At 39.1% G+C, this 71417-nt stretch overlaps 6 protein-coding genes across 7 annotated transcripts in view; 2 read left to right on the forward strand and 4 right to left on the reverse strand.

The window, feature by feature from the left end:
• Nucleotides 1-18266: 18266 nt before the first annotated feature.
• Nucleotides 18267-20662, reverse strand: LOC103330196 (short-chain dehydrogenase/reductase 1-like). Of its 2 annotated transcripts, XM_008232747.2 has the most exons (4): nucleotides 20273-20657; nucleotides 19430-19507; nucleotides 19154-19339; nucleotides 18267-18750 (listed from the first exon to the last, which is right to left on the reverse strand). In XM_008232747.2, the coding sequence occupies exons 1-4, from the start codon at nucleotides 20549-20551 to the stop codon at nucleotides 18373-18375; spliced, it is 921 nt and encodes a 306-aa protein (XP_008230969.2). In that variant the 5' UTR covers nucleotides 20552-20657; the 3' UTR covers nucleotides 18267-18372. The 2 variants fall into 2 exon arrangements, with proteins under 2 accessions (XP_008230969.2, XP_016649382.2); XM_016793896.2 differs by having other exon boundaries at nucleotides 19154-19507; nucleotides 20273-20662.
• A 5575-nt stretch (nucleotides 20663-26237) lies between these two features.
• On the forward strand, nucleotides 26238-28764 carry LTPG2 (Bifunctional inhibitor/lipid-transfer protein/seed storage 2S albumin superfamily protein). Its single transcript, XM_008232755.2, has 3 exons — nucleotides 26238-26689; nucleotides 28383-28439; nucleotides 28543-28764. Exons 1-3 carry the CDS (start codon nucleotides 26332-26334, stop codon nucleotides 28647-28649), a joined length of 522 nt encoding a protein of 173 aa, XP_008230977.2. The 5' UTR covers nucleotides 26238-26331; the 3' UTR covers nucleotides 28650-28764.
• Nucleotides 28765-31613: 2849 nt separating this feature from the next.
• On the forward strand, nucleotides 31614-36504 carry LOC148914362 (TMV resistance protein N-like). The gene is given in 5 exon segments (XM_089043713.1): nucleotides 31614-33211; nucleotides 33330-34431; nucleotides 34589-34873; nucleotides 34975-35875; nucleotides 35878-36504. Coding segments are annotated over 5 exon segments (3147 nt in total). The 5' UTR covers nucleotides 31614-32705; the 3' UTR covers nucleotides 36231-36504.
• A 5254-nt stretch (nucleotides 36505-41758) lies between these two features.
• On the reverse strand, nucleotides 41759-43038 carry LOC103320927 (uncharacterized). Its single transcript, XM_008222665.2, has 2 exons — nucleotides 42565-43038; nucleotides 41759-42450 (listed from the first exon to the last, which is right to left on the reverse strand). The coding sequence occupies exons 1-2, from the start codon at nucleotides 42955-42957 to the stop codon at nucleotides 41929-41931; spliced, it is 915 nt and encodes a 304-aa protein (XP_008220887.2). The 5' UTR covers nucleotides 42958-43038; the 3' UTR covers nucleotides 41759-41928.
• Nucleotides 43039-68315: 25277 nt separating this feature from the next.
• Nucleotides 68316-69686, reverse strand: LOC148914363 (uncharacterized). Its single transcript, XM_089043714.1, has one exon. It carries the CDS (start codon nucleotides 69643-69645, stop codon nucleotides 68545-68547), a length of 1101 nt encoding a protein of 366 aa, XP_088899840.1. The 5' UTR covers nucleotides 69646-69686; the 3' UTR covers nucleotides 68316-68544.
• A 524-nt stretch (nucleotides 69687-70210) lies between these two features.
• The window catches only part of LOC103330218 (4-hydroxy-tetrahydrodipicolinate reductase 2, chloroplastic-like), a 3384-nt gene continuing 2177 nt past the window's right edge, over nucleotides 70211-71417 (reverse strand). Inside the window, exons 6-8 of the mRNA XM_008232764.2 lie at nucleotides 70862-70971; nucleotides 70691-70778; nucleotides 70211-70495 (exon numbers count right to left, since the gene is read on the reverse strand). Coding sequence (XP_008230986.2) covers nucleotides 70427-70495; nucleotides 70691-70778; nucleotides 70862-70971 — 267 coding nt within the window. The 3' untranslated portion in view covers nucleotides 70211-70426. The remainder of the gene's footprint in view (nucleotides 70496-70690; nucleotides 70779-70861; nucleotides 70972-71417) is intronic.

The raw sequence follows: 71417 nt of genomic DNA on the forward strand, positions 1-71417 counted from the left end.
CATTCGGGCCACGTCCTTCTCGTGAACCACGACGGCTCTGATTTTCTTCATCAAGCAAAGCCACTGCTATGACAATTTGTTAATCTAGTTCTCTCTGCACCCTTTTGCCTTCAGCTCGTCTCCGCCTTCTTTCTCTAGTTTCTTGCTCTTGCCTCTCTAAGATCTTACTCATGTCATCCATTGAGAATGACATATGAATTCTAAACTCTGAAAAATGAAAATATAGAGAAGATGTGGTGTGAGAGGTATGAGCTGAGCCTCTGGTTTTCATAGAAAACTTTGGTGCAGATAAATCTTATCTGAAATTTGAAATTCATCTAAAATTTGAAATTTGAAATTTATCTGAAATTTGAAATTTGAAATTTATCTGAAATTTGAATGTTGAAATTCATCTAAATTTTGAATTTTGAAATGCATCTTAAATTTGAAATTTGAAATTTATCTGAAATTTGAAACTAAAAATCTTATCTGAAAATTTTATCTGATTATGAGATATGAATAGTATTGACACGTAGGAACCCGAAAATCTTATCCGAAAATATTATCCAAATTAATTATTGAGGTTAAAAAAATTTGTGAAAAAAACAAAAAATGAATAGTAATTGCCCTTTGCCATGACAACGGGTGGAAACACACATTGTTTTTTGCAAGGGCAGCCACTATTCACATAAATAGTGATTGCCCTATAACTTTTTTTTTAGAACATTTTTTTATTGAGAATGGTTCTCACCCCAAATCAGCAGTGGAACTGTTGAGACCCAAAAATACATGGTTGGGCGAATAAATTATCGAAACGACGATCCATTAGGAAAAGCGTAAGCGAGTGCACCAAACCCACCACATGCAAATTACAGTTCGTGCCACGCTGAATAAATAAAATCGCTCGGGGTTGAGATAAAATATACCGGGTTTACAGGCCCATGCAAAAAATAAGCATCGCAGGACGATAAATTAAAACATGCCAAGCACGAAATCATTATCGCACACCCAACCACTCTACAAGCCTAAGAGGGCCCAAGCCACACAAAAAACCAGGGCTTGCTTGAGTGGGTTGTGGCATGGATGGCAATAAATCAACATGAGACCCATTGATGGGCCGAGAAATGGAAAGTCTCGGGTTGCTTGGGAGTCTCGAGACTCAAGCCCATTTCTTAGGTCCAAACATGTGGGTAAGCACAAAAGAGAAAAGTAGCCCAATAGCCCAAGCAAAATAACTCAACCAAAAACAAAAAAAGCCCAATCAAGAGGCCCAATGTTTAACAAAAAAACCCATTTGCTTAGGAAACCACCTTGGCCCATACAAAAAATCCCAAAATAATCCACAAAAGCCTAAGCTCTTTTGAAAAAAATAGAAGACACGTGAAGGAGGTTAGCAGACTCACTAAGCAAAGCTGCTTGGAACAAGTTCCAAGCCAGAGACGCTCAAAGAACCAAGGAATACTAGCCTCGCATGCTGTCAGAACACCCTTGGACCAACACATACCTTCACTTCCTTTCCTTCATCAGATTTAGCCAAAGCAGGGAAGGAAAGAAGAAAAAAGAGCTAAGAATGGAAGTGCCCACCGTATAGTGGGAAATGGGGGACGTTGAGGTCTCAAATCTCCTGAATTCGTGCAAATAGACAGAGGCAATTTTTGCCAAGATAGGGAAGTCAGAGAAGAGGAGGAGAAAGGAGGAAAAAGCTTAGCCAAAATGGGAAGAAGCCATTAGGGTTTCTTGAAAAATGGTGATTTCCAGCAGCTATAAATTGAGGCTTCCCCTACCCAACAGAGGCAACTCAAATTCAAAGAGCAAGCTTTCTCTCTAACTTGCAAAAACCTAACAACCTCGTGCACTGTTAGCCTTCTTCTCCAATTTGTTTTTCGGCACGCTGCCAGAAGAACTCGCCTTTCTTTTTCCTCTTTCCCCAGTCAAATTCCTCACAAAACATCTCATTCCTTACCTTAACACTTTCTTTTCTCATAAACCAAGCCTAATCTCTCTTTTAGTGCTAAACTTCTGTTGGTTTTGCTCCCATGCCACATGCAACTCATGCTGAGCTAAAAAGACTATCTGTAAGCATGCCAAAGCCATCTGTAAGTTACCATTATTATGGTTGGTGAAGATAGCCAAAATATTTCCTAAGGTTTTGCTGCCCTTTTGAGGTATTTTTGGGGCTTAATTTTCGAACCTAAACAAAGGGGACAGTCTCCTCAGTCTACCCTTTTACAAAGCAATCCAAACCCATTAGCTGCAGGAAGAAAAAGTCCCCTACATAAATTGGCGACTTTGCTGGGGATTAAGCCATTATCTTCATCAATGCCTCCAAGAAAGAAGACCAGAAGCAACAACATGACTTCCCAGGATGGGCCAAGCCATGCTGACTCAGAATCAAGGCAACATGCCTATTCTAGAGAAGAAGAACGTGCAAGTGAGGGAACTTTACCCTCACAGACCTTGTTGCAAATGCCATTCATGCTATGGGTGAGACCCAGAGGGAGATGGGAGAGATGATAAAAGAACTCAAAAATTCGGTTCCAAAGCCAAATGAAGAGAATGAGAAACACCCACAAGAGGAATCTGCTGCTGCCGGAAAGGAGTCTGAGCAAAAAGGACCATCTTTTGTCACTCAATAGGATGTTGTTGCCATGCTGGAAAAGGAGCTGAGTCGAAGTCAGGAAGATTGGAAATATCTTCCTCAGCCGCCGTACCCATCAAGCTTGCTCCAGCAACCATATCCTAAAGGCTATGAAGCACCAACCTTTGTCCTCTTTGACGGAAGGAAGGGGAGCCCGAAGGAGCATGTCAATCGCTTCATTGATGCCTTGGGACCATATGCTGGTGATCATAATCTCCGACTTAGAGAATTTTCAAAGAGTCTCACCGATCGTGCTTACACATGGTATACGACATTGGCACCAAGCTTTATACACTCTTGGGAAAGCTTGGCAAGCAGGTTTTGTAAGAAGTATTTCCAGCATGAAGAGCGAGTCACCATCACTCAACTCAACAACACCCGTCAAAAGCATGGTGAGGATCCCGTGGACTTTGTGCGTAGGTTCCGGGACCTGGCATTGGATTGCTACGATGAAAAAGATGAGGAGGCGCTTGTTGAAATCTGCATCAGCAATATTGTGGCAGATTATAGAGTGTATTTGGAGAATATTACCATTAGTCAATTTTCTCATGGAAGTCTGTAAGGAAGACAAGCATGTCCGTCAAGCCAACAGGACAAAGGACTTGGAGGAATGAGAAGAAGGAAGTGCATCAGACATTAGCAATAGATGACAAGCCATCCAACGACTACAATTCACGCAAACGGAAGGATAAGGAGACGTATCCACCACTACCATGCAAAGATGAAGAATTTCATGCTATCCTTGACACAATGATTGCTGATGGCGTAATCAAGCCTGTCAGACCCTACAAAATTCCTACCCGAGAGGAAAAGAATGATCCTAGGTATTGCCGTTATCATCAATTTGTGGGGCATCCAACTACTGCTTGTCAGAGTCTGAGGAGGATTTTACATACCAAGATACATGATGGAGTCCTTGAACTTCCCTTTAAGAAGCAAACAATTGATGAAGACCCCTTGCCAAAACGAAGGGGAAAGGAGGTAGCTGTTGTCATTACATGTTCCAATGATTTGCTCGATGATGATGAATTGTGCCACCCTTGGAGGAATGACCCAAAGCCGTCGAAAGCTATATGGGAACCTTGCGGAAACATGGAGAAGGCATATTGGTGTAAATATTTGAGGCCTTCAAGTTACAACACACCATGGCCGCTCGCTGATGGATAGGGTAACAACTCGTGCAACGAAGTTTTGTTTTAGACATGCCGGAAGAATGCTACTGGGGCTTTATTGGGGTAGCGGCACTGTGACATTTCATAATCTCACAAGGCTGAAACAAGCGTGATGGAACGTTATTTAAGTTTGAAACAGGGCCCACAGCTTCACAGGTCCTTCAAAGAAACCCGAAGTTCAAATCACTCTTTGACCAACTTGGCTTCGAGCCTCAAGCAAGAGAAGCAGCTGCTGTAGCTCAGATGAATATCTCTGCGGAGTCTAACTCTCATTGCTTTACCGCTCAACCACAAAGGTCATTTTTGGAAAATGATAATGCTATTGTTTTTACGGACGAAGACATGGAAGTTCCATACCCGGACCATAGGAGGCCGCTTTATTTAGAGGGACAAATCAATGATGTGTTCATAATGAGAGCTTTGGTAGACACGAGTTCCTCTGTCAACATATTACCTTTGTCTGTGCTTACGGCAGCTGGTATCCTATTATCCAAAATTGTCCAATCACAAACGAACATTAGCGATTTCGGGAATAAGAGTAAGGTCACAGTCGGGCATGTGCAAGTAAATTTGAAGGTTGGGCCAATTCGGTCACTTGCTAAGTTCTATGTCGTAGATGTGGATGTGGCTTACCATGCTTTGCTCAGAAGGTCATGGCTCAACAAGCATAAACTTGTGGTCTCTACCTATCATCAATGCGTAAAAGAAAGGATTGGGCTGAGGCCACTACGCATACCTGGGAATCAAGCACCGTTCAACAAGGATGAAGTTCACTATTCCGAGGCAGAATTCTACACTGAATGCACAGGTGCTGGAAGCAACCCATCTAAGGATTTCGGGACCTACCTTCCTTCATGGACTAAAATTCGTGATTTAAACAATGAGGAGCTCATCACCATTGTCGATCAAGAGAGAAAGAGGCACTCCAAAATCAACAACCATACCTATGATCATTCCTAATGCTCAAAGGTGACGCTGCCCGATGGACGTACCGTGTACCGCTTATGACGGGGTTGGGGGCTTGACCGTGTCTTACAGGAAAGCCCCGAGTATGGAGGGGAAGTAATGCAAACAAATAGCTGTGGAAATTCCAATGACAAGGCACCCACGCCTTGTGTTTTCCAAGAACCAGTGTGACAGACACATGCAAGATGGATTAGCAGCGGTAGTTGAGCAGCTGGAAATAATTGATTTGAGTGAGGATCCCTCTGCCCCAAGGCCCATCTCCATCAGCGTTCATTTAACAAAAAAAGAGAAGGAGGCCATGGTATCTTTGTTGAAGGAATTCCGAGATGTGTTCGCTTGGAGCTACGAGGAAATGCCTGGCTTGAACCCAAGCTTAGTAAGTCATACTTTGAATATTGAGCTTGGCACGAAACCTATCGTGCAGCCAAGAAGGAATTTTCATCTTGAAATTGAGAAGCAAATCAAGGTGGAAATTGAAAAGTTGTTAGCTACCGGATTCATTAAGCCAATCAAGCACCCTACGTGGCCAGCAAATATTGTCCCTGTGAAAAAGAAAACTGGTGTGATCAGAATATGCACGGATTACCGAGACCTCAACCGAGCTTGCCCAAAGGACGAATTCCCACTGCCCAACATGGATATCTTAATTGATTCGACCTCAGGTCAAGGCTTGTTGTCATTCATGGATGGGTTTAGTGGCTACAATCAGATCAAAATGTCACCTAAGGATGCTGAGAAGATAGCTTTCCGGACACCTTATGGTAATTTTTATTACACAGTCATGCCGTTTGGTCTCAAGAATGCTAGCGCCACTTACCAACGGGCTATGACAGCAGTGTTTCATGACATGATGGGAAAAGAAGTGGAAGACTATGTGGATGATCTTTCAAGAAGTTTTGAGGAGGGTGCTGGAAAGGTGCCCGTTGTGCAGTGAAGATAAATCCAAAGAAGTGCGCGTTTGGAGTTTCATCTGGCAAATTCTTGGGGTTTCAAGTACACCAGCGTGGCATAGATGTGGATCCTGAAAAAACTAGAGCCATCAACTCCCTGGCACCCCTTAGAAACCCAAAAGAATTGAAAAGCTTTATGGGAAGACTATCGTATATTCGACGCTTCATCCCAGGTCTTGCTGCCACCATGAGTGCTTTTACTCCATTGCTCAAGAAAGGCAAGCCGTACGAATGAAGTGAGAAGTGCCAAGAGGCTTACAAGAAAGTGCAACAAATAATCACCAAGCTGCCCACCATGAGAGCACCCATTCCAGGACTTCCACTCAAGCTTTATTTGGCTGCAACAAACACAGCGGTGGGAGCTTTGCTTGCTCAAGATGATCACAGCGGGGAAGAAAGTCCTATTTATTACGTAAGTAGGCAACTAAGGGGAGCTGAAATGAGATATCCGAAGACCGAACTCTTGTGTCTTGCTCTTGTCTATGCTGCACAGCGCTTGCGGCATTACTTCCTTGCTCACAAGCTACATCTCATAGTAAAGTTTGATCCCATAAGATATTTGCTCACAAGATCGGTGTTATCTGGACGTCTTACATGTTGGTTGCTACAACTGTCCGAGTTTGATATCACCTGCACCACCCCAAAAGCCATCAAAGGACAGGCCGTGATTGACATGCTGGCTCTATTTCCCGAAGTTGAAGAATCAACAATCTCTAAGGAAGTTCTGGGGGAGCTGCTAGAAATAGTTGTTGTAGTCACAGAGGCGGAACCATGGACCCTCTACTTCGATGGGTCTTCTACATCGAAGGGTGGAGGAGCAGGTGTAGTGCTTGTCAATTCGGAGGGGCAAGCCACGAATAATACGGCGGAGTACGAAACTTTTATTGCGAGGATATCTACGGCAAGGGAAATGGGTGTCGAAAGAATTAAAATTATTGGGGACTCAAACCTGGTGCTGAGTCAATTACAAGGAAATTTTGTGAAGGAGCCAGCATTGGCGCCAGTATCGTCACACTGCTGAAAGGCTTGTTTGTTCTTTCAAACAAGTTGTGTTAGAACATATCCCGGGGGTTACGAATAGAGATGCTGATGCATTGACCACTTTGGGATCGAGACTCTCATTTGTTGAAGAACAGCCCAATATTGCAGTAATCAAGAAAGACACGCCGGTTATTGAAGCAATGGCTCAAGAGGAGCAGCTGGAAGAGGATGACTGGAGGAAGCCTATGAAAGAAAAAAATAGGCAAATGAAGTGACATCAAAGAATTGAAGGATTATGCGATCATCTTTGGGGAACTGTACAGATGCCTTCCAGGAGTATTTTGACCTGCTGCATAGGGACAATAGAAGTTCAGGAGAAGCTTCAAGAGGTACATGAGGTTACTTGCAATTTGAAGCCAATAATCAGCTTGTATCGGCGCCTGCAACGCAAGGGTTATTACTAGCCAGAAATGAGGAAACAAGCAGCTGAAATGCAAGCCAATTGTCCCAAGTGTGCAAAGATACCCTCCACCGAGGAATCATTCACCATCTTGTTTGCAGAGGATTGGAGGGCTCCATACTTGGCATCCTTCATCAATGGAGTCTTGCCAACCAATCCCAAGCATGCACGCAAGCTCAAAAGGACAATGAAAAGATACTTCATAGATGGGTCGACTCTCTACCGCAAGGGGTTTAATGGTGAGCCATTAAAATGCTTGGGAAAGTCAGAAGCACAGCAAGTCATGCAAGAGATTCATGCTGGAGAATGTGGTGAGCATCAAAGAATGAAGAGGCTTTACCGGCAACTGCTGAGTGTTGGGTATTATTGGCATACAATGAAGAATGATTCATACAACTTTGTGAAGAGGTGCCACACATGCCAAGTTCATGCCAACTTAAGTCACAAGCCTCCCACGCTGCTGCAAGACATGCGCACTCCTTGGCCTTTTCATACTTGGAAGCTTGAGTTGATTGGGACTATCCATCCACCATCCGACGGCTACATATGGATCCTCACAGCCACCGAATATTTCACAAAGTGGGTTGAGGCGGTTCCTCTGCGAAAAGCCACGGGGGCTGCCATCTCCAATTTCATCCGTGAATATATCATATGTAGATTTGGGATCCCATATAAGACTGTCACCGACAATGGCACCCCGTTTGTCAATAATCAAGTAAGCTCGACGCTTAGTGGTTATGGCATCAAGCATCGTCGCTCCACGCCCTATTACCCACAAGGAAATGGTCAAGCGGAAGCCACGAACAAAACTTTATTAAGGATCCTAAGCAAAATGGTCTATGAGTATGAAGGAGATTGGAGTGTTCACCTGCCAGATGCTTTATGGGCTTACCGCACCTCTCCAAGAAGTGCCACAGGTTTCTCGCCTTATTCACTTGTGTACGGATCCGATGCCATTTCACGTAGAGATTACCATTCTTATTGCCAGAGTATCAGCTGTTAACGATCTCGAGTGGGATACAAAGTCATGCTCAGATTAGGCGCCTGCTGGACCTTGAAGCTTTGGATGAAAAAAGAGCGGATGCCGAAAGAAGGATAGCATTGTACCACAAAACTTTAACCCAAGCTTACAACAGGACAATTAAACCTCGATCTTTCAAGCAAGGAGACCTCGTGCTAAAAGTCGTGGAGCATGTAAGGAGACAAGTGTCGGGACTTTCCAAGTTTGCCCCGAATGGGAGGGCCCATTCGCATCAAGGAAGTTTACAGAGCGGCTATTATCGCTTGGTCTCTATCAAAGAAGGCACTGACAGACCCCGTCAATGGGAAGTGGCTCAAGCTCTACTACTGCTAAGTTAACTTTATGCCTAGTACTTTTATATTTTCCCTCTGTCAAAGAAAAATAATAAATTCCTTCTGTCTTATTTTCATGTTTTGAAAATAAAAAAGACACTTTTGTATGATGCACCATTATGGTAGCAAGGGCTTTGCAATGAGAATAAAGGAAGATTTTGAAAAAAAAAAATATTGTGTCTCCAAAAGTTTTACTGTTATTTACACTTTCTCAAATTTTCTTTATATAAAAAAAAAAAAACATGCCACTTAGTAGTGAGACATGCTGGGCAAAGTCACTTAGATGGGGTCCCCAAGCATCACGCTTAAGCACAAAAATAATAATAGTAGCGTAAGGCATATTACGAAAGGACATGCAATTTTGAGGTGCTAGAACAACACGATACAACATCTGGAAGCTTTACAAAGCCTGAGTAGAAAATCATGCACATATTAGCTTGGGCAAGGTGCTAAGCTATTTTGTCAAAATTAGAATTTAGATAAACCATGCGAAAGAAACTTCAAATTCTGCTCCTGTCAAAATTTCGCAGCATGTACCGCTTTCAATGATGTCCAACCTGTCAGAAAATTTCAAGCAGTCCACAAAGACAAATCTTGCCAACAAAGCATAACATATATATATATATATATGGGACATGCAACATGTCTCAAGCATTTGAAAATTCATACAAGCTTCAGTAGTTTAATATCAAATTACAAAGGCATAACGACGTTGTCGTTAGAGTCTCAAAAGAAAGAAAAAAAAACACTACAAACAAAGCAAAATAAAACTACACATGTTGAAGGTTCATGCGTCCTTAAGTCATGAAGAAAGTAGAGTCATGTGCCAAGTCAACTGGTTACCAAGCCAAGGATGGACAATCTGCAAAAAAGAAAAAGAAAAAAAGGATGTGTGTCAAAAATAGCTGAAGATGTAACGTGATAAAAAAAAAATGATGAATGAGCTGAGTACCTTGAAGCTATGGGGAATGTCCGAAAAGAACAAAGGAAGCCCCAGGAGATAATCGCCACGCCAGGCTTCACGCACTCAAAGATCAGCAATGTAAATACCTTAGCAAGAAGGAGGGCATGCATCTCCTGCCGGTTCTCCACCTCCTGCTTAATATTCAAGGCATCTGCAGCAGCTTTTACTTCATCGAATCATGCGATAATTGCATACTATGAATGGCCCGTGCTCCAAAGACGGCACGTGCTAGGTTCTTCACTAGTTTGAGCAGAAATTCCACGCGAAAGCCCAGAATCATGGCCTCACATATTGCATCTCACCAACAGAGTAGTTTGTGGTCCGTAATATCAAGGAGTTGCACGGTGTCCATCCCATGAAGTACTAAGCCAATGGCTCGGAGGGCAGTGCACCTTGAGAAGGAGGAAGTGACATCTGTAGCTTCCATCAAACCTCTGTATTTGTCCATGAACCTTTTCAAGGCCTTAACCGTCTTTGGATACACGAGTGCACCTTGGAATGTCACATAACCATCGAATCTATGGCAAAGCGGAAGAAGCTTATCAATGGATCTAAGAATGGTGACATCGCCATCAAAAAAGGCTTTGAATGCCATGTAGGAATTTTCCCAATCTTGCCAAAACATGCCTTTCTCGATGAATGCCCTTTGGAGGAACCTGTGATAAAAGTATCACCATTCTTATGATTATTGTCAATAATCTCAAGAAAGGGTCACTGTCTTCTGAAGTGGCGTAAAGCGCTCGGCCATGTCGTGTACCCTGATAGGAGGAGTAGAAGGTAGTACGCTGGAAGAAGTGGAACGATGCCGGCAGCTATCTCTGTGTGCTCTGGATTGAGAAGCAGGGAGGAGAATTGCTGGAAGTGGCGAGAGGTGCCGCGCTATGTCGTGTGCTCGGATTGAGAAGTAGGGGAAGAAACATCGAAGTGCCGGAGAGGTCTGGCAGCTATGTCGTGTGCTCTGGATTGAGAAATAGAAGGAGGAACTGCTGAAGTGGCGAGAGGAGTCGGCAGCCATGTCGAGTGCCTGTGTTAAGAAAAGAAGGAGGTGACCGCCGGAAGGCTTAGGACAACATCAAAGAATAATAGCGGGGAAGGCAAAACCAGCCTTGATGAGGCACCCCGCGTGGTCTTCAATGGTGGGCACGACCTGCAGGAGAAAAACAAAGTATGAACTATGGGACACAATGGGCAGTATGCAATGTCAATATGCTAGGTAGAACAAGCAGGAAGGTCATTTGATACCAATTCAATGTCAACGCGCTGCCCATGGTCACTAGCCAAAGCAGGAGGTGTATCTAAGGCGTCGGGCTCCTCCAAGTTAGTGCCGAAGTCCGGATATGTGTCTTCATCATGACTATAGTATTGGTCTTCATCAAGATCCTCGTCCATGCCACTTGTATTGTGAGTGCTCTCTTGCTCATGGATGCTAATCTCAGTCTCCGTGATCACCACCGCATCGCTACCATCATCACTATAATCATCAACTGTTACTACTACCTTGGGTCCCAAGTCTCGCTTTGTTCTTATGCGGGTATTGGCAAACCGTGCCGAGAATGCGCATGCTTCGATGCTTCAGCCTGATCACGGAACTTCCTTACCCTTGCCTTTATTTTGGGAAGTACTGAGAATAAAATAAAAGGTATATTATATATATATATATATATATATATATATATAAAGGGGAAACAAAAGGGAGCAAACAAATGACAAGACTCATCATGAGGAGACGGCCCTTCTCAGGTCGCTTGCTGTCTTTGCCGAAGCTACAGTCACAAGCGACTTTTCTTGAGCTAGAGGACCACTTGTCGCTACCTTGGGATGAACCTTTTTGGTCCTTTTACAGCCTTGCCTTTCCTTCGACGGCAGCTTTCTCTCGCCTGCTTCCCATGTGCGCACTTTTTCCAGCTATGAGAACCCGATTTAACTTCCGCTTTAACTTCAAAATCACCAACAATCTCTCCACTTTTGGAAGTAAAAGGCAGATTCCGCTTTCTCACCTCAAGGAAATTGCTTTCTCTTCCGACACTAAGCGGGCATGATGAATGATGGTAGGAATCAATCTATCACAATGGGCAGCATGGAATCGGCTAAATAAGGCAAAGCAATGCGGTTCCAATAATTTTGGTAGGCCTTTGAGAGACTACCAACGCGCTGCCGGCTAGCCAGAGCAAGGGCAAGAGTTCTCGCTGCCTCTGCACATTGTCTCCAGTCCAAAAACCTCGTGCAAGGTCAAGGAATCTCCATGGTTGGGACGGAAGGCACGCTTGGTCGACAAGTCATTGTCTCCCCTGAAGGGGAATAATGTAAACCTCCGAGTGATCATCACCAAATGTGGGCAAAGGAAGGAATGCAGACTTAACAATGCCTCTCTACGTAACCGACAACCTTGTGTTGGCATGGCCAAGGCCTCGATTAAAACATCGAATCAGCATAGAGGGGTATACTTCTAAATCCCTATGATAAAGCATGATAGGGACGGAAGATAAATTGCTCAACATCATCCAGTAACTCTAAAAATTTTTGGCCCTTTCTTTGCATCCTACGAGACCATCTACATATCAAGGGGAGATTATCCGGCACATAAGAACCCGCGTCGGAATCAACAAGTGATTTAGCCTTTGGATAGGGAAGTGGAGACACCTCTATACCTTTGAAGCGCTCCCATAAGAAGGTTTGCAGGAAGCTGGAATTCACAAAAGTCTCCACACCATAGTTCCTACTGTCCCTTTCTCAAGAAACTGAATTTGATCGAGCAATCGGTATAAATGCCCCAAGAACATGGGGGCTAGAGGAATCATGCTACCTTGTGCTATTGCCAAGGCCAACGGAAATATCCTTTTGTGCAAGCAGTCTTGGGAAAAATCACAAAAGAGGAATCTCCCAAGCCATAATGATACAAATGAAGCAAGATGACACGGTTCATCTCGGGTACCATCCCCAAAAAACTGAATCCAATTGCTGAACCTCAGAGAAGTACTAGGAGAAGTCGGGGCACCCTTCCGTAAGGCCTCAAGCTTTAGTTTATCCTCCGGCGTCAGTGCAATGTGGAAGGGATCTTGGCGGCCGCAGAGTGGAAGGTGGGAAATGGTGGCTACATCCTCAAGCGTGGGGGTAAACTCTCCCCATGAACAATTAAAGGTATGTGTCTCAGTACTCCATCGCCTAACTATGTGTCGAAGCATCCGGGCTTCAATATGGATGTCGCAAGCCTTAGAAATAAAGACGGCATCCAGCACCCCTGTCCGGCTTAGGATGTCATAGGTAGACGGATTCTTCAACTGCCGATCAACCCACTTTGACCAACCTTTGCTGGTGCCGCATGGATATTGAAAGAACAAGGAGACTACTGGAAATAGGCCTCTCTCTATACAACACCTTGATACGGATGCAGGATCAATTATTGGAGTCATCTTGGGCACTGGCTCTCCATCAATAATTATGTCCTCATCGGTGCCTTTAAGCAAAGAAGAGGGCTTCCCTCTCTATAACCTGTCATCCGTGGAGTAAAGATGATCCCTGATGACAGATGATGGATTAATAGACGTCATGGCAACTCTTGGCAAAACAATGAACACCTGCACACGAAAGAGTGGGAAGAAGTGAAATAAAATCAGCACGTGCAAGATACATATCAAACGTGGCTAGTCGAGTTCACCCAAGCAAACATGCAATTTAAAACCCAAGCTCATGACAAGTAAAAGTCTCACTCCGTGATCAACAAGCAGGATAAGCGAGTCCCTTCTCAAAATGAAAAAAATAAATATTCAACCAGCAAGACTAAACATGCACTCACCATCGTTCTCCACAAGCAACACACGCAAAAATCCACAATTGATCAGGCATGCGTTCTCAAGGAAAGAAAGCCTAGGCCAAGCACCAGTCTACACCTATTCTAAAAAATACCCAAAGTTGGTAGAGTTATTTACCAAAAGGTTAAGACAAAGTACCAAAAATCCAAATTAGAAGATTAAGAAATTCGAAGGTTCCAGCAGCAGAAACGTCAGGAGCTTCCAGCGCCTACTTACCCCACCTATGCCTGAAACATATGTACCTGCACGAAATAGATAAAAGAAAAAGCACATCATGCCAAAATTATCCTTTTACATACAAAAGAGGAAGCCCGTGCAAAATAAAAGTGAAGAAAAAGGGAAAAAGGAGAAAACCGAGCCAACAAAAAGGTGTACCTTTCCAGTAGCTTGAGTGAAACTAATGAAAGAAGAAACTCAGACAATAGCACGGGCCCTTCCTTGCTAGTACTCAGTCCGTGAGCACTCTTGTTGCAGCAGAATAAGGTAGGTAAAAAGGGGATTTGGTATTTGGCTGCCAAAACGAAAAACAACATCCATGGGTATGACGAACCCATCGAATTCTCCAATGCATCCATGGGAAAACTGAGAAAAAGGCATACCTTGTTAAATCTTCCAAGGGATGACCTTAAATGCACCAAAAAGATGAGAAAATCGGGGATTTGAAGGCAAAATTTGCGCAAAAGAAGACCCTTCCAAAGAACGACGAACGGCTCTCTTGGGACGAAACGGGACGATGGGGTTAAGTCCGACTTGGGTTTTCTCTCACGGAGAAGGATGATTTCGGCCTGATTTTGCCCTCTCACTTGGTCTGAGTTTGTGGAGAAGCAAGGAAGAACAAAGGGAGGAAGACTGAAAAGATTTTGGTCTGGTGCGTGAAAAAGAGAAGAAAATTCTAGGAGGTTTATGTCTAGAAAAGAGAAACAAAGGAAGAAAAAATAATAATAAAAAGAAGAGGAAGATAGTTGGCGTTGGGAAACTACAAATAACCGCTGGGACCAATCATGACACACCGTCATTTTGCACGCGGGAAGAGGAAGAGTTCTCCACAAATACAAATTTGATTTTTTGGGTTGGGTTTAATTATTTGGCCCATTCCAAAGACTGCTCATGGCCCTTATAATTAAGGGGGCTAATGTTGAGACCCAAAAAATACATGGTTGGGCCCGAATAAATTATCAGCCCAAAACCACGATCCATTAGGAAAAAGAGTAAAGCAAAGTGCACCAAACCCACCACATGCGAATTACAGTTCACTTGCCACGCTAATAAATAAATTCGCTCAGTGGTTGAGATAAAATATATGGGGTTTACAGGCCCATGCAAAAAATAAGCATCACATGACGATAAATTAAAACATGCCAAGCACGAAATCATTATCGCACACTCAACCACGCTACAAGCCTAAGAGGGCCCAAGCCACTCAAAAAACCAGGGCTTGCTTGAGTGGGTTGTGGCATGGATGGTAATAAATCAACATGAGGCCCATTGATGGGCCGAGAAATGAAAAGTCTCGGGTTGCTTAGGAGCCTCAAGACTCAAGCCCATTTCTTAGGCCCAAACATGTGGATAAGCACAAGAGAGAAAAGTAGCCTAATAGCCCAAGCAAAATAACCCAACCAAAAAAAAAATAAGCCCAATCAAGAGGCCCAATGTTTAACAAAAAAACCCATTTGCTTAGGAAACCACCTTGGCCCATACAAAAAATCCCAAAATAATCCACAAAAGCCTCAGCTCTTTTGAAAAAATAGAAGACATATGAAGGAGGTTAGCAGACTCACTAAGCAAAGCTGCTGGGAACAAATTCCAAGCCGTAGACGCCAAAGAACCAAGGAATATCGCTCATGCTGTCAGAACACCCCTTGGACTAGCATATACCTTCACTTCCTTTCCTTCATCGATTAGCCAAAGCAAGGGAAGGAAAGAAGAAAAAAGAGCTAATAATGGAAGTGCCCATCGCACAAATGTGGAAAGGGGGACGTTGAGCTCCCAAATCTCCTGAATTTGTGCAAATAGACAAAGACAATTTTTGCCAAGATAGGGAAGTCAGAGAAGAGGAGGAGAAAAGAGGAAAAAGCTTAGCCAAAATGGGAAGAAGCCATTAAGGTTTCTTGAAAAATGGTGATTTCTAGCAGCTATAAATTGAGACTTCCCCTACCCAACAGAGGCAACTGAGATTCAGAGAGCAAGCTTTCTCTAACTGCAAAACCTAACAACCTCGTAATGCTTCACCTTCTCCAATTTGTTTTTCTGCAATCGCCAAGAATCGCTTTCTTTTTCCTCTTTCCCCAGTCAAATTCCTCACAAAACATCTCATTCCTTACCTTAACATTTTCTTTTCTCATAAACCAAGCCTAATCTCTCTCTTAGTGCTAAACTTCTATTGGTTTTGCTCCCATGCCACATGCCACTCATGCTGAGCTAAAAAGACTATCTGTAAACATGCCAAAGCCATCTGTAAGTTACCATTATTCTGGTTGGTGAAGATAGCCAAAATATTTCCTAAGGTTTTGCTGCCATTTCGAGGTATTTTTGGGGCTTAATTTTCGAACATAAACAAAGGGGACAATCTCCTCCCTTTTACAAGCCATTATTAGTGCAGGAAAAAAGTCCTCTGAACCAATACTATTCATCTTGCTGGTTTGCTCAATTCGACCAAAAAAATTATAAAACTGGTTTGGTCAGTTTGTCCATAAGTCGGTTCGGTTTTTTTTGTTTTGGACCGGAATTTTTTTTATTTTAAATTTGAAGTTTTTTTTTGGTACAAAACACAACTAAAATGTTATTTTTGGGGCTTAAAAATTCACAAATAGCCCAATTTCATGCAAATAGTCTAGAAAAGATAGGTAATTTGGAGTTGGACTTGGGGAAAATTTAGTTATGGGCTTAGAAATTTAGTATTTAGCTTAAATATTTTATTAAAAAATTAAAAAATACACAACTAATCTGGTTCGTCCTGGTCCAATTTTTTCACTATAAGAACCGAATCAAATCGACCAAACAGATCTTGTTTGGTTTTTGGTCAACCTAGGTTTTTTTTTTTTAGGCCCAAATCGGCTCGGTTTTCCGGTTTGAATGCCCACCCCTAAAACTCACACACACTATACGGATACAAGAACTTAAACCCAGGACCTTGCCTGAATGAGCAATTTCTCCAGTGGGTCCTTTGCATTAATGACAATTTTTTTTAGGATCTTTTCTATTGAAAGGGTCAATAATATACTAAACTCACACATTACACAAATGCTAAGACTCGCATGACCTTTCTTGAGGGAGCAATCACTCCGAGCCACTACACTAGTGGGTCCTTTGCTTAATGACATTGTTTTAAGTGTAGAGAAAATGACACATGTCATGACAAGAAGGGAAAATGTTAAAGAGAAGGTTGCTAGCATTCCCCGATATAAGAAAGGGGAGACGAAGAAGGGCGGCCTGGATTGAAAAAGTTTAGGATTTGATGATTATTGGATACAAGAAGATTATTTCTTTGGTTTTTGTTAATCTTAAGTTTGATCTTATATGCTTCATAACTAGCTCAAGTTCCATATATCAATCTCTGATGTCAAAGAATCAAGCGGCACCGGCATGATTGCTATGAGAAGAAAGCAACAGTCATTGGGTTCTCATCATTTTTTCTCGTAGACATCCACAAAGGCATCAAGGTCCTTAAGAAAATTCAAAACCAGAAGCCCCAGTTTCTTGTGAAAAGTGTGGTTTTTACTATGGATAATTAGTAGGGTTAAAAACTTTTTTGGTCATTAGGTTTTTATGAAATTTCAATTTGGTCACTGAGAAAAGAATTTAGCCGATTTAGTCACTATGATTTACAAAGTTTACAATTTATAGAAATTCCATCAATTTGTTATTAACATATATTAAAATATTTTAAAACAATTAAAAATAATTTAAGAAATTTAAAAACTATTTGTTATTAACATTCCGCCTTCTACTTAATCAATCTAGCCTGTCGATATTGCTTACCAATCAAGCAATCAACGGTCGAGATACAACCACATGTCAAGCACATCTTCCTCCGCTCTTAGTGGAAGCCGTGTCAGTTTTGCGTTGCCCAATCAGACGCTACACGTGGTCCCTATCACCGTTAGTTAACGTTAGAGCCTCTCGTTTGTTAGATGTGCTCCGTCAACACCACGTGGATGGCCAAAATCTCACCACGTGTCACGCCTAATTAAAATTCAATTTCTAATTTCCGAAACTTCTAAAATTCACCAAACATACCTACGAGCTCCGAAAAATTCCCTGAAAATTCTTACGGACTCGTAAATGCCTCTACTATTTTTTGTAAACTCCACTTCTCTAAAATCCTTCAAAATATTTTTCCAATACTTTTCTAACACATCCAATAAATCCAAATAACCTCCAAAAATTCAATTTAATCTCTGGAAATTGACCAAAATTCCATATTTCACTACTTTGAGCTCCAAAAAATTTCTTTTTCTCATATTTCACTCCTAAAAATACAAAACTTTCCAGGGGCTCACACGTACTGTTTAAAGATTATTATGTAAGGTACGCGGTTTAACTTCATTGCTATAGTTCTAGCTAAAAGAAATGGTTGGACCGAAGCCATCCCTAGGAATAGGATCTTGTACTTGAGGTTAATAAACCCTACGAATGTAAAACAAATTTACTTCAAATTGCTTATTCATCTATAGTGATAGCTTAAATCCAATAGTTCATGCTCTTTCATCAAATCATATGTTCTATTCTCTCTCTCCCTTCTGGTTAAACCACAAAAGATAAGGTAGTATCGAAGAAAAAAGAAAATATAAAAGAAGGCTTTGCGTCTTCTGAAAACTCTTTAGGACTTCTTGATCCTTTTAAGTGGGTTTGCACTGTTGCACAAGCATATATATATATATATATATATATATATATATATATATATGCTTTGGTAGTATATAATCCAAGTCTAATGAGTCAGAATTCTCAACCTTGTTGCAAGTCTTGATGGCCACAAAAAGAAAATAGAACCATTCTAACTCCCACAAGCACTTTATATTTCAAATTTATCAAAATAACTTGATATAGTTATTACTTAACACCCAGGTGGAAATGCATAACTTATAACATATATATGAACTAAAAGTCTGCAACTTCAGTTTGATCAAAATAGCAGCCTGTAGGGCCTCCATTTGGTAGAAGAGCCAACTTGACTGGACCTGCAGCCCCTTCTTCCAGAGTCATTGTTCCTGTATGCCAATTGATATCTGTATTCACAAAGCCTGGATGCACACAGTTGATATACATCTTTGGATACTTTTTGGCAAGGATTCTTGTGTAGGCATTGAGGGTGGCCTTGGAAATGCTGTATGCAGGCAGCATCAGTGTCCATCCATTGGCTTCAAGTGCATTTTGTTTAAACTCAACCAGAAACTTTGTCAAAAGTGCATCTACTTTCTCCTCTGTCAAGGTTTCCACATCCCCAAGCTCATTTCTTATTTCCTCACTTGGTATCCTCTGCATGGAATATTGATAACTTTGGTTATGCAGTTTACAATTTTTTTCAGGAGCAGCTAGGACTTGGAAGGAGAGATCATATCGAGGGTTATTTTCTGAGTAGCAAGAAGTAGATGAGAGAAACGAATGACAACTTGTGATGGATGGAATATGAGGGAAGATTACCATCTCGATTTGTCATGTGTTTTGGGCAATGTTCTCTTGCTAGACTTATCTAGCAGAAGACATCACCTTTAAAAGTAAGGTTGATAGCACATCACGTAAGAAAATTGACAAAATAAAATACAACATATAATGGGTCATTCTACTACTAACAATAAGTGTTATATGTAATTAGTAATGACGATGTGATCATTAACGATGAATGGCATGCGATATATAGGTAGGCTAGGGTTTTTTATACCTTAAGTTCACTCCTTAGAGAGGAGACATTTACAATCCTTCCTCCCTGAGGGGACAGTTGCAAGAGTGGGAGAAGAGCCTCAGTTAGTCTTTTAGCACCATAGTAATTTGTGTTCAAGCATTCTTCAGCCTTCTCATAAGTGAATTTTATTGCACCTTGAATTTTGTTGACCGCTTTGCCTGAAAGCTGCGCAAACACAACTAGTCCATTACTTGGGTGCTGGGATTTTTGGTTGTGGCTACGTATAAGTGAGAGAAACAGCCTAAACCAACTTACCCAAGTTGTGGGATCAATGTTTAGGGATTTTAAAGCTTCCTCATCAACCACTGCTCCACTGGCTCCAGCATTATTAACCTGCAGGAATCAAACTGTCAGATCACTTCGTTTTTACCCACCAAAGGTGGAAACAGTTCCTACTAAATTTTACAGAACAATACAAACAAGTTATTTTTATCCTTTTTCTTTTTTGGCCAAAGTTAGGATGGGGAAGGGGGAAACTCACACACATGGATAGCACGGGGACTTAAACCTAGAACCACTTGAAAGCACGTCAAAGGCCTAGGCCAATCCAAATAACACCTCATTGGTTACAAAGTTCTTTGATACCTATGTTTTTCTATTGGTTTGCTCATGAACCTTCTCGGGTTTGATATATTATGCAAGTGTGTTAGAGCATCTACAATTATGCTCCCTATTTTTTAGTTAAAATTTAGATAAAAACACACAAAAGTTATTTTAGGAGCACTATATAAAATTCGAACTTCAATCATTCTCTCTAGCTTATGAGAAAACGCACATGGTTGCCAAGGTAAGCTTTCCACCTCAGTATCCCCAGGCAATTGCCTCTTGACAGCTGGACATAGCTCTCACAGCCAATTGCCTCCTAGCTCCCTGCCGGCTGCCCTTAGATCTGAGGGGTTGAGGGAGCCTTTGGGAAGGAGGGGTCGGTGGTGAAATTTTTGAATGATCAAATAAATAAATTTTCCACTATATATTAAAACAATTATGGATTAAAAAGGAAAAAAGAAAAGAAAATTACTAAGACCAAAGAATCACTCTTTTGGAAATATGAGAAATTAAACAGAAAAAATACCCAAAACAAATTTTACCCTCCCTTACCAGGATATCAAGCCTGCCAAATCTGTTGTCTATGAAGTTGGCCAAAGACTGGATGCTAAAAGGGTCCAAAACATCAAGCTGATGGAAGAGCACATTTGAGAAACCCAAGTGATGGAGCTGTGACGTGGCATCTCTTCCCCTTTTCTCATCCCTAGCCGTCAAAACCACCACCACCCCTTGACATGCAGCAAGTTGCCGCACCACCTCACATCCAATGCCCTTGTTTGCTCCTGAAACCACCGCATACCTCTCTGCTCCATACCCTTCATTGCTTCCCATTGTTGCAATAATGCTTGGATGTGCTGCTTTCTGATGATCTTGTTCTCTTTCTGAAACAGAGGGAGCTCAACAGGTTAAATATACTCTGTTTTTTTCTGCAGCTTCTGTACTCAAAATAATTGGTCCACATCGTCGTCTCACCTTTGTTTGGTCACCCCTTTTTCTTTAAAATAAATTTAGATTTTAGTCATAAAAAAATTTTCACTTTTGAAAAATGCTAAGACAGAAAAACCCCTCAACTTTCAAATCAAAGACATACAAATATAAAGGATTCCTTAGGAAATTCAAAAATAAATAAGGGCAATTTTGTCCATTTTGACTTTTTTTAAAAATATAAATATTTTTACTAGTGGTTTGTATTTTTATTTTAATTATGATAATTTCTAGTTTGCTGGAGTCACATCGATTTGGTCAAAGATTTAATAGTGCAATTGTTAAAAACATCATTATTTTCAGATAACGGTAGACAGAAACGACGTTAATTGATCATGAGTTTTACTGTTGAAACTTGAAAAGATATCTGTCATCATAAAAGAATCTTTAAAGCGGCTCCATGATGTGGAAATATAATGAATTGTATGTACAGGACAGGTTACCAAGTCAAGCGAATCAGAAAAGATTTTTATTAATGAATTGTAGGATGGTATCAAAGTTTAAGTTTATGCTTTGATGCTTGTAAACTTGAGCCTGAGTGACAAAAATATGGTTAAGTCCGCATTAGGGATAAATTGCTTTTCGACTTTGGACAAAAGCAATAGGACAAACCATGTTAAGTAATTCTCCACACGGCCCCATGACTATTTTTCATTGATTTATTAATAAGGATGAGAGATTTTAATTTGGTATGTCTTCCACTCTTAGACAAGAAGTGTCGCTAAATTTATAGCTAGTTGATATTATGTTGCCCCCCACCCCAACACTGAGTTGAATTATATTGACTAAACATGACTTGATAATTGATACAAGATGAACATGCTGGTCTGTTGACAAACTAACTTTTGGTTTAATAGTGGACTTTGGAAGTGATTTTAATTTCGAATCCCTCATCCCTATTTATTTGAAGAAATTTTTTAATTTCTCACACATTCAACCTCCTTCAAGGGCGGATCTACACTTGGGCTGGAGTGGGCTAGAACACTGCACAAACATGGCCCGCTTAAGTAAGGCCCAACACGACTCGCCTGTATCTTTAGATGGGCCGAGACGAGATAATTAGGCCTAATAGGCCGGACCAACCCGTCTCAAGTTCATTTATTAAATTATATTTATTTTAGAAAAAAATATTACATAATGTTATATCATAAATTCAAATATATTTCTTTTCTCAAATAATATATATTAAAATTCAAATCTACGACATGTGAGGTGCTTACATAATAGGAATTTTTTTTTTCTTCTCTTTTGCCCAATAGGAAATTCTATTGGTACGTTTTTAAATTTTAAAATTCAATTTACTCACAAACTAGTTCTTGATTTAATTTTACTTCTATTTGTAAAGAAATTCTAACTTCGAATCCTATACTTTCAAAAGTCCAATTATCACTATACCTCCCATTGCCGGTGACTCCCCCTTCCCCGAATATCCTCCCTGTCACCCAGCCCCTCCCCTAACAACAAGTACTACAACCCTTCCTCTCTCTCTCTCTCTCTCTCTTTTTGGCCGACCTTTCAGGCCAATTAAGGGAGTGAGAAAGAGAGAAAAGTGGATTGAGGTAGACAACAAAGTGCACGATGACCATTGGTGGAGGAGCTAAGCTCTTCTCTGTATCTGGTATTTAATATAAAAAAGAACTTTAATACGAAAATGAGGTGAGAAAGAAGTTCTTAGACTTGAGTGCATGAATGCTCTTTACTGCGTTACAAGATGCATTACTTAATTTAAATAGTGTCTCATACTTGGATCAATTCCTTTTTTGGTGCACTACCATGTGGTATCCCAGCATGATGTTATGAATATATATTATTATATGTGTACATTTATTCATGTTATATGCTCGTTGCCCACCTTGGATTATTATATGAGTGGATTAGTCATGACATGTTGCGTATAACATGGTGTTACGACATACTCAGTATTATTAAGATATGGAGCATTCAACTCTAAATTAATTGACAATTAATGAGATTTAACATGTAAATACTTACGTAACATATTACGTAGTGCTTACGTAATGCGTGCATGTTGCTATAAGAAAACTCTTCTCCAAATATCCATACAATATATTTTGAAAAATAACCATTATAAAACGAGGGGAGGTTAGTCTAAGAACATTAATTTATTCGACACAGCTTGCAAGAAGAAATATGTATTGTACACCAATCATAAATACTTACAAATGTTATATGAAGCTGGCCAAAAGCAATGAGACGTTGGTGATCCCCACAAACTCAAGAACTTAAACTTAGCAAAGCATTAGTATGAAGGAGAAAAACCTAGCTGTTATCTTGTTTTTTTTTTTAAAAGTGTACGTGCATGTCTATATATACGAAAACAGACAGTTGGAAATGCCGAAGCTGATGGAAGATACTTGGAATAATTGTGAGATGCTGCAGCTCGTCCACGGTACAGCCAATTCCACATTTCAGCTTTGGTTGGTGACATCGCCGCATAAGCTTTCGGATAGATTAATGATTTCCGTTTTGTATTCTAATAATTTAGGGCTCGTTTGCTAACGTTTTTATTTTTTGTGCTAAAGTATAGAGGAGAATGAGAGTAAGAATGTGAGTGATGATGAGAATGAGAGAGAGGACGGAATGAGAGGATGGGAGGGAGGGGTAACAAAAGTGAAAACAATACAATTTCAAATAGATTTCAGTTTTTGTTTTCACTTTTGTTACTCCTTCCTTCCATACTCCCCTCTCAATCCCATCTTCATTCTCATTATCACCTCCATTCTTCCTCTTTCTTCTATATTCTAGCACAAAAAATAAAAACTACTAAAAACTAATATTGAAATGATTATCAAACGGACCCTTATAATTTTATTTAAATTTCCCGGGGATTGATGAGAGAAAAAGAACAAAAATAAAACATCGTACAGCATGAAAGAGTTCAATCCTAATGTGCTATATGCGATTTAACTAAAGTTTGGCTCTGGCAAGGATATTCGATTGAAGGTATATTCCAACTTTCTTTCTAAAACTATTCTGCAAAACAATTCCATATATCGAAACTCCATGTTTGTCACTGTGATGAAAAGTTAGCTATATAGATAACATCTTCGTCATCTTGTTTAGACAAATACAGTCCCTCGCGTAAAAAATAATTTATTTTTATAGCAATTAAATGACAAAAATCGCTCGCACAACACAAGGTATGAGATGAATTTCTAATCCTTTGTTTGAATGAAGAAATTGAAAATGACATAGAATTCTAAAATGACGGAATTTAGATTTTCATCATTTTAATTTCTGGCAATTGAAGATTTCTGTGTTTGGATTTATGTATGTTGAATTTTGTAAATGACACTATAAAAATTGTGAAATGACACATATTTTGGTGGAAATTAAACTCAGGAATTTGATGCCTCAATTTCCACGATTTTTTCCGCACGTTATTTAATAAATTTCGCACTTAAGTTGCCAAACAAAAGAATTGTCAATTTCTCCTCTTAAATTCCCGAATTTTTAGCTAAATTCCTAATTATTTTCCCTCATCCAAACAAATGGTAAGAGTTTAGGACCCGTTTAATAATCATTTCAATTTTAGTTTTCAGTTTTCATTTTTTGTGCTGGAGCATAGAGGATAATAAAAATGAGAATGAGAGTGAGGATGAGATTGAGAGAGAGCATGGGAGGGAGAAATAACAAGAGTGAAAATAAAAACTTAAAAGTAAAACAATTTCAAAACAATTTTAGATTTTAGTTTTAGTTTTCACTTTTGTTACTCCTCCCTTAGACAAGCTGTCCCATCATCCACAATGCATAAGAAGATTACCCTAAAAGCCAAGGTTCTAAGATGTATGTTATGAACACGAAATGCATGCATGAAACGAAAATATCTTAAGCAAATAACCAAGAGGGTCTTCAATGTGCTTGAATTCCGACCAACGACAAACCTTATGAACAGTATGAATTCTGAAATCAGCACCCTGTAATTCAATAGCTTTTCAATTTCTTTCAAACCCAAACCCAAAATTTGATTTCTGGAAGTTTGTAATGATAGTTAGAAACCTTGTTTTGAATTTAAAACCATGAAAAGAAAAGTTGAATCTAAAATTTTATCAAGACACCCGAAAAAATTTGACTGGAAAACTAATTCCACAACATTCAAGTGGGTTTAGATTCGAGGACGTTGTTAGAGCTCAACAAGGAAGGGCTCCTACGCATTGACACACGCCCGGATCGGTCTGATTCCGCAAGCCAACAAAAAAGGGCTCCTACGCGTGGTTGCCAGTGGATCACACATAATTAGCCTAGTCTGGAAAAGGGGGATTGATAGTAGTAACGTAGGTCCGTGGCACATAGTGAAATTTGGGTCGTTCCATACATGTGTTATTAATTAGAGCGTTTATGTGATAGTGTTGTAGTGATGGAGATTTCAATGGTAAGTAGTTAGAGTGAGAAAAATATACTTATATGATATTATTTCTAGTCTTTACAAGAAAACATACAAATTTGAAAAAAGTAAATGGCAGTGCTGGTAATGGTGAAATATTCATCATAGCCTAATACTAATCATTTAGAAAGTGTAGGGTAATATTTACTGAAAACGGACACTCTCGCTACCCGATAACTAGTGTAAATGTCACGAAAAAAAAAAAAACTAGTGGACAATTTTGATGAACCCACTAATTTAATTTGATCATTGACACATGCATTTGTATCCATGCATGATTTGTAGGATTTGATATTTTTTCCCTAATATAAAATGACTAAAAAGAAAATGTTGAATTGTGAAACAAATGTAACCCTACTCACTATATTCAACCTTAATCCAACTTCATCCAATCTCACGGTATAATTAATTTAGGGAGAAGCAAACCCAACATCCCCAGTAGCCCTCTGCAATCACAAGGTGATGCATCGATGAAAACCACCTATATGTTTGTCATTCTTACTTCATTTCCATATGCAACGTGAAACATTCTGTTTCTGCTTGAGCTAATCCCATTACCAAAAGAGTACACACAAAAAATTTCCAAGACAGATCATGGAATTTCTTATAAAGATATACAAAGAAGTAAATCTTTCATTTCATTCGATGCTTATTTCAAACAATTTGGGGTTGCCTTCTGTATCTGTATTCTCAATCAGCGGCGCATTTGAGAAGCTTCAATTTCCCGTGCTTGTAATGAACTGTGGTTGTTCAGAATTCGAACTCGTCACAGCAAGTTCTCGAATGGGTTTGGTGTTGTGTGATAAAGTTAGAGTACACTAAGGGTATTTTTGTTACTTAAATACCACCCGAGATTTGAATGGTAGGTCGTTAGAGTGAGCAAAAATAGAAAACACTGTTTATGAAATGAAATTGTTTGTGGTCCTTCCATAAAAACATACAAATTTGAATAAAGAAAATGCAAGAGTGAGTCTTTACGTTCACAACTAGATCCCAAAAAGAGAGAGGGGCAGGCAGGAGGACGGTGAAATTAATACATTGACCATAAATTAAATGGCCGATGGTTGGTTATAGCTGGTTGTTGCACACATTTATTATTAATTTCGGCTAGCCCAAAATTCAGAACAAAAACAAATCCCTTTCTCACTCAAGCAACCCAATATTTAACTTCAACCCCTCACTCACTTTGAGCAGAAACAAAAAAACATTACGACACAGAAAAATGGGCAGAACCATCATGTTGTTGATGATGATGATTACGACGACAATGCTACATGCCGTTTTGGCTGAGGAGGCCCCGGCTCCGGCTCCGGGGCCGGCGTCTCCGGATTGCCAAACGGCCATTCTGGGGATGGCGGATTGCCTGACGTATGTGACGCCAGGCAGCAAGTTGACAAAGCCGGACAAACCGTGCTGCCCTGAGCTGGCGGAGCTCGTGAAAGACAACCCAATCTGCTTGTGCACTTTGCTGGCCAACAGCAACAGCAGCAACAGCGTCGGCATTGAAATTGACGTCAACAGGGCTCTTAAGCTTCCCACTGTTTGCAAGGTTCAGACGCCCCCTCCGAGCACCTGTGCACGTACGTCTAATTTAATTCCTTAATTTAATTTATTTATTTTATACAAGCAATAGTTTAAATTACTCTAAATTAATCTGCTGTACTGATATCGGATCCGAATCTTCATTAGATTTTTAATAATTTTGCATTGCACGTAGGCTTATTTTTCTTACAATGAAAACGTGCACTCTACCTCATATCAACTACCAAGTTGGCTTTCTCTGTAGGTTATTGATGCCGCAGCTACCTTTAATTTTTAATTGAATTAACATTTATTTTTTTGCTAAATAATTGAATTAATTTTCAGTAACTATGAAATATTATTTGTTTATTTATTAGTGCATATGTGCATTATTTAAGTTTGACTCTCTTTTTAATTAATAACACGTATTAATATTATTCCTGTATTATTCAGGTATTCAATTTTTTTTTTATAATTGTATTTTGAAAATTACAAATTCATAATACTATGTCCCTTTTTTTTCTTTTCCTTTTCTGTTTTGAAAAATAAATTTTAGAATTTGCTGAATCATATTGATGATATTTTTCTAAAAGTGCCCAAAAATAATTAGGGGGGAAAAAAAGAGAGGCACCAAATCTAGAGCAAGAGCACCGAGTTTGTTCTTATTTTGTTTTTGGGTACATGACTTTGTGTTTATTTAATGAACAGAAAAGGACAGATAGCCTCCATCTCAGACTGTAAATTTTCCATTGGGTTAGTTGGTGGCCCTGTTTATTGGAATGTAGTAGCATGATGCGTCTAATACATTTCATAATGAATTAGTTACTCGTCTGAAAATATGTCAAAATAAATGATCCACGTCACCTTATATATATTTCGTTTGCGAGAAATTATTGTATGGTATCGTAGTACAGTTACATGGTGTAATTTATTTACGTTGTATAATATAAGTAGATGATATGATTGAGATTTTCCACTTTGAGGATATATTATCGATAAATATCCACTTATATTATTATAAGTAGACGAGTTATACTACAAAATTACGCGCATATATATCCGACTGTGATTTGTTTAGAAAGAAGAACTTTATGAGCCAAGTATTTTCCTCCAGTAATGTCCTTACAAACAGAATCAACGTCATGACGTGCGTGATAAACAGCTGCCAACCTACCCCATTTCAATGCTCTCAACAATCTCCTTAATGGTTCCTACCAGAAAATTTTCTCTCATCACATGTCGCCATATGGAAGAAACCAACACTCACCTGGCCTTTGTTCTTCTGTCCACACAAATCAGAGTAAACAACACGATCCTTTTGTTTTCTTTGGGTACAGCCCAGCCTAAAGGTTAATTATTTTTAAATATATATTTTCTTTTTCAGTCTGCTTACAAATTTATGGCCAAAAGTGATTTACAGTATCTATTTTACAGTTGACCATAGAAAAATCTAAGTTTAAAAATTAACGAGTTTCACTGCAACATTTTCATTGACGCCTTAGAATACAATAGGTTTGTTACTAAGAACTCGTTTGAGAATGCTTTTTCAGAAGTGCTTATGTATTGGTGCTTATGCCAATAGCGGTTCTATAAAGAAGTAGTTTAACATTTGACTGTCACACATAAAAATGCTTTTGATATTTTGTTTAGCGGTTAGCTAAAAATCACTTGACATATAAATTGCTCCAATTGGTCATACTAACCTTTTTTTTTTTATAATTATAATTATTATTTTTTGGCTGAATTTTACAGTTCTGGGAATTCCAGTGGGAGCTCCCACAGCTTCTGAAGCGCCAGCTAACTCTCCTGGTATGTTTTTGCTTTTAATTAAAGCTATAATAATACATATCCCCAGAAAAAAAAAAAGCATTAGAATTTAGTTACAGCATTCTTCTAATTTTATTATTTATAGGTTCAGGGCTTACACCTCAAGGACCCCCTGCTTCCGCTTCAAAGACTGCCACCTCTGTTATGGCTTTCCTTGCTGGCTTAGTTATTGCAGTTCTTCCCATTTGGTGATTCATTTGGATTTAGATTTCTTTCAAAACTTTCATTTACTCGATTGTTGTTGTTGCCAGATGATATGTTAATGTTATTAACTCCATTATATTATTAAGGAATTTTTATTTGTTAATGTTATTAACTCCATTATATTATTAAGGAATTTTTATTTACATCACATAATTAAAACAGAGCACTATATTTATTTAGAATCATAATTATTTTGAATGTGACTGCAATTCTGGCAAATATGAGTTGGCTTGAATGCGATGTGCTTGAGAAAAAAAAAAGTTATAAAATTGTTTTTCTTTTTATGTAAGGTTTAAATATTTCATTGTAAATCACAAGGTATATTACTTTTTAAGAGTCAAGCCAAACTCATACATCTTACTAATCCCTAGGAGTTGGATTGAGGAGAATTGGATTCTAGATTCTTATTGAAGTTGTTTACTAAACCATATAATTAGATTTAGATTCTTATTGAAGTTGTTTACTAAACCATATAGAATTGGGGTGCGAAGAAAAAGAGAGAAAAGGAAACAAAATATATGGCGGAGGTAAATAAGAAAAAAAAGGCAAAATATCACTTTTGGTCCCTTGGTTTATCACTTTTACCATTAAGGTCGTTGTGGTTTCAATTTGGTCATTTTTTGCCAGGGAGAGAGAAAGATGAGTGAACTCGCGTGGAAGAGGAAAAAGAGGAAAAAGGAAAGGGGGAGAGAGAGAAAGCAGTTGGGTATAAAATGAGTTATATTTAAATCTGAACTATAAAAGCCATCCAACGGCTGAAAACAAAAGTACATAACGGGGGTAATCAAATAAATGGATGAATACAATACTTTCTATAAACCTTGAATATTCACGAAAATAATTAAATAAATAAACATTTTTCCAATTTTGATAATTTTTTACCAAGGTAATCTTGAAATGATGACTTAAAAAATGAACGACTTGGATCATGGGATGACATCGTAGAGTAAACTCAAATGAGTGATCAGAGTCCTATGAACTTACTAACAGTTAGCGCTTGAACCAAGGGCAGAGGAAGAATGTTGTATTTGGGGGACCAACGTAAAATGCTTAATTATATTCATTTTTTATTGGATAAATTATTACAAATAAGAATACTAGATTGAAATTTGTGGTTTTCTTTCTGAATGCAATTTTGACAAAAAATGATTAGTAGTGGGGGAGGAGACACGAAGGATTTTAGAGAAGGAAACAAATCCAAAGCCGATCAGCTGTCCCATTTTTCATTTGATATGTGAAAATTCAGTTTGGTCCTTTGTGTATGGATTTTGGAAAGAAAAAAAAACTTAGGGCACGTGGGCTGAGGTCCAAGGCTCGAATAAGAGAAAGATTGCCACGTGGGAAGCCATCAAAGGAAAGCGAAATGGAAGTATTTTCACTCACCACATTAACCAAATGTATATGTTCACCACCACTCTTAAAGGGTGATACATGTCCTATAATTAACCTTAGTTAACTTTAATGTGATTATTAAAAAAAATATTTAAAAAGGGCCCACAACCCACCATTAAAATTCAATATTAAATCTTATTTTTAGTGAAGCTAGCCAAAAACAATTGCGTGAAAATTGTAGAAAATAAGAAGAAGAAAAAATGTGGAAGTTTCGAAGGCCTTGTTTGGTATCCTACTCAAAAAAGTAAATTTAAAAACGATGATTATTTTTAAAAACATGAGTTTTCAAATAGTGATTTTAAGATTTAAAAACTTGTTTGGTATTGAACTCCAAATTATTTTTAAGATCTAAAAAACTTGAATTTAGAAGCAAAAAAATCAGAAACCCTAGATTCCCAAATTGAATTTTAACAAAAGAAAAGGGGAGAGAGAGAGAGAGAGAGAGAGAGAGAGAGAGAAACTATAAAACTTCACTTTTTTTTATATTTAAAATAATGGGGGCGTTTTTTGGATCCAAATAGGATACCAAACAAGCCCTAAGTGTTTATTCAAATCCTTTTTGGTGCATAAATGAACATTGCAATGGTAATTTAATATCATATGCCACAATTTTCTTTTATTTTCCTCAAATGTATATTGGGTTAGTAAGAGCATCCATAATTGTAGTATGTAAAGGTGGATGTATGCTAAATTTATACTTATTGTCACTGAGAAGTTTCTGCAGTGCCAATGAGAGGATGTAAAGGCTTGTAAATTTACATTGGCCACTATATGTGTATAAGAAGATGCTAATTTACATCCATTTTTGCGGACCTCACAAGCAAGAAATGAGGAGAGAGGAGAGAGAAGAGCAGCTCAAAAGGTGATGCCACTTTCTTTGTACTCACAAGTAGAAGCATACTCTCCAAAAAAAGAACAAAGAAAAAGAAGAAAGCGAAGTGGCGAGCCTCACAGAAGACAAAGTGCAAATTGAATGAATATAGCTTCCAACGATCACCAAATGAGTGGCCCAAATTGTTTCTTTTTGAAAATCAATGGTCCAGATTTAATTGTATTTGAGTAACACAAAAAGATCGAATATACATATTTCGATTTACATTTTCCCCATTTGAGCAAAAATTACATTTACATCCAAAAGGTGTAAAGAAAATGTAATAATGGTTTTACACCCCTAAATTTACACATCATCATTATGGATACTCTAATGTAGTGTAACTCAATATCAGAGTGACAAGCATGGTTATTTCTTCTTTTGCCTATCCATCAATCTTTGCTGAAATTAAGCATGGAAATGTGGCTTCGAAATGGTGGAAGTCAGTAAAAAGACCCATCAATTTGAGCGAAATTTGGTGAAGCTCTCTAAATAGCATTTAATGCTCTGCCAAACCGTGTCCACAACGCACTTGAATTTTCTGATTTGAATATCTCAAGTCTAGTGGCTGCAGTCTCTTCCTTTAATGGGTGAATGAACTTAACCCCGGCCTAATTCGTGATAGTTGGATAGATGCCATGACTTGGTCTATTTGTAAAATGACGACTGAACACCTACATTCACTTGAAGCCCACATATGGATGCACATCTCTGAAGTCAGTGTCAAGTTCAAGGACTACACACTCACACAAGGTTGGTGTGGTATGGATATGAAGTTTTTGGATCCAGGGCTTAGAAAGCAACTTAAAATGCATGGCCCAACATAATGGCTGATTAGAATTATGTGCATGGCAACAACGTCATCATTCCTTAGAGATGAAGATGAAGAAAAATAGGTCTCTCTCTCTCAGGTAGGTAAATTGAATAACTAGGGACGGTTATGAGTTCACAGGAAGTGATCTCTTTTTTTTTTTTGGGACGAAAAATCTCTTTAGCTCTTATATAAGGAACAAGAAGATGAACAAAAACTTGCGGTGCAAGAGCATCAATGGTGTTTGTACAAGATACTACTACAACTAAGAGACTTCTTCATGAGTCTGCACACTACTACTACAGATTTGGTCTTGGATAACACCATTGCTATTGGGGCCCCACCTTTGAGTTGTTTTTTGGTCAGAATGCATCCTTTGAAATATATATATATATATATTTTTTTGAGTTTCTGATAAAAAATAATAAAAACATCCTTTGGATTGTTGTTGTTATTGTTTATTTGTTGGGCTTTTTTCTAATGAAAGCTCTGTTGACCAAAAAAATAAAAAATAAAATGGTGCCGGTCATGCTTGTTTGGTCGAATGTATGAGTGTTTCTTAGCAGGAAGTTGTGGGGTAATTTCCTGCAGCGTTTAATATATATATATATAGTAAACTACAATTGCTAAAACCATATATAATAATAGTCTCTGACGATGTTAAATCTTGTGTTGCTTCCAAATAATTAAGGCATTAGTCCCTCTGCAACTTATTTCTACTGACATCTCTTGCTTAATTCGATCCCGATTACTGAGGTGCAACTCAATCTTTTTTGTAAATATTTCGTAATCAAGGCGATTAATCTCTCTGCAACTTGTTTCTTGATCTAGAGGTAATCTCACTGACTTATCCTTGGAGAATTCTCTATCGAAAACACTTACTGTCTCTCTAACTTAATCATACATAGTCCTAATCTCTTATATTTCTATTGTAGAAAAAGATCATTAAGTTGTATTTTCTCGCATCACGATGTCAACTAATTTGCATGTTCTTTTGACTTGTGAGTTTGCACAGGTTATGGATGAAAAGTATGATGTGTTTCTTAGTTTCAGAGGTGAGGACACCCGCAATACTTTTACCAGCCATCTTCATGCTGCTTTACTTGGGAAGAAAGTTGAGACCTACATAGATTACAGAATTGAAAGAGGAGATAAAATTGCTCCTGCCCTTCTCGAAGCAATCGAGAAATCAAAGCTTTCAGTTATTATTTTCTCAAAAAACTATGCTTCTTCCACTTGGTGTCTGGATGAAGTTGTGCATATACTAAAATGCAAGGAAAGAGATGGGCAGTTTGTTATACCGATTTTTTATGACATCAATCCATCAGATGTACGAAAACAGCAGGGTAGTTTTGCAGATGCATTTGCTCAACATGAAGAACGTTTCAAGGACAATATGGACAAGGTTCACGAGTGGAGGCTTGCTTTGAGGAAAGCAGCCAAAATATCAGGGTTTGATGATTCAAACAAAATTGGGTAATTAACTCTCTGTAACTTGTATTAATTCCTATTTGTGACCGTTTGATTCAGTAGAATATCACTTCATCAGTACTTACTAACCGTTGGTTGTCCTTCATATAATCATATATTTCAGGCTGGAGTCTGATTTAGTTAAGACAGTGGTGAAAGATATTTTGACCAAATTGAATCGCAAAACATCAAGTGATTTAAAGGGCTTGGTTGGAATTGAAAGCCGCATTGAGGAAATCGAATCGTTATTATGCATTGATTCACAAGATGTTTGCAGTGTTGGTGTTTGGGGCATGGGTGGTATTGGCAAGACCACTCTTGCTGATGCTATATTTCACCGAATCTCTTCTAAATTTGAAGCTTGTTGTTTTCTTGCAAATGTTAGGGTGAAATCAGAAGAAAAAGATGGACTAATTCACTTGAGAAATACACTTGTTCGGAAGATATTAGATGATGAGAATCTAAATATCGACACTCCATCTATAGGATCAGATCTTGTTAGAAAGAGGCTAGGTCGTACAAAGGTCCTCATTGTTCTTGATGATGTGGATGACTCAAGCCAAATAGAACTTTTAGCTGGAGATCATGCTCTTTTTGGCCCTGGAAGTAGAATCATTATAACAACTAGAGATAGGAGCCTACTTAAGAAAACTGTTGAAGATGATAAGATATACAAGGTTAAGGCATTAACACGTGATGAAGCTCTTCAGCTTTTTCATTTGAATGCTTTCAAAAATAACACTGCTACAGCAGATTATACAGAGTTGGCCGAAAAGGTGGTAGGTTATGCTGGAGGCATTCCATTAGCTGTTCAAATTTTAGGTTCCTCATTCATTCAATGTGAGAGGAAAGAAGATTGGCTAGATGAATTGGTCAATTTGAAAAAATTTCTAAGCAAAAAAATCCTGAAAGTGTTGAGGCTAAATTTTGATGGATTAGAAGAAAATGAGAAGGAGATATTTCTTGATATAGCATGTTTTGATAAAGTGCAGACATTGTATATTGTCAAAAGAATGTTAGATGCTAGTGGTTTCCGTGTAGCGGGAATTAGAGTTCTTATTGATAAGGCTCTCGTATCAATTTCAGAAAACATGACCATAGAAATGCATGATTTGCTACAAGACATGGGCAGGGAAATTGTTCGCGAACAATGTATTGAAGAGCCCGGAAAACGCAGTAGGTTGTTCATGGCTGAAGATGTCTATCGCGTGTTGAAAAACAATACAGTAAGAGCCATATTCCTTCACTTTCTTAAAAATTAAAAAACATGAACTTTCTATGAAAAGAAACTCATTTTGTTATAAATAAGTTAGATGTCTCCAAATGTAACAAAGTTCTTGTTGTTTAGTGTTTTGACATTTGTACTTTGCTCTTGATTGTCAGGGAACTGCAACGGTTCAAGCCATATTCATGAACATGTCTGAGATTGGACAGCTACACTCGAATCGTGCATACTTCAAAAGGATGTATAATCTAAGATTGCTTAATGTTGATAATTCTAGCTTTGGGAATTACTGGGAATTAGATGTTTCTCTTCCAAATTCTCTTCGTTATCTTTGCTGGGTGGGATATCAATTGGAATCTTTGCCATCAGAATTTTCTCCAGAAAATCTTGTTGAGCTACGACTGTCCTACAGCAATGTTGAACTACTTTGGAATGAAGACCAGGTTGGTCTATATGTTTATTTTAGTTCTTGTAGAAAATGTGGTGTGGAAAGTTATTCAGGGTAAGTTTTTAATTCTTGTCATTTCTCTCTAATTTGTTACAGAATCTTGGGAATTTAAAAGTACTTGATCTTAGTTACTCCAGAAATCTTACTGAAGTTCCAGATTTCTCTCTGAGTCCTAAACTTGAGTATATAAATCTTGAGGGCTGCACAAGTTTGGTTCAAATTCCTTCTTATTGCCAATATCTTGACAAGCTGACTTATCTTAACCTGGGAGGCTGCTCGAATCTCGAATCGCTTCCAGAGATGCCAGGAAATATTGAATACTTAGATATGAGTAGCACTGCAATAAAGGAAATGCCTTCATCAGTGTGGTCTAATGAAAAAATATCTTGCTTGGATATTCAATGGTGTAAAGACCTTAAGAATCTACCCAGCAGCAGTTGTAAGCTGAAATTATGTAATTTGAGTTTCCAGGGCTGTTCATCTCTTGGCAAGTTTTCGGAGCTTCCCAGCAATATAATGGAGTTAGAGTTGTCTGAGACAGCAATAAAAGCATTGCCCTCATCAATCGAGAATCTCTCCTGTCTCAAGAAAATTGTACTGCAAAATTGTGGAAGGTTTGCAAGACTCCCAACGAGCTTTTGTAAGTTGAATTCTCTTGAGAGACTTGATCTCACTGGTTGCTTCAAATTTGAATACTTCCCAGAAATCTTGGAGCCTATGGAACATCTAAACTTTCTTAGTTTGTCACAAACAGCGGTTAAAGAGCTGCCCTCGTCGATTGACAATCTAACGGGGCTTCAAACATTACAGCTCAATGGGTGCAAAAACCTTAAGTTTGTCCCAAATAGCATCTACAACTTAAACTGTCTTAAAACTCTCATGTTTGGTGGCTGTTTGAAACTTAAAAGTTTGCCTTCCTTCTCAGTTGGTTTGTGCTCTTTGGAAGAACTAAACCTCAGTTACTGTGGTATATTAGAGATCTCTGATTCCCTCATTTGCTTAACTCGTTACGGGATATAGATCTAAGTGGAACCATGATCAGGAGCTTACCTGCAAGCATACCAAAAGTAGAGGAAGATACTAAAATCGAGAGAGATCGTGATGAGTACGGAGCAAGTGGAAGTGATATTTTCGGCACCTTGTGTGTAAGGGAATGGAAGTGGAAGGATAGAAAGAATGACATGGTGAACTACGTCATGAGACAATTGAAAAGGAAAAAGGAAAGGGCAAACTTGTGTGTAAGGGAATGGAAGTGGAAGGATAGAAAGAATGACATGGTGAACTATGTCCTGAGACAATTGAAAAGGAAAAAGGAAAGGGCGAAAGAATTTTTTGGCGCCCTTGGAAGGTAGAAGTCTTTTTCACTTGGATTTATTTGGTTGCTGGGAAAAACTATTGAGAGGAATAGAGAACCACAAACTTGAATGTCTTGACTTTATCTTACAAAAAGCTGTTTTTTTTTTAATTTTTGTCAAGCTTGATCTTCAGTTTAGTTTTATGAAAACTTTTGTAATTCAGATATAATGGTCCTTGTAGTTTTCGAATTTCCGACATTGGCTTGTCTTGCTTCTTTGTAATTCAGTTTGGCTTTGCAAGAAATTTTGTACTTATTTCTTTTTGTGGTTGATAGGCACTGGTTCTCGTTTTGGAATTGAAAGCCAAATTGAGCAAATTGAATCGTTATTGTGTATTAACCAACTAGATGTTTGCATTCTCCTTCATGATGTGAACGATTCATGCCAAAAACTTCTGTCAGCTGGAGATCATTATAACTTGCTAGATATAATTTCGTGCCTACCATAAAGACTTACAAGATTGAGGGATTAAATTATGATTTCTTAGTTGACAAATTTACAATTTGACGTTACATGTTACCAAGACTTTCAAGCTTATTAATAAAGTTATCACAAGTCAACACAAAACCCAACCAAATGGTAAAGTTCATTTTTCTTTTACTTACTTTATCATAGAGTTGGTCTATTTGTTTTGTTTTTATATTTATAGTACAAGCCATAGTCTTAAGGGGAGGGGAGTTTCTCACACACACTATCAAGGTGCTATGGGGGTTCGAATCTGAGATTAGGTTGCAAGTCAATGCCATTTTCCACTCGGCTAGGTTTCAAAAGAATTGCTTTTGAACAGAGAGAGAGCACTACCAAAACAAAAAAGGGGCAATAGTTACTATATTTTGCATGACTATTGCTCCTATTAATTACGATTTGTAGTGACAAAAGCCAACAGTCACGATGCAGTTACAATTAGAGCGTTCGTTACATATGCGTCCGTAACTTTTGCTCTTTGTTACGAATGAGAGAGTTTGGTGACACAAATTACTGACTTTCTATAGCTGCAATTAAGAGCTAAACATCATGTCAAATCATAATATTTTATTATTTTGTTTGATTTGACTGACATATATTAATTCTCGTATTTATATTTGTATAATAAGTGAGTGTATAGCTTGTGTATTATATTCCTAAAAAAAAATAACAATTTCTAATTACCTTTCATTTTCCAAAAAATCATTTAAAAGATTATTAGCCAATTTTCTTGTAGTGGAGACATTCTAACCAAACTTGGTTATGCCATAGTAGCATTCCAAGCGCATACAACTTGTTTACATCATAATCAATCGAGCATATCCAGCCTCAAAACGACTAGCACCAAGGCAGACATGCCTTCTTCCCTGCCGAAGGAAGACACTCTTCCGAGGTGCCAGACACCTGCCAAGGCTCCCGACTGCTAAAGCGCTTGATTGCCGAACCTAATCTCCAAGACATGTGTCACCACCAGAGCGACTTGCATAAAGTCCCACATCGAAACTTTGTACAAACCACCAACTTTCACTTCCTATAAATAGGGAACAGTACCCAAGTAAAAAGGGTAACTTCTCTATCACTTTTACTGTTACTTTGCCAAATTTACCACTCTTAGTGACTTAAGCATTGGAGAGCCTTCGCCGGTACCACACCGTGTCCGCTTAACGATCGCTTTCTTGCTTTGTCTTATGCAGGTTTCTCTTATCGAAGGTCGTCACCTTCTTCCCATCAAGATTACCCCCTTCTCTCTAAGTTGACCTCCCAAAAAGAGCATCAACAGCTTTGGCGCCGTCTGTGGGAACCGACCTTTGAATCCTATTTTTCTCTACCAAATGGCTCTTTTCTCCCAGGCCTTGCCTCTCTTCTTCACCCCACACTCTGCTATGCCGACCGAGGATAGCCATGATACTCAGCACCATACCCTTTGCGAGGGTACCTCATGAAGGAAACCTTCACAGATACCAATCTCCAGGCAGAAGTAGAGCTCCTCTATGCCAGCATTGCCAAGATGTCGAGAAGTACGAACATCTTCATACAAAGAATGTTGAGCTAGAGCATGACTACCGCACGCTGAAGTGTAATTGGGAGAGAACTCACCCTCGGGCTCCCAACACGACTTTACCAGGATGCTGAGCATACCTAGCCAAACTAGCGGTGTACTCCCGCCATAGTGTCCCAGTCCAGTCTAGGCTCAACAAGGGTAAAGCCTCCTCCATTCGGAGACGACCAAGTCGCGGCGCCTTCACATCTCCCCACCGAAGGACCGACCCCATGAACCAGTCCAAGATCTATAGAGATTGCAGGGACCGTGTCTTAGATCGTTAGCCGACCTTATCCCTATTCCTGTTAATCTCAAAGACCTAAGGGCGGCACGCTTAGGCCCCCACCGAAGCCCGCCCACCTACCCGCTGGGGAAGGTGCAGGGACTCGGATAATTGGGAACCTTACCATCCGTAAGATTGGGAGTCTTATCACACCAGGCGTCAAGAGTGGAAACTTCCCCAACCCCGCCATCCACACCCTGTGCCTTCAAAGACTGAGACCCTTCCTCATGCCGACTTGGCCATGAGGCTTCTTTGAGAAGGTCCAGGGCTCGAGAATGAGCATCACCAACCACTAGCCCTCCGGGGGAAGCAATGACTCGAGCCCTTTACCAAATGTATCCTTAATTACCACCAGAGAAGGATATTAAGCCACTCAGACGCTTCTACACGCACGAGGATCCTCTCACCTATATCCACTCATTCCAAGCCTTCAGATTCACGAGCCTTAGTGACGAAGACATGTGCCTCTTCTTCCCTTCCACTCTCGGCGCGCCCCGAATTGGTTCTACAAGCTTAACCTCGCACCATCAACTCATTTGATAGTCTGAAACAGACCTTCCTAGACCATTTCATGATCCATCGACTGCTGCACGACTTGTACATGCTTCGGCAGGTGAGGATGAACCCCTTTGAGAGTATGCAACCCACTTCAGCCACGAGTACTCATTGCCCGAGATCGACGATCGCGCGCCTTCGGTGCTTTCAAGAGTGGCCTCCGCAAGTCCAACTTCCGGTACATGGTCCACAGCAACCCTTGGAATACATATGCAGAGCTCATGAAGCAGGCAACCATTCACGCCAAGGCCGAGTATTGCAACTCCAAGCTTGGCCCAGCCACCTCTGCATGCAGCACCTTTGGTGATCTTCCACCTGCTTCAGTACCTACCCCAGCACATGGAGTAGTTTGGGAAGCATTTAAAAGGGAGAAAACAATGAGATGCTATAACATTTTAATGAGTGGCATGAATGTTGAAAAGGGACAATAGCCTTCACTAGCTTTTGTAAATATTCACCGGTGGCACCTAGGGCTGAGCAGGGATTTGGGTTGCGTGAGTCTTAGGGTTTTCAATGTCTACTTGGTATTTTTGTTATCTTGTGTAGATGAATTTTAGGATTTTCAATGTCTACTTGGTTGTTTATAATTAAAGCATGCATAGTGGGTACAACTATTGTTGGCTTTCATCCAAAAGAAGTTGAAGTTGAATTAGAAAGTTGACTTTCATTGGCACAGAAGCCTCAAATATCCATGATTACTGTTCTAATTAGTACTTCCAATGTAAATTTCATCTGCACAAGATAACAATAGCATATATTTCTGTCTAAATGCATGATAAATGTAGGCATATATGTACACCCAATTTACATATGGCTAGTCCAGGCTCATTGCCATGTTTTGACTTACAGTAGGTTTGCAGGTTATCAATATGGTTGCTGCTTCTTCTGTTAGATTTCTATATATAGTGTCCATGATCTTTTACACAACTTGAAATACATAGAAGACGTACCCGGCGCCATCTTCCTTGAGTATATATGATCTCTGAACTCATTCAATCGCAATAGCAGCAACTCTAGGAAAAGACACAAACGGCTCAAGACTTTTACTCTCTCTCGGAAATTGTTTCAACTGTCTCTTTATGACGAGATTATGGTTAGAAAGTTTCAACTCTCTCTTTATGACGAGATTAGGGTTAGAAAACGTGTCTGATGAGAGCAGGGTCTTAACCTTATATAGGGCTAGGTCAAGTCGTCTCTACTCATCACCAAGGGCCGACTTGACTAACACTCTAAGCCCATCAAGCAACAATTCACGCAAAAGGAAATAAATAGGACCATTTAATTAGCTTCAAAACTTTCCTTATTTCACAAGGTTTTGGTCCTCAAGGTATAACCTAATTTAAACGCTTATCAAACTTGATATAACTTAGTATTTAGTGACCGATCTAAATATGAATATAACATTCTCCGACTAGATCAAGCACTAGAGAACTAAGCTTCTATATTGCAAAATTTTGATAATCTTTATTGGCCATGAGTTTAAAATAGTTAAGTCATTCCTTCAAGCTACAATGAAAAGTGATTAGACAAAACGAACTATAGACAAGCCCTGCTATCCTTTTATTAAAAACATGCCATCTATAATCACATGATGCAATCTTAAAACACATGAAGCACTTACAAACACGAACCTTAACATGTACTGATCCGTAGTGTGCTTAATGTTTTTCAGGACATATACCCCTTTATGACTTAGCAGATTGCTTGAGCCATGGTTTTTTCTTTTTTTCTCTTCTGTCTCATGTGTAGAAGGTTTTTTTTTTTTTTTTTTTTTGACAGAGAGAAAACTGGCTATGGGCGCCTCAAGATATTCATGTCGGCTGGCGGTCGGGCCTCTCACCATGGTGATTTGAGGGTTTCTGATGAAACCGATGATGGAAAGGAAATGGATTTCCCAACACTTGGATTTGAGAGCATCGCATTGAGCATATCTCGAATCTCTCAATGAAAGCACCAAATGTTTATGCAAATTTCTCATGGGAGAATATTCATTTGTAGATCCTTCACCCTTTGAGCTTCCTTAGTTCATGCGACAGCCACCCTAGCCGCTAGCCTCTCTCATTCTTCTCTTTCCCACATGGCCAAGTGCCACCACACATGGCTTCGACCGCCCTGCTCTCCCCGTGAGAGAAAATTCTATACCCTTTTTAGCTATTGCTTCTCAAAGATTCAATTGAACTAACTTAGGTATCTAGGGTTCAAAGAATATCTTCCCAAAATGTAGAGATTGAATCAATTAGGGATTTGATTGGGATCAAATTCCTAATTGATGATAATTCCCCAAAATAAGATATTATCCTAACTAGTGATATTATCTTTTAATTGATGATTTTATTCCCAAATAAAGATAATATCCCTGTTTTTGGTGTCAATTAATTAGCCAAATAAATGGGCTCAATTAATTGACTTAGGAGATATTCTTCTTATTCATGTGGCGCCTTGTGATTGGCAGCCCGAATATTTGCTCCCACATACGATATGCTCATTTATACTTTGCTCTTCACTGTTATGCTTCGTTTAGATGAAGGAATTGCAAATTACATAGAATTTTAAAATGACGGAAGTTAGATTTCTGTCATTTCAATTTATGGCAATTGAGGATTTCAGTGTTTGGATTTATATATATAGAATTTTTTAAATGACATAAATTGAAAATTTCAATGTTTGGATAACTCATGTAAATTATAAATGACAGAAATTAAATATTTCGAAAGAACAAAAAAACTAATAACCGACATAGAAGGTATTCCTCGAAGTATAAAATAACATATCGTTGATGAACTAAATAACTCAACTTAAACAAACAAAGCATAATAGCAAACCAAATCACTCCCCACGTGCAATAAACATCATCAACATACTCCTTTTTTCTCAATTGGGAGTGCCTTCAACATCTGAAATTGTTTGTCATTTTCTATCAGCCAAGCACATGCTTTGAGTTGTTCATTTTCACTAAGACCTAGTACTGCTTGTACTTCAGCATATACCTTTGCTGGATCAAGGTTCTTAGTATCAACTCGAATAAACTCTTCAAATGATAAAGCCATTCTAGCAATCGAATCAACAATAACATCTTTGACAGCACCTCTTTTCTTTGTAGGAAGAATATCAAAATAATTTGATGCACGATTTCTTCTCTTTTGACCATTTGTTGAGGTTGGTGAAATATAATCAATAACATGAATATCTTCTAAATCTTGTGTATCACCATCCAAATCAACATGATCAACTTCATTAGTAGGAGTCATAACCTCAGTTGCATCTGCACCTGTTTCAGCGCCCTCTCTAGTGGCTCTATCTTTGCCACACAAATCTACTATATCATCCCAATTTTCTATAACTTTAAATCGAAAACCTCTAGCATCGTCATGAGACTACCAAACAAATAATCAAAGTCAAATAAGAATCTTATAAGTACTATTTAACAACAGAAAGAAAAAAGAAGAAGCACATGATTAATATATATATATATATATATATATATTTACCTTCACATATTCTTCCCAAACATGATCTTCATCTACACTTATCATCTTTTTTGTTGAATCCCAACTGAATCCACTTTGACTTAATATATCACTCACTACTCCATAGAACTTTTTCCATGACTTAACACGATTTCTAATATTATCCGCACTTATCTGGAGATTAAATTGTGCAGCTAATATATTTACAGTAGTATTGTAAGCAATTGCCTTCCATCCACCATCTCCTTTGTGACGTAAGCTACGCTCCTCGCGAAGTATATCAGCTAATTCACGTTCCATAGCTATATTCCACTGAAAATAGTTTTTGTCTTCTCTTTCAGGTTCAACTCCTTGTTTGTCTTTCCTTTTGCTTGACTTTCCTTTGCAAGCCTCTTTTCCTCCAAATCCATTCATGACTTTAGCCCCTGCTTGTTCACTTTTGCATGTTTAAAATACAATTAGAAAGGAAATTAGGTAGAGAATCCCAACTTTGGACATCAGTAAGCATGACAACATGTAAATGAATAGTCAAGTACTCATAGAAACAAATAACTTAAGAAGTAATGATCATTCTGACTAAATTTTTCTACCACAAAAAAAAAAAAAAACTCATGAAATACATGAAACACGAGAAACAAAGGTCCAAGTGTGAACAATAAATCAAGAATTAATGATGCCTCGTTGCACTTGATAATTATGGAACATCTCTACTGCCAATGTGTCTCGAAAGTTTGTCCATTGATCAGTAATTTGAACACTTGCAATCCTATCTTGAGCATTATTTCCCTCCAATGTCGAATGATTTGATATGTCATGATCCATAGAAGCTAAACCAAATCTTGAACTTCTAAAACAGGATCATTAGCTGGCTCAGTTTGAATGAAGTTATGCAATACAAAGCATGCATTTATGATTCTAACTTGCGTTTTGATGTGGAAAAATGAAGGTGTACGTAATATACTCCATCATTTCTTCAATAGTCCAAATCCTCTTTCAACTACATTCCTTGCAATTGAATGACGTAGATTAAATAACTCTTTGTAATTTTCAGGTCTATTGTTCCCACTCCATTCACTCAAGTGATATTTAGTTCCGCTATACAGTGCTAAAAACCCCGGCCCATTAGTATAACCGCATCCACAAGATAGTACTTATCTACAATAAGAAATTTTAAAATGAAAATTAGATATAAAGAGCTTGTATTGAAAAAAAAGAGAGGAAAGAATATCAATCGAATTTAAAACTAGTATTAAAAATTACCTCTTGCAACATGAAATCGGTTGTTCCTACGTAAAGCATCTCGCAATATACGAGCATCAGATGTAGAGCCCTCCCATCCAAGTAATACATAAGTAAATCTTAAATCTGGAGCACAAACCCCTAAAACATTAGTGGAGAGATCGCCCTTCCTATTTCGATATCTTGGTCTTTCTTTTGCCGACACTGTTACCGGAATGTGAGTTCCATCCAAGTGCCCCAAGACAATTCTAAACATGAAATATAAAAAAGTATAAGTATGAAATGTAAGATAACTAGTTGAAAAATAAAATAAAAATCTTATTTGTTTTTTCTAGTTATGTAAGTACCTCAAACCACTGCCATTTGCTTCTTTCGGAACTCCCAACAGTACTTGGCTGGAACTTTATGTATTCTTCACTAATTCTCATCATGGCATATAAGACTCTGTTAAATTGCCAACTAATTGTTTCGATTAAACGGTAATAGTCAAAACCAATGACTCTGTATTTCAAGTTGTGAGCAATTATTTTCAAAAATATTGCTACAGATTCTTCAATTGAAATATTTCTTGTTTGAACCAACCCACTATTTTCTTCTAAAATTATGCATAACTTTTTGAATGCACTTTTGCTAATTCGAAATTAATCAATACAATCAACTTCTTTTCCATTGTACATACGGTTCAAATAAGATCACCTTTCTTCATCCCAATCATGTGAAGGCTCTTTAACATGAAAATTATCATAATACCATTGTACTATCGTAACCATAAAAGAGATCATTGTACATACAATAATTTTCCTTCTCTTCACTATAGCACGCTTCTGTCTTAACCTTGTTAACATGTTATCAACATTAACAGTAGCCATACCTGTTTATATGTGTGAATTAAACAACTACAGAGCAAGAAAACGATATAGAAAGTAGAGAAGACAAAAATCGATAAACTTAGTAATCAAGGACAGAAGTATATACTGGCTCTAGGGGTAGAAATCAAGGACTTATGCCTATAGTTGAAGTTATCCTATGAGGTATATACTGGTTATATTTTTGCTATGCTGGTTGTGTACTAATATGATGCATCTACGACTGATGTAGGATATGGGTGAAGTGAAAACAATGGAAAACAGATGTCTGCATCAACGACCAAAAAAAAAAACTGATGCCTCTCTCGATGCTCATTGGGAATAAAAGTCAATACATTGAAGTTTAAATGCACACCCCACAGACACACTCATATAGTTAAAACTGTTTAGTAGTTTGGTTTAATAAATAAAAGTTATTTACATACATGTCAAGCAAGAATTTTCTTGCATAGATTCCCATATCAGTGAACAATTATTTGCATTAGTGGAGCTAGACTATCATGGCTTAACAATCTGCCAGAATTATGTATTACTTGGTTCATAGGATTCACAGTTCAACTAGTTTTTCTTTTGGCCGAAACAATGTGTAAACACCCAATGCTAAATGGCAAGATATTGAGTGCAGGACTCCTGCTTATGCTCCATTGATTAATAAATCTAACAAACAAATATAGAGCAAGGCAATAACACAAAGTGATAAAACTAACAAACAACTACAGAGCTGTACTATAAACACAAATCACACACCAATATCCATGGGCATAGAGTATTTTGTTAAGATTTCCCAAAACCCAGCCATAGTGCCACAAAGATCACAAAACCCATTCAACACATTCATAAATTTAGAAAGAAATACCCAATTTTGATAGCCATTTAGAAACCATGGTAATCCTAAACTAGAAAAATATAAGTTGAAGACTAACCTTCAAACTTGATCCAGAGAGATGTGTAACTCAAGAAGAACTCCTTCTCCTTGCTTCTCTAGTTCGCAGCTTTTTTATGATGCTCCTTCTTCTCTAGCTTGCAGTACTTCTCTGGCTTGCAGTACTTCTCTGGCTCACAGCTTTTGTTTATAAAGAGACAAGGCAATCTGTTGTCCAGGGTTTCATAGGTTTTTGGCGCTGTTTTTAGTTTGGCGCTGTTTTTTTGTTGTTTTTTGTTGTTGTTGTAAGTTTGGCACACTAGAAAATATGAATTCCCACACTATGGAAATTGTGAAATGACGTCTATTTTGGTGGAAATTAAACTCGGGAATTTGATGCCTCAATTTCCGTGATTTTTTCCGCGTGTCATTTAATAAATTCCGCGCTTAAGTTGCCAAACATGGGAATTGTCAAATTCTTCTCTTAAATTCCCACTTTTAGCTAAATTCCGAGTTATTTTCCCTCATCCAAACGGAAGGTTAGGGAACTGCAACAGTTGAAGGCACATTCTTTAACATGAATAAGATGAGAGAGCTACCCTCGAGTCTTAAATCCTTCAAAAAGATGCATAACCTAAGATTGCTAAAGATTTATTATTTTGTCTTTGACCATCATTACAATGAATTATACCTTCCTCAAGGTCTTCAGTCTCTTCCCATCACTTTTAGTTATCTTGACTGGTAGGGGTACCCTTTGAAATCTTTGCCCTGTAAATTTTCTCTAAAAAATGTTGTTGAGCTTCGAATGCGGCATAGCCAAGTTGAGCAACTTTGGAAGAAAGGTTAGGTACGTATTTGCTTCTAATGTATAACGCAGTGCGGAAAGTTTTTCAGGCTAACTTTTTAATTATTGCTTGCTATTTCTCTTTATTTTTTGTTATAGATTTAATCTTGGGAACTTAAAAAAGATTAATCTTAGTTTTTCCGAACATTTGACTGAAGTTCCAGATCTCTCTCATAGTCATAAAGTTGAACATATAGATCTTTCTGGCTGTACAAGTTTGGTTCAAATTCCTTCGTATTTTTAATATCTTGACAAGCTTGCTGTTAGTTTATGGGAGAAGAGGTTTAAGAAATGGTTGGTTTTAGTATTTAGGACAATAGCTTGATGTGGAATGGAAAACTTTTTCAAAGAGTAACAAGGTAATTTTATTTTATTTGAATGAAAGAGGAAATTAGTTACAAAGCTTTAGAGACTTGAGTTTGATGACTGCATGAATTGGACAACTGTAGTTTTTCAGCTTTTATTGCTTGAATACACAAGTGGGCTACTAGCTTATATATATAGGGATGCTAAGTTGGCAACTTGGCTTTGGACAAGTTGGTTGCACAGTAACTGACTTTTCCAAAGTCATTTTCAGCCACTACTTGTACAATAAATCTAGAATTATCTAGTTACAATATATTATATAATTAGTAGGATGTTTTTAGTGACTTCAACTTGTTAACATCTCTAAATTTTTCTAGATTTTTCTAGATTATTTTAGATTTTTCTTTATTATTCAAGGTACAAGTGTGCATTACTTTTTAACACTTATGTTACTCCAAGCATGCTTCGTAGCAGTTCGAATTTTGGTCTTAGAAGTGCCTTAGTGAAGATGTCTGCGATTTGCTCTTCTGTCTTGCAATTCTTGAGCTCAACTTCTTTATTTTTTAAGACTTCTCGTAAGAAGTGATGCTTGATGGCAATATGCTTTGTCCTGCTGTGGAACACTGAATTCTTTGCCATTGCTATAGTAGACTTGTTGTTGCAAAATATTTAATAAGCTTTTGTTTGGCACTCTCCCATATCTTTAATTATTCTTTTGAGCCAAATAGCTTGGCATGCTGAACTTGCTTCTACTACGTACTCGACTTCTGCTGATGATTAAGCCACAGTCTCTTGTTTCTTTGATGACCATGAAAATATTCCTGATTCAATTGTAAAAGCTTAGCATGATGTGCTTTTCATGTCATCCATTGATCCAGCCCAATCACTGTCTGTATGGCCAAATAGTCTTGGATCTGTAGTAGGCTTATACCATATGCCATAGTCAATTGTGCCCTGAAAGTATCTTAATATTTTCTTTGCTACTTCATAGTGTATTTGACTTGGATTTTGCATAAATTTTGATAGTAAGCTCGTCGCGTATGTGGGAGCGATTTTCATCCCACGAGAATATTCATATAAGATTCCATCTTCCTTTTCAATTCTTTTTCTCCTTGCAAAGCAATACGGAGTAAAGGACCACACCGGGGGGGTGTTGGCCAAAGGCCCTCCGATGCCTAAGTTAGTTCGAGTGTTTGAAGGAACAATAGCTATCAAAAGGGTATGAAGATGTATGTATGGTTTGAACCAGGTGGTTGGAGCAGTGTGTGGTGGCCGGAGCCTTATGTGAGAGAGAGAGAGAGAGAGAGAAAGAGTTACGATGGCTAGGGTTTGTGAGATGGAATTTCTGTAGAGTTTTAGACAGAAGTTTAAATGTACCTCAACCCTTGGTGTAGCCATGTATTTATAGGAGCCTCGGAGGTTAGGATTTTGGAAGAATAATTCCATAAATGGAAATGAATTATTCTTCCCCAATTTAGAGAGATTGACGTAATTAGGGTAAGAATCGAATAATTGCCAATTAAATCAAATAACTCCCAATTAGGCCAAATAATTCCCAAATTGATTGGCTTAATTATTTGACATAGGATCCGTAGATATTTGTTTCCACGAATGCCCCCTAGCTTCTGCATGGCACGTGGTGACATGTAGGAGATATGGATTGATTGTTGGGCTGTCCAACTGTGTCTGGGCTTCCTTCGGTGAGTTGGACTCTTTTTGCAGATTGGGTTCTTAATTGGAGTGGGCTTTTGACTGTTTTTGGAGTTGGGTTCCTTGTAGGAATGGGCTTGTGATTCCTTCTTGACCTAGGATGCCAAACTTGTATAAATGTCGGGCTTCTCTTCACTCTTCTTCACATCGCAAACTTAACTTCTCTATTTTCTAGCTTGAGAGATATCTTGGAGAACTTGTATTGCTTGTCGAATAGAGGAGTTGTCGTGCATCCCAAGGTAAGTCGAGCACATATATTTTTTCTTCGTCTTCTCTTTTTCGCAACGAGGACCAAGCTAGTTGTTGTCGTGGTGGTGGCCAAGATGGCTGGAGTTGAAGACGGTTGGAGTGACCGTGGCTGCTAGTAATCGCTAAGAGAGTAATGAAAAAAGTTGGTGGTCTACCCCTGTCCAGGATGTTGAGAGATGGGAGCAGAATGGTCTAGGCTTTAATGATCCGCCGGCCGGGTAGGAGGAGTGTTCTACCAGATCTCTCTAAAAAAGGAAGGCTGATGCCAAGTCTTCAAGGAATGAAGCTGCGACTTTGCTGGGGAAGGATGTGTCTTCGTTGAGGAAGAAGACAAGGATCCCTTCTGCTGAGAAGACTCAAGTAGGAGTTGTTCCCTTGTCATCAGCCTAGGGTTAAACATCTCGTTGGTGCAGATAACAAGAAGATTGGCAGTATGCGCAATATTCGGGATGTTCCACTCAAGCTTTGCTCCATGAAGTGGTTCGCTCATGAACTAGTTCACCTACTGAGAGACAAAGAGATGCCGATATTCCTATCCGAGGTTTGATTAAATGCACGGTGAAAGGATGGAGATCGAACTACGTGGTCCGCTCATCCGCCTTGCCATCATGATCCAGTTGTTGAGACACGAGTAGTTAAGCTTGGAGTTGATTCAGCGTCGTTGACTTCTTTGGAGGTGAGGATGGCTGCAAATAAAAAGATGAGAGAGTCATCTGCCAGGGCAAAGGGTTCTTCTACAACATTTGCGGCTGATCTCAAGGTGGACAAGTCCAGCCATGCACGGAATGTAGGCGTGGCTGTTAAAGACGAACTTCCTATCAACCCCGTCTACTTGCTTCAGCTAGTTGATTATATCTATCAGGCTAGCGATCTTGATACCATTTTAAGTATTTCCTTAGAAAAAGAAAAGGAAGCAACATTTCATCTGCTTCAAAAAGGAGTAGTTGTTGCTGCTGAAAATATTCGGAACTCGTCTGTTGTTGACTTGGTTAGTCGAAAAGATGCCTACCTCCTTATTGAGCACAAGAATGCGGACATCTCCCTTAGTTATGACAAGCTTCTGGCTAGATTTGGAGCCTATCACAAGTCTGCTGAAAAATCCAAGTTTGAAGCTATCACAGATGCATACAAGTTGGGCTACTTAGACTGCACAAATGGATCTGCTCCTTTCTATGCCATTTGAGATGAGGACATCGAGACGCTTTGCCCTGACTTGCCCCCCGTTCAACGCAGGCATGTCAATACTATGGACACGGAAAGAGTGAAGAGCGGGAGGTGAAGAGGTTTGTGGTTGAAAGAGGATGGAGCAAAGGGAACGCAATCGATGAGATGGTGTGTATGTCGTGGATCGGTAGGTGGTGAGGCGTGGTTGATCAAGCAGATGTGGAAGAGGCTGCAGATCAGGGATCTTCTGCCAACTCTTAGAGTAGATGAAGACTCTTTTATTTCTTTTCAACTTTTGTAGTCTGCTTTCTTGTTTAGAAGAGCTGGTCTTTTTGACCATCTTCTTTTTGTTGAACTTGGCCGGGTGGTCACTTTACTTTGGAAATTTCAGTTATTCTTTCAACTTCAATTTGTAATTGTTTTGTGAACTGCTCAAGTAACTGACTAGTGTCTTGGTTGTGCACCTCCCTTAGGATGTTTGAACGTTTACACACCACTTACTTGAAGGGTGCTCTTCTGCTCCTTCTTTAGGATGCCTCATACTTCTCACCATGCGTCTCTTCGAAGGTGCGGCTTATGAGTGATTGTATGTGTGGTTTTCACCCTACAACATCTACCCTGCATCTCCCTAAGTATGCGGCATATGGGTGATGCTCTGCATCGTAATTTTCACCCAACATCTCCCTGAGGATGTGGCTTATGGGCAATGATCTATGTGGTCTGCTCTGCAACTCCTGCCATGCATCTCTCTGAAGATGCGGCTTATAGGCGTTAGTCCCGGAGGATACTTTATACCCTACGTCTTACTGGAGTACGTGGCTTACGGGCAAAGACGTGAATGACTTACTATTATGCCATGCATATCCCTGAAGATGAGGCTTATGGGCAATTTTCCTAGATGATGCTTTACACCCTGCATCTCTTTGAGAATGCGGCTTATGGGTAATAGTCCCATAGGGTGCTTTATGCCCTAAGTATCTCAGAATACGCAGCTTAGGGGCAAAGGCATGGATGTCCTGCTATTACGCCTTGCATCTCCCTGAAGATGAGGCTTCTGGGCGATTTTCCTGGATAATGCTTTATGAGTACATGGCTTAGGGGTAAAGACGTGTATGACCTATTTTTACACCCTTATCTCCTTGAGGATGTGACTTATGGGTGGTAGTCTTTTATGATACTTTATGCCCTACGTACTTCGAAATGTGCGACTTAGGGGCAAAGGCGTGGATGGCCTGCTGTTATGCTCTGCGTCTCCCTGAGGATACGACTTATGAGCGATTAACCTAGAGGGTGCTTTATACCCTACGTATCTTGGAATGCGTGGCTTAGGGGTAAATGTATGTATGGCATGTTGTTACTATGTGCATCTCCTTGAGGATTCGGCTTATGAGCGATTCTCCCGGAGGATGCTTTATGCCCTACGTCTTCCAGAGTATGCGGCTCAAGGCAAAGACGTGTACAAGTGATGGTCTTGGAGGACGCTTTGTGGAGAACTGCAAACTTCTTGCTGATGAATTGTGCTGCTTGATGCCACATTTTGTAAAGAAGGCGGTCATCTGTTTGCCGATGAATTGTGAGCCATTTTCAATAACTAGTGATTGTGGACAGCTAAATCGGCAAATAATGTTTCTCCAAATCATTCAACATCGGCTTCTTTAGTAGATGATAGAATTTCGGCCTCAATTCATTTAGTAAAATAGTCAGTGACAACAATCATCATTTCTTTCTCAGCAAATGTTGTTGCCATGAGGCCTACTAAGTCGATGGCCCATTGCATGGAAGACCACAGATTATTCTGCGGATCGTAGGCTCCGCCAGGCAGGTTAGGAATTGGTTTGTATTGTTGGCACCGATCACATCTTTTGACATATTTAATGGAGTCATGGAGCATGATAGGCCAGAAATAACCTATGTTTAGAGCCTTCTAGGTGAATGACCTGTCCCCATAGTGGTTGCCACACTCGTTGTCGTGAATTTTTTAGAGGACCTCAAGTGTTTGAGGTTATTTTATGCATATGAGATGATGGCCAGAGTATGATATGCAAATGAGCTTTTTCTCTTGCATGTAGTATCTCACGGCTTTTTATTGGATTTTCTTAACTTCAGACTTGGATCATTGGCATATGTCCATTCACCAAGTAGTCGATGATGGGGTCTTGCCAGCTGTGGTTATCATCAATCTGCAATGTGTCGATTGGCTCTGTTGGATCTTCTTGACTTCAGACTTGGTCAAGGTGTTCGATTGGGATGAAGCATCTGAACTAGGTATCCAGCGCTGATCTTGGGCTTGCCAAAGCATCTGCGTGAGTGTTTTCTGCCCATGGGACTTGTTGGATGGTGAAAGTAGGGAATTCTTTCTAGAGTCCTTGGACTTCGTCGAGGTAATCTGGATCATTCTTGGATGTTTTGCCATGTACTACTGGGGCTTGATTCATGATAATTTGGAAGTCTGGGGATTCTTTTGCTAAACAGTCCCGCTCCTTGCGATTCGTCCTACCATTGTCACATCTCGTTGGGAAAGTTTGGATTAGTAGGGAGGTATTATCTGCTCTTGAATCTTTCTTGTTTTTTGTGACCAGCTTTTCTTCTTTAGCTGTCAGAGTAAACTCTACAACAAAATCTACTAAAGCCTAGGCTTTTATAGCAATCTTGGCTGTAGGGCAGGTCGTATTGACTGAGTTCGATAGCTCATTTCATCATTCTTTGAGAGGCATCAAAGCTGTGGAGGAAATTCTATCATGACAATTATCCAGTGAGCTTGATAGTAAGGCCTTAGTTTTCTTGTGAAAACTACAAGAGAAAAAAAAATAAACTTCTCCATTTTTGAATAACGAGTCTCTGCGTTGAGGAGAGCTTTTGAAGTCAGAATACCGAATGTTGTGCTCCCAGCTCTTCTCATATGAAAGCTGAGTGGACAGCTGAGTCAAACACCACCAAGTAGATGAACATGTCTTGGCCTGGTATTAGTTTTGAGGGTAGGAGAGGCAAAGTGAGGTAGGTCTTCAAGCTCTGAAAGGCTACTTCGCACTCTTCATCCCACTTATCCCTTCTTCAAATCATTGAAGAATGTCCTGCATTTGTCGATAGATTTTGAGAGGAATCGGTTGAGAGCTATTACTTTACCCGTTAGAATTTGTATATCCTTTGTTGTGGCAAGTGACTTCATGTTGAGTATAGCCTTTATTTGATTTGGATGTGCCTCAATCCTCTTTGAGTGACTAAGTATCTTAGGAATTGGCTGGACGAGACTCCAAATGTGCATTTGTTTGGGTTCAACGTCATGTTGTATTTTCGGAGTAGGCTGAATGCCTCGGCAAGGTTCTTGATTTGATCTGCTCACTGGGGAGCTTTGACTAGCATGTCGTCTACGTAAACCTTCATAGTCTTGCCAATTTACTCCTTGCAAATTTTATTTTTTACTAGCCTTTGGTAGGTTACTCCGGCGTTCTTCAATCCAAAAGGCATGACTTTGTAGCAGTATGTAACCCTTTCGATGATGAATAAGGTCTTTGCCTTGTCGTTGCAGAAGTAGGCATCCATAAAGCTTAGCAGTTAATTGCCAGAAGTTGAATCAATGAGATGATCAATTCTTGGTAGTAGAAAGTTGTCTTTAGGGCATGCCTTGTTGAGGTCGGTGTAGTTGACGCAAACACTCCACATACCCTTATCTTTATTTGCTACTAGAATAACATTCGCCAGCCATTGTGCCTAGGAGACTTCTTAAATGAATCCGGCAGCTAGGAGCTTGTTGATCTCAGCCTCAATTATGGCAACCTGCTTGGGAGCGAAGTTGCGTCTCTTCTGCGCTATAGGCTTGATAGCTAGGTTGACGTGTAGGCGATGACAGATGATCTGGGGATTATTTCCTGTTATGTCGAATGGCGACCATGCAAATAAGTCTTTATTATTCTGGAGGAAGGGTACAAGCTCTTCCTTCTCCTCTTAGCTTAGGCCTGAGCTAATCCGCGCTTTTCTCTTTGGCTTGTCGGGATCAAAAGGTACTGGCTCGATGTCCTCTTCGGACTTTCATCCTTCTTCAGGGAGATACTTCGGACAAATTCCCTCGAATTGGTCTTGATTCTTTGATAGCTATTAGGGAGTAGCTATTCCCTTTCATTTCTGGCCTGCTTGGCTATCAAGAACATGATCTTCTTTCTCCTCTGCATGTTTTACTCCATTCAGATCTGCCTGATTCACAAGGAGGAATTGTGTTTGCTTGCTTCTCTTCAACCATTGAGTTGAGCATTGCTTGATCATTGTTGATCTGGCCAACACTGCCCCCAAGGTGGAGATGATGGCATTAATCTTGCCAATCCATGGTCTACCCAGAATGCCGTTGTAAAGGGAGACTTCATCAATGACCATGAATGTTTGCGAGCTGATTAGAGGTGGGGAATAGACGTCGAGATCTATCTTGCCCATGGTAATCATTGTTGCGCCTTTGAAGCCAGTCTGTGACCTGGCTGATTTGTTAATCTTTGTCTCCAGACCCATCTATTGGATGAACACCAATTGTAGGATGTTGGCTGTGCTGCCCTCATCTGCGTGGACTCGGTCAACCATGGCCTAAGCAATTTGGATGCTGATGACAATGAGGTCGTTGTGTGGTAGATCGAGGTAAATTAGATCTTTCTCTTGGAATCTGATCACAGGATCGTCTACTGCTGGTGGGAGGTTGCTCGAGATCCGGGAGATCATAGTAGCCTGCTTTGATCTTCCTCTTCTTTTCTTTGCTAGTCAGCCAGGACTCCTCGAAGTCAGCTAGGATCGTGTTAATCCTTATGACCTTCTAGGGTGGCTCTTTGGCATTATCGCGGTCCATAATCTGCTGAATGGCCTGCTTTACAATGAATTCCATGTAGTGGCCTTCTCACCAATTCTTCAAGGTGCTTTTTCTAGGCAAGGCAATTATTCGTGTAGTGTCCGTATTCCCTATGGAAGGTACATGTGATTTGTGGGCATTCTTCTTATCCGGGTCCTTTTTTAGAGGTGGTGATTTTCTCACCCAAGGTATGTCTTTCACTTGGGGCTGGGATTTGAGGTATGGGGATGGAAAACTTAGTTAAGTTCTCATTTGCTCGAGGGTCTTTTTGGGACATGCGCTGGCACTATTCTTATTGCTGAATCTGTCATCTCTTTGACACGCCATCAGGTGGTTGGTCGGCTTACGTAGACTTCTTTGTGGGGATTCATCGTCATCCTAGAGCGTAGCGTTCGGTGGTCGCATACACCTCTACTAGAGTTTGGCTTGGATTGATAGTTAGCTCGCGATATAAGTCGTGCTCAGTTGGCAAGCCCTTCTTCAAGGCGGAGAACGCATCTTGGTTATTACATCCTACATTGTTTGCCATTTCTACTTTGAACCTCTTGATGTAATCTTAGAGGGATTCATCAGACTTCTTGTACATGTTGAGTAGGTGGCTAGGGTTCTTTTTTATCATCTGGTAAGATGTGTATTCTTTGGTGAAGACATAAGCTAGCTCCTTGAAGTTGTTGATCGACCAGGATGGTAGGGTGTGGAACCAACCTGAGGCTATTCTTCGCAAAGTCATGACAAAGACGTTGAAACACTCGTCCTTGTAGGGAATCATAACACTTTTGAAGTTTTTCAAATGGCTCTCTGGATCAGAATCCCATTTGAAGTGTGTGAACGAAGACGTTGAGAATCACTGAGGAGCGACCTACTCAATTTCGGTGTAAATGGTGTGGAGTTGCTTGATCCACTTCCCTACGCAGAGAATCTTGAAACCTTCTCCGATCTTCAAATCTCGAAGCTGGTTGTTCATAGCTTCTCGACATCCTCTACGCATATGGCTTCTTTGGTCGCGTCGGTGACCTTCACGATTTAGGAGATGCCGTTGACTTCCTCGTTGGCTTGCAAAAGTCGACCTCCTTAGTTGTTCTGCCCGTTGGGCAGATTAGTAAATTGAGCTTGCAAGGATTCCTACATGGCTAGTCATCGTGAGTTGGTTCTTCAGTATGTTGGTGAGCGTCGGTTGTTGCGTTCGCCACGCAATTGTTCACGAACTCGGGCTCCTTGTGGGCCCAGCCTAGAATGGATACTTCTTTGCTGGCCTAAGCAATCGTGGACATTGGACTGTGGGCCCAATCTCTCATGCACATTGGTCCTTGGACCTAACCTTGAACGGATTGTCGACATGCTCGAGTATAGCTTGCAGATGTCTGCATCTCTTCAACACAATCTCGTTCTCTCCCGCCTGCTTTGTCTCTATTCGACCAGTCCTAAGATCTCTCAAAATGCTCACCGGTATGCTCATGGATCCTTTTCTCCTCGTCATGGGCTCCAAGGTCAGGGCCTTGATTCAAGTTGATATGCCTGAGTAGCTGGCAAATTAAATTTTTTTGGTTGTCGATCCTCTATGTGATTTGATCAACTCGTGAGTTAAGGCCCACTTGACTACATAGGTTGAGAAGAAAGGTGTGGATCGGGCCTAATGGCATATGGGCTAGGGCTCCATTAGATGCGTACACGGGTGCATACGCCAAGTGTGGTTGCAAAGGAGGGAGCGAATGGATTTGCTCCAAGGTTGCACGGCGATGGAAGCCACAGGGTCATGTGGCTACAAAGAGGTACCGACTATGGGGCCTTGAGCTAGGACAACACCGGCCATGTGGCCGTGAGGGAGGTTGCTACCGGTTTCGTGATGTTACGAAGCAGCGGCGGTGGTTGATAAGCTTCTGTAGGTGGTTGGATGGCATGGGCAGCCATAGGGGGCTGCTGGAACTCACTAGAGGGTTGCTAGAACTCACTAGGGGGTTGCTGGAACGTGTTGGCAATTGTGGGAGGCTGCTCCAAAACACTGGCGTAGTTGTATCTCGCGGTGGCAACAAGGTTTCGGTCGTTCTGGAGTGCGTTGTCATGGTGGTTTAGCTCCTGGGACATTTGCTTCCAACCATGGTTGTTTGGAAGGCTTCGATGGATTGGAAAATAGGAGGAAAGGATTCCTTGAGCTCAAGTTGAGTATAACTCGCACTCTCAATGAAAGCACCAATTTGTGGGAGCGTTTTTCGTCCCACGAGAATATTCGTCTAAGATTCCGTCTTCCTCTTCGATTCTCTTTCTCCCTGCAAAACAATACGAAGTAAAGAACCACACCCAGGGGGTGTTGGCCAAAGGCCCTCCAATGCCTAAGTTAGTTTGAGTGTTTGTAGGAACAATGGCTAACAAAAGGGTACAGAGATATATGTATAGTGTGAACCAGGTGGCCAGAGCCTTATGTGAGAGAAAGAAAGAGTTATAAAGGCTAGGGTTTGTGAGATGGAATTTATGTAGAGTTTCAGACAAAATTTTAGGCGTTCATCAACCCTTAGTGTAGCCATGTATTTATAGGAGCCTCGAAGGCTAGGGTTTCAGAAGAATAATTTCATAGATGGAAATTAATTATTATTCCCTAATTTGGAGAGATTGACGTAATTAGGGTAAGAATCAAATAATTGCCAATTAAATCAAATAACTCCCAATTAGCCCAAATAATTCTCAAATTGATTGGTTAATTATTTGACCTAGGATATGTATATGTTTGATTCCACAACGTACATGATGTCGGGTCTTGTTGTTGTTAAGTATAGTAAGCTCCCAATGAGACTTCTGTAAACTGATTCATCAGCTTTACTTGATCCATCTTCCTTTCTTAATTTCTCATTGGTGATAAGTGGAGTAGCCACAGTGTACATCTTGAACGTTTTCAAAAGATTCTCAGTGTACTTTTTCTGGGATATGAAGATTCCATCTTCTTCTTGGTTTATTTTAATGCCCAAAAAATAGTGCATCAACCCAAGGTCACTCATCTCAAATGTTTTCATCATATCTTTTTGAACTCTTGAATTATTTCTTCATTGTTTCCTATGTAGATGAGGTCATTCACATATAGAGAGACAATCAAGATATCATAGTTACCTTGAGTTTTGACGTAGAGAGTACTCTCACTTTTGCTCCTTCTGAAGCCTACGTTGATGAATTACTTGTCTATGTTGTTGTTCCATGCTCATGATGCCTGCTTGAGTCCGTACAAGGCTTTCTATGCTGTTGTTCCATGCTCATGATGCCTGCTTGAGTCCGTACAAGGCTTTTTTTTATAGCTTGAGTGCTTTATCTTCTCCTTCTTGTTCTATAAATCCTTGTGATTACTCCATGTATATTTCTTCTTTGAGCTCTCTATTTAGAAATACAAACTTTATGTCTAGCTGATAAATTCTCCATTTCATTTGAGCTGCTAGTGCTACCAATGCTCTTATAGTGTCAAGTGGTGCAAAGGTATCATTGTAGTCCATGTCCGGCTGCTGCGATTAGCCTTTAGCTACTAGCCTCGCCTTATGCTTTTGTATCAATCCATGAGGGTTAAATTTGGTCTTATAGACCCATTTAACCCTAGCGTTCTCTTTGTCTTGTGGGCAATCAACGAGTTCCCATGTTTTGTTTTTCTCAATTGTTTTGATTTCTTCTTTCATAGCTTTTCTCCAGATTTCTTCTTCTACTACAACTTCAAAACTTTCTGGTTCTATAGTTATGAAGTTGCAAGTCTCATATATATCTTGGAGTGATCTAGTTCTTTAATCTGGTTATGGAGAGCCCTCATGTTGTATAGATGGAGGAGTTGTAGGTGGTGGAGTTGTACTTGGAGTTTCTTCAGTTTCCTCTCAACACAGTTGTGTTATAGTAACACTTTTCCTTTCAACTTTTTCTTCCTCCCAGTTCCATGACGCCAATTTATCGGACTCAACATCTCAGCTTATCATGAACTTCTTAGTTCTGGGATTGTAGACTCGATAGCCTTTAGATTGGGAACTGTATCCAAAGAATATACCAACTTCAGATTTTTCTTCTAGCTTGTGTCTTTTCTCCTTAGGAATGTGCACATAGAAAATGCATCCAAATACTTTGAGATGCTTTGCTGATGGCTTTATATTGCTCCAAGCCTCAATAGGAGTCTTATTTTGTAAAGCTTTTGTTGGGCATCTATTTAGCAAGTATACTGTTCTATATATAGCTTTTGCCCATAATGTGTTTGACAAGCCTTTTTCAAATATCATGGATCTTGCCATCTCCATGATAGTTCTATTTTTTCTTTTTGAGACTCCATTTTGTTCAGGAGCATAGCCAACTGTTAGTTGATGCTCTAATCCTTCATCTTCACAAAATTTGTTGAATTTTTTAGAAGTATATTCTTTTCCTCTATCACTTCTTAGAGCTTTAATATAGCGGCCACTTTGTTTTTCGACACGGGTTTTGAATTTTTTGAAGATATTAAATACTTTTGATCTTTGTCGTAGAAAATAAACCCACGTCATTCTAGTATAGTCATCTATGAACAAGATAAAGTACTTGTTGTTATCAAGAGATGGAGTCTTTATAGGTCCACAATCATCTGTGTGGACAAGCTCCAACAAGGCCTTAGCTCTCCAAGCCTTTCCAGATGGAAATGCTTGTTGATGTTGTTTGCCAAGTTGGCAACCTTCACAAACATCATGGATCTCTTTTATGTTTGGAAGATCTCTCATCATATTATTTTGATAAAGAGGTTTTTAGTGCATAAAAATTAAAGTGGTCAAATCTTCTATGCCATAACCATGAATCTTCTACTTCTGCTTTCATGGTTGTGGCTTTTACAAATTGCCATTAGATAGGAAAATTTCTATTTTCCATCCTTACTTTTGTTATTATGTTATTTTTATTTCTTTTATCGAATACTGTGCAGGAGTCTCTAGAAAAGTGTAGAGAGTATCCATTTTCAATCATTTGTCCAACACTTAATAGATTATGCTCTAGGATTAGTACTAGTAGAACATCTTTAATATATGTAGTTCCTTTATTATTTTGGATAGAGATTATACCTTTTCCTTTTGTCTCCACCAGTGTTCCATTTCCCAATTTTACTTGGGATTTTACGGATTTGTCTATGTTGGAGAAGATGCTTTCATCTCTAGCCATGTGGTTACTACAGCCGCTGTCAATATACCATTTCTTGTTGGTTCCTTCTGGTGTGGCTTGATGAGCATAAAACACGTGCTCATTCTTCTCACTTTTTTTTAGTAATTGGCTTGATAATTCTTGGTCCAACAGTCTTTTCCTATGTGCCCAAATTTTTTACAATTTCGACATTTGGGTTTGCCACAGAACCAACGATATTTTTCCAGGTGGTTTGTATTTTTACAAACCCCACATGGAGGATAATTTTTTCTTTCCTTTATTTCTTTTTTATTTCCCCAATTCTTGTTGGATTTATAATCTTCTCTTCCAAAACTTTCTCCAAATTTCCTTTCCACTTCTTTAGTTTTCTGAGACCTTAAATTTAGTTTTGACTGAAATGCGCTTTCTACTGAATTTTCATTTCACCTACTCAATCTTTTTTCATATGCTTCAAGACAGCCCATTGGTTATGTCACTGACAGACTAGTTAAATCTTTTGTCTATTCAATGGTAGTAACTAAAGGATCATACTTATCAGGAAGACTTATAAGTAATTTTTTCTACATTTCTTGAATCATTAATATTTTCTCTAGAGGCTCTCAGTTGATTAATTTTTATTTTTATTTTAGCATAAGAGTCTTGTGTGGTCTCAGAATCCTTTATTTTAATGTTTTCAAACTCTCTTCTCAAAGTTTGTAGTTTGACTGCACGTACCTTGACATTGCCTTGAAATTCCTCCTTTAAGGTATTCCATGCTTCCCTTACAGTTGCGGCTCCCATGATCCTTGGAAAAATCGTATCATGCAAGGCTTGTTGCAGGGCATATAAGGCCTGTGCATCTTTTTGTTGATCTTTCTTCAATTGCCTCAACTGTTCCACGATTGAATTTTCTGGATTATTGAAGCCACTATCAAATATATCCCATAAATCTTGAGACATAAAATAGGTCTTCATTTTAATACTCCATAAGTCATAGTTTTTTTCGGTGAAAATAGGAAGACGGTTAGAGTTTTGGCTAGTGGTAGACATGATGGAGGAATAGAGTGAACCAACTCCCAAGGTTGATTGGAACAAGCTCTGATACCTTTATGGGAGAAGAGGTTTAAGAAATGGTTGGTTTTAGTATTTAGGACAATAGCTTGATGTGGAATGGAAAACGTTTTCAAAGAGTAACAAGGTAATTTTATTTTATTTGAATGAAGGAGGAAATTAGTTACAAAGCTTTAGAGACTGAGTTTGAGGATAGCATGAATTGGACAGCTGTAGTTTTTCAGCTTTAATTGCTTGAATACATAAGTGGACTGCTAGCTTATATATAGGGATGCTAAGTAGGCAACTTGGCTTTGGACAACTCGGTTGCACAATAATCGACTTTTCCAAAGTCATTTTCAGCCACTACTTGTACAATAAATCTAGAATTATCTAGTTACAATATATTATATAATTAGTAGGATGTTTCTAGTGACTTTAACTTGTCAACATCTCTCAATTTTTCTAAATTATTCTATATTATTGAAGATTTTTCTTTATTATTCAAGGTTCATGTGTGCATTACTTTTTAACACTTACTCATCTTGGACTCTGGGACTCCAAGAAACTCAAGTATCTTTCAGAGATGCCACATAATATGGAAACTTTAGGATTACGTGGTACCGCAATAGAGGAATTGCCTTCATCAATTGGGTCTCATGAAAAAATATGTCACCTAGGTATTAAAGATTGTAAAGAGCTTAAAAATCTTCCAAGCAGTTGTAATATTAAGTCATGGAAATGCATACTTATTTTACTCTAAAAAGTTGCTCAACTCTTGCCAACTTTTTGGAGCTTCCCAGGGACTTGAGTTATTTAAATTTGACTGGGACAACAATAGAGGTATTGCGCTCATCAATCGAGCTTCTGGATGGTCTCTGTAACATTAAACTGAAAATTGCGAAAGGCTTGTGAGCTTATGGATGGTCATTTGGAAGTTGAAACGTCTTCAACGTCTTGATCTTACTGGTTGCTCTGAATTCAAGAACTTCCCAGAAATCTTGGAGCCTATGGAACATATGGGGTCTCTTAGTTTAAAGGGAACAACAGTTAAAGAGCTACCTTTGTCGATTGGAAATCTTATTGGGCTTCAAGTATTAGATCTCTCTGGCTGCGAAAACCTTGAGTATGTCCCAAGCAGCATCTACAGTTTAAACTGGCTTGAATGTCTCATGTTTGATGGATGCTTGAAACTTCAAAAATTTCCGCCCTTCTCAGGCGGTTTGCTTTCTTTGAAAGAACTAAGCCTCAGTTACTGCAGTATATTAGAAATTCCTGATTTCCTCCTTAGCTTAACCACATTGCAAGAATTAGATCTAAGTGGAACCATGATTGAGGGCATACGCAGAACCATCAAACAATCTTCTGAGCTATCTATCTTGAACTAAGAGATGTCGTGATTAGTGTGAAGCAAGAAGATGAACTACTTTCTCCCGTTGCTGCTGTTGCAATGCAAGCCTTGTGGCTGAGGACGCTTTTGGGGTTTGTTAGGCTTCCTAGAGATGTCCTATAGTATATAATAAATATGAATGCATGTGAGCTATGCATAGTTTTTAATTGACATATCCTGCTTTGTTTTTATATATAAGATTGGATATCTACCCGGTGAGTGATATCCCTTTGCTAAGATGAAGTGGAATTGTAGTAACCTTGGTTACTGTGCTTCTGCATTTATAATAACCTTGTATAGTTATCTGCATTTATACCGGCTCTTGTAGCTGACAACCTTGTATGCCTCAATTATAAATGTAATATATTATCTCAAAATAGATGAAGTGGAGTGCATCATCTGCATCATCATATACGCTTTGCCTGCATCATGGGTTTCAAATTTCATGGAAAACATTAAAAAGTTTCATAGCTCGTAGACTAATTCAAGAGTGATAACTACACAAATTATGCCAAAAGGACCAGACGTTACTGTTGATAATTCAAACAAAAAAAGTAAATTAGCTTGGTATTCTTAAACATGTTAAGAATTAAAATCCAAAACATATAACTCACAGATAGGTACGTAATAACAAACAAAAATAACGAACAAACAAAGATTTCAATAAATAACATGAGCATACTCGAAAGCTTCATATATAAACTGAAGCCTTGTAGAGTCTTCATTTCACTACCTTTGCATTTCATATTGAGTACAATATTTATGAAAATGAAAACTATAAACAATTTTGTAATATTTACTTTATTTTTGCTTTGCCAACAAGCTTGTGGGTGGCCATGGGCCCATGGCCAAGAGTGACTGTCTGTATTACCAATAAGGTTGGGGGCGGGCGAAGCATGAACATTCACTGCAAATCTGCAGTAGACAATGAACTTGGCTTGCAAATTCTGGCAGATGGTCAAGAAACTAGTTGAAATGTAAATTGACTAGCTAATTTCTTGTTAGTTAGTAATTTACTTAGTTTGTTTTTACTCTTAGCTTCATTAAGCATTATGTTAGTTGAGTGACTTGAGCTCATATGCCAAGTGTAAGGTGTAAAGCAGTCAGCTAGTTTTCAACGGCTCTTAGGCCTTGTACTGCCATGTGTCACATTCACATTCGCCCTTGTAATAGAATGGCACTGATTGGCTGATGTAATGAGAGAATGAGAAAGAATACAAAAGGTGTGATCTCTGCAACGGTTTTGTAGATCGCACCAGAGAACATTTCCAAATTCTGTATTCTCCTAGCTACCTCTCACTCTCTAGATCTTGAGCTTCCTTGATAATCCAAAATCCATATCTTAACATGGTATTAAGAGCGAAGGTTGGATCTGGAAATGGGTGTCGAAGTTGAGCTCTGAAATCCAATGTGAAATTTCAGACTCAGTTCATTGATTCCGGTCTCAAATGGCTGGGTCAGGTGGTAATGATCTTCGGGCTCCAATATTCAATGGTGATAACTATGAATTTTGGAAGATCCGAATGAGCACTATCTTTAAGTCGCATGGAATCTGGGATCTAGTTGAAAAGGGTCTTGGGATTTCTAAAGCGAAAGGGAAGAAGGTTGATGAAGAAGGGTCATCGGAGTCAGAGAAGGTGTCTTTATTAATGAAGGATGCTAAGGCACTTGGTATTATCCAAGGAGTTGTCTCAGATGACATTTTCCCCATAATCTCAAATGAAGAAACCTCAAAAGGTGCTTGGGATGTTTTGCATCAAGAGTTTCATGGTGATAAGCAAGTGAGATCTATTAAGCTACAGGGTCTGAGTCGAGATTTTGAGTGCACAAGAATGAAGGATGATGAAACCTTGTCTGTGTATCTCACTAGTTTGCTTGAGTTGGTGAATCAAATGAAGGGGTATGGAGAAGATTTATCAAGAGGAAGATTGGTTCAGAAATTGCTTATAAGTCTGACCAAAGAGTTTGATCCAGTGTGTTATGTAATTGAGCAAACTAAAGACATTGAATTTATTGGGGTGCAAGAAGTCATTGTTGCACTAAAAGGTTTTGCTCAAAGGCTTGATAGGCATGCTGAGAGTACCATTGAAAGAGCTTTCAGTAGTATGAGTGTGAATCAGAAGGGAACCCAGTCAAGTTCTTCTTCTGGTGACGCTAAGCCAAAGAAGAGCTGGAAATCGAAGGGTAAGAAATGGGATTCTAAACCTCAGAACTCTTTCAATCAATGAGGAAAACCAGATGAGGCTAAGGGAAAATGCAAGCATTGTGATAAACTACACTATGGAGAGTGTTGGTTTAAAGGGAAGCCAAAATGCTATGGTTGCAATCGATTTGGTCACTACATTAAGGAATGTGATCAAGCAAACAAGGCTAGAAAAGTAGCAAATCTTGCTAATCAAGTAATAGAACCTGCAACAATGTTTTATTCATGCCATTCTGCTACTATTGGAAAGAATATGAATATGTGGTATGTTGACAGTGCATGTAGTAATCATATGACCTCTCATGAGTCTTTGCTTGTGAAGATTGATAAGAATGTGAAATGTAGAGTCAAAATGGGTACTGGTGATTTGGTATAGTCAACTGGCAAAGGCACTATGGTCATAGAAATGCAAGGTGTGACTAGATACATTAAGGAAGTTATGATTGTCCCTGGCTTGGATAAGAACCTGTTAAGTGTAGGTCAAATGGTAGAACATGGATATTGGCTTGTCTTTGGTGATAATGTGGTTGATATTTATGGGGATAGGCAGATGCAGGATTTGATTGCAAGTGTACCAATAAAGTAATAGTTGAGGAGTCATCTTGGTTGTGGCATAAAAAGTATGGACATCTAAACTATACTAGTTTGATTCTCCTGCAAGACAAAGAAATGGTGCAAGGTCTGCCTAGATTACAAGTCACAAAGCATGTGTGCTCTGGTTGTGCTACAGGAAAAGATCACAGAGAACCTTTTGACAAGGAGAAAGTTTGGAGAGCATCACAGCCCTTAGAACTGATACACTCTGACATCTGTGGTCCAATGCAGATTACTACTCCTGCAGGCAACAGATTCTTTCTCACCTTTATAGATGATCACACTAGAATGTGTTGAGTATTCTTCTTGTAGCACAAGCCTCACATCTTCAATATTTTTAAAAGATTCAAGTCCATGGTTGAACTTCAAAGTGGCTACCAAATCAAGAAACTCAGAAGTGACAGAGGTGGAGAGTATACTTCCCTGGAATTTTCAAAGTTTTGTGAAGAGATGGGTTTAGAAAAGCAATTGACTGTAGCTTACTCTCCACAACAGAATGGTGTTGCAGAGAGAGAATCGTACAGTGGTAGAAATGGCAAGAACAATGATGCATGAGAAGAAGATTCCATTGAAGTTTTGGGCAGAAGCTGTGAATACAGCAGTTTATTTGCAGAATCGAAGTCCAACAAGTGCTTTGCACAACACAACACCATTTGAGAAGTTTAGTGGAATGAAACCAGGTGTCAAACACTTGAGAATCTTTGGCTCTCTATGCTACATTCACAACCCTTCACAGAAAAGGCATAAACTAGAGGAAACTAGTGAGAATGGAGTATTTGTAGGTTATGGAATTTGTGAAAAAGGATATAAAGTACTCAATTTGAGAATTCAAAAGATTGAACTATCTAGGAGTTTTATTTTTTTTTATGAGAAAGCCATGTGGGATCGGGAATCAAATGAGGCAGTACAAGCGGAGATTACAATACCTTGGAATGATGAAAAAAACTCAATGACATCTGAGTTTGATTCAGAAGCAAGTGACTCACCTCAGTATGTGCAATCTCCTCTGAGAACACAAGCTATCAGTGACCTGCAAGTAACTATGGATTCAGTTCCACCTGATTCATCAATTTCAACCTCTGAAACTTATGACCATACTCCAAGAAAATGGAAAATTTTGGATGATGTGTATGCTCAATGTAAGATGAGCATCATTGAACCTGAAAATTTTACTGAAGCAGTTAAGGATGAAGCCCGAAAAAAGGCTATGATAGAGAAGAATTCCACTTGGGAATTGGTTGATAGACCAAGCAAAAAACCAATTATGGGAGTGAAGTGGGTCTACAAAACCAAGCTAAACCTTGATGGCTCCATTCAAAAACACAAAGCAAGGCTTGTAGCCAAAGGTTACACACAAAAACCAAGGGTTGATTTCAATGAAACCTTTGCACCCATAGCAAGGTTACACACCATTAGAACACTCATTGCACTAGCTACATAGAAAGGTTGGAAGCTGTGGCAATTGGATGTTAAATCAGCATTTTTGAACGGTGTGCTTGAAGAGGAAGTATATGTGGATCAACCGGATGGTTTTATGGTTAAAGAGGCTGAAGATAAAGTGTATAGATTAAGAAAGGCTCTCTATGGTCTAAAACAAGCACCAAGGGCCTAGTATAGTGAGATTGATACATATCTCATTCACTGTGGTTTTCATAGAAGCTCAAGTGAAGCAACTCTATATGTGAGAAACAAAGAAGGAATTGGTGTCTTGATAGTATCAATCTATGTAGATGATATAGTCTACACAGGGAGTAGTACAAGAATGATGGAAGAGTTTAAAACAGAGATGATGTGCAAATATGAAATGTCATACTTGGAATGGGGGTAACTCAAACTGAAGGGAGTATTTTTATACATCAGAAAAAGTATGCTCTTACTCTCTTGGATAAATTTGGGCTCAAGGATTGCAAATCAGTGAGCACTCCATTGGTTGCCACTGATAAATTGCAAAGAGAGGATGGAAGTGAAGCTGCAGATGAAAGCTTGTACAAGAAAATTGTTGGAAGCCTGCTATATCTAACTACAACTAGACCAAATATTATGTTCTCAGCTAGTCTGCTTGCAAGGTTCATGCATAACCCTTCTAAGAAGCACTATGGAGCAGCCAAAAGAGTTCTAAGGTACATACAAGGAACAATTGACTATGGAATTGAGTATGTGGCTGGAAAATTTGCACTATTGATTGGCTATTATGACAGTGACTGGAGTGGATCTGAGGATAGAAAAAGCACCTCAGGGTATGCCTTTTCATTTGGAAGTGGTGCTTTCTCATGGGCTTCGGTCAAACAACAAAGTGTAGCATTGTCAACTGCAGAAGCAGAGTATATGAGTGCAGCTGAAGCAACCTCACAGGCTATTTGGCTTATATTTGTGCTTGAAGACTTTGGAAAGGAACAAACCACTGCAACTACATTGTTCTGTGACAGTACCTCAGCTATAGCAATGGCTAAAAATCCGGTATTTCATCAAAAGAGCAAGCATATTGACAGGAAGTTTCATTTCATTAGAGATGCAATTCAAAAGGGTGTGATTGAGTTGATCTACTGCAAACTTAAGAAGTCTACTTGGTGTGAAATCAGCTAGCACTTTAGAAGGGAGTGTTGAAATGTAAATTGACTAGCTAATTTCTTGTTAGTTAGTAATTTACTTAGTCTGTTTTTACTCTTAGCTTCATTAAGCATTATGTTAGTTAAGTGACTTGAGCTCATATGCCAAGTGTAAGGTGTAAAGCAGTCAGCTAGTTTTCAATGGCTCTTAGGCCTTGTACAGCCATGTGTCCATTCACATTGGCCCTTGTAAAAGAATGGTACTGATTGGCTGATGTAATGAGAGAATGAGAAAGAATACAAAAGGTGTGATCTCTGCAACAGTTTTATAGATCGCACCAGAGAACATTTCCAAATTCTGTTTTCTCTTAGCTTCCTCTCACTCTCTAGATCTTGAGCTTCCTTGATAATCCAAAATCCATATCTTAACAATGTGCAATGGGGTAACTCACCATGGTACAATTTTGATGCCTTTATAGATAATAGAGATGCTTGGAGGTGTTTACATCAATGTAAATATGTGATGTCAATCAACATTAATATACGTTTATCATATACTCGCATCGAAATTCCAAAACTGATCAAGGGAAAATGGAATTGCTGAAAATATATAGAGATACTGCAGGAGAGGAGGTAGCGTAGGTAAAGGTTAGAAGATGACTTCAAAAAAAAAACACATCAACAAATCAACAATCATTTCAATATAATAACAAGAATTAGAGTAATTTAGACTATCGCTTATATAAATAAATAAAAAAGAACACTTCAACAAATATAATTACAAGGAACCCAAAACATGTCAGAATTGATCATAAGACGTCAACAGAAATCATTTTCCCATATTATTCCATCAATCTTGTTGTGTTCCACCAAGTCAGCTCGATATATATGTATAGATAGAAACACTGATCAAGACCCTACAAGAGAGAATAAAGTACGTATGGTGCATTTGGATGGGGAAATAAAACTTGGAATTTGCTATTGTTTTAGAATAAAGTTTTAGAAATGAACTCAACTTATAATTTATTGACAATGAGAAAATAAAGAGATTATCAGGAGGAGAATGAGAACCTAGATACTAATAATTCGAGATTTAGGAATCTCAGTTGGATCAAAATCATCGTTAGAGTCCAATGCTTGCTTAGTGAGCCTAAGAAGACTCCCAGTGGCCAAAATAGCTTTGGGATTGATATCATGCATAGACCTGGCATACAAACTCCTACAAGCCTCACTGCCCTTATCAACCAACTCCTTGTTTTGATTTGGACACAAAAGGCAGTGACCCAAAATCCTGAAAACCGGTTGCATCAATTCCCATGGCAAAGGAATGCTCCCCACCTTTTCTCCATTTCCATCCTCTTCTTTGCGTTCACTCCTACTGCTACAGCTACTACCAGTCATCTCCTTGTACATTTCTCCGTCTTGGCCAGCCCAAACCCTACAAAACTCGCAAAATTCAATCTTTGACTGCACCGGCATTTCATGTATCTTGCTGTAGTACAACTCCAGTGCAACCCCAACAATCCTAGCCCTCCTTGTGGACCTCACTGTACCGTAGGGTTCCAAACTTGGAGATATGACAGCCAAGTTTAGGCCTGTGGAGTTGTTTTTAGCGGGTGTTTTGGTTTCGTGGTAGAGACTGGGATGAGACAAGTCGGGGACACTGACGGTTATGGAGTGGCCAGAACGTGTTGCGGTTTCGTGGGCATAGAGGGCTAAAAGGACGGCCTCAAAGCCGGCTACGGGTACCCGGAGAGCGGCACGGGATATGTAGATGCCCACGATGATGGGAAGGAAGCGAAGGACGAGGAGTTGGAGGTCGGGATCAGAGGATTGGAAGGTGTCGTAGAGCCAGCGGCAGAGGTTGTTGTCGCCTGCGCCGGAGTCGGGTTGGCGGAGAAGGGAGGAGATGTGGGATGCTGTGTGGTGGTCATGGAGGAGGGAGTGGGCGGGGTTGGAGGAGGAGGAGAGGGAAGGAGGGAGAGAGGGGAGAATGGTTGAGAGGGATTGGATTGCTGATTGGCATTTGGAGAGGGATGAGTTATGTGATGAAGCTGAGGCTGAGGCTGAAGTGGTAGTTGTTGGGGTTGGGGTGATGGTGGAGGTGGTGGTGGAATTGATGGTATCTTGATCATCTTCTAGGATGGAGGAAGTGGAGGGGTCGTTGGACATTGCTTGAGAGGGAGAGATTAAATGGGGGGCGTTTCAAAGTATGTTAAAACAGATGTGATCTATATGGTCAGAGGAGATAATTGAGGGGGAAGTTTCCTTTTTTATGTTCTTTTTTGGCCGATAATCGGGGAGGAGGAACAGGGACTAATGTATGTGTCAATAACATTTATCAACCACCATGTGAGACAGTTAAGAATTTAGGTTTTTTAGGTTTTAGACATAAAAAAAATTTCACTTTTGGAAAAAACTAAAGCTTTTTCAAAAAGACAAAAAAACCACTCAACTTTCAAATCAAAGACATACAAATGTATTGGATTTCTTAGAAATCTAAAAATAAATAAGGGCATTTTGTCCATTTTGCTTCTTTTAAAATTTTTCTCTCTCCTTTTGCTTTTTCCAAAATGTCCCGAATTTAGTATATGAGAGAGAAAGGGGAAAGGCTCTGTAGGGTTGGGTTCTAACAAATTTCAGAAATTTTATGTCTTAATAAATGCCACACCATCAAGGTTGCGTTTGCTTCTCTATTAAGGTTCTGTTGGCCTTTAATTTCAATTGGGCCTTATAATTTACCAGTAAAGCTTGTTATATTTGTATTTCCTTCGACCAAACTACAAATTTTCATGCTCCAAACACAAGCTGGAAGGAAAATAACAACAGTACATAGATAAGGTTGAAATTGCTAATCCGAAACTTGCATCCCTATCTTACTCAACCAGAATCTAACTGTTGTGAGCTAATAAATATACTAATACAGACAACGCCCTTCATACAAAGCCAACTATCATCGCATGTTACCCTCTCGCAGGACATCTATCATATTGTATAACCGCTTCTCTGCCTTCGAATGGACCTGCATCGATGCAAGATTTCATATCAGAAGTGAAGGAGTGCATTGTCCTACAAGTACTATAACTAACCAAAAAATGTATGTTAACAGTATTCTTGCCAAATAATCGATATCAGATGGTAATTTGAGAAAGAATTTATCCATTATAAGCACTGTAACAAGTAGTAGAATAAAAGAGAGATGGAAAAGCTTAAACACCTTCTTAGCAAGGAAAATTACAGAATCAATTGTGCCCTCTGCATATATTGATCTACCACAAACATTATGCTGAAACTCAAAAGAAACTCTGCAAAAATGAGGGGGAATTAAGTCAATGGAATAGAATTAAAACTAATTTGAGAGAGAGAGAGAGGGAATATTCTGTATTACGTTTCATCAGGTGAACTGAGATGATACATATGAAATGCATGACCAGACAAATGCTCCTCTGGAACTCCCACCATCTCTAATTGTTGCTGGGGATCCCGGACCAACTGGACCTGATAAAATTGTCAAAGATTGAAGATAAAAATGAAATGCTGAAGGATTATATAAAACTTTCTAAGTATTTGGTATTTCATGTAAGGGGACTGGCCTGATAATCAACCAAAACAGGTTGTTACTGATAAGATTTACATAAAAATATTTGAAACTTTGAGACTGCTTCTATTGTTGTTTTGAATTTCTATGTCTTAGATTTAAGTCCTTGATATCTGGTTGGTTAGCTCGTACAATGGTGCAACTGTTTTGAAATTTGAATTCATGTATCCCATCTTGTACTAATATAAATACATACAGCCACCACTGTTACTAATCTGCTTTCAGTTGGAGATTTGTCTCTTTCTTGGTTTGTGTGATGCAACCTGCCTAAGTGTCTCATGCCTAAGGCCTCTAGGTGTGATTCCTGGAACCCTACTTCTGTGATTCTAGTAGTTTCTATCCTTTC

The sequence above is a fragment of the Prunus mume genome, unplaced genomic scaffold, assembly GCF_029339155.1.
Source record: "Prunus mume cultivar Tortuosa unplaced genomic scaffold, ASM2933915v1 scaffold18, whole genome shotgun sequence".
Classification (NCBI taxonomy): Eukaryota; Viridiplantae; Streptophyta; class Magnoliopsida; order Rosales; family Rosaceae; genus Prunus; species Prunus mume.

Bases quoted from the DNA above. Each gene is read 5' to 3' on its own strand.
- LOC103330196 (XM_016793896.2), bottom strand. From the start codon at position 20,551: ATGGGAAGCAATGAAGGGTATGGAGCAGAGAGGTATGCGGTGGTTTCA. The intron at 19,508-20,272 runs GTAAGGGAGGGT...TGATTCCTGCAG, and splicing joins TTGGCAGGCTTGATATCCTG to GTTAATAATGCTGGAGCCAG. The intron at 18,751-19,153 runs GTATAAAAAACC...TATTCCATGCAG, and splicing joins CTCTAAGGAGTGAACTTAAG to AGGATACCAAGTGAGGAAAT.
- LTPG2 (XM_008232755.2), top strand. From the start codon at position 26,332: ATGGGCAGAACCATCATGTTGTTGATGATGATGATTACGACGACAATG. The intron at 26,690-28,382 runs GTACGTCTAATT...TGAATTTTACAG, and splicing joins CCCTCCGAGCACCTGTGCAC to TTCTGGGAATTCCAGTGGGA. The intron at 28,440-28,542 runs GTATGTTTTTGC...TATTATTTATAG, and splicing joins AGCGCCAGCTAACTCTCCTG to GTTCAGGGCTTACACCTCAA.
- LOC103320927 (XM_008222665.2), bottom strand. From the start codon at position 42,957: ATGAATGGATTTGGAGGAAAAGAGGCTTGCAAAGGAAAGTCAAGCAAA. The intron at 42,451-42,564 runs GTAAATATATAT...TTTGTTTGGTAG, and splicing joins TTTGGGAAGAATATGTGAAG to TCTCATGACGATGCTAGAGG.
- LOC148914363 (XM_089043714.1), bottom strand. From the start codon at position 69,645: ATGTCCAACGACCCCTCCACTTCCTCCATCCTAGAAGATGATCAAGAT.